Genomic DNA, 69390 nt, shown 5'->3' with positions numbered 1-69390 from the left:
CCATATATTTTTTTAAAGATTTTATTTATTTATTTATTTGACAGAGAGAGACAGCCAGCGAGAGAGGAAACACAAGCAGGGGGAATGAAAGAGGAAGAAGCAGGCTCCTAGTGGAGAAGCCTGATGTGGGGCTCGATCCCAGAACACTGGGATCACGCCCTGAGCTGAAGGCAGACGCTTAACAACTGCGCCACCCAGGCGCCCCTCACAACCATATTTAAAGGGGTTCATATCAGCCCTGGGGGCCGTCCACATGAGGAGCCCCCATCAGTGGTGACAGCCAGGGCCAGGACACAGGGGCCCTGCAGGTGTCAGGTGAGCACAATGGAAGAAGACATACAGTTTGTTGCGGGAAAAGCACAGGTAATAGGTTTTCATTTCTGTAAAAGCATTATATGGAAATGCACAGAAAAACCCTTCAAGGGTGTAATCCCACCGTGAACAGTGAGACACAGGGGGAGGGCACAGCAAAACCTATGTCCTCTTGCCCCTCAGGTCTTTCAAAGTAACACCGTTTTACTATCTCAGGAGGTGACTTTTTAATGTTCAAAGTACAAGGAGAAATGGGCATATTTAGTGCGAAATAACCCATTTCCCTAAGTCTTCAGTGGGGTAGACAAAAATTCAAACAAGGCTTCAGAGGACAGGAATACTAAAGCTAACTCAGCAGATACTTTGTTCTGAACCATCACCATCCTCGAGTCAGCACTGAGCCGTGGCCGCGAGCAGGCATGGGCCAGAGGCTGGGAGGGCAGGGAGGGCATGGAGGGCCTCAAGTCGGAGGCAGGTCTGCCCGAGGGGCTCACAAGCCCAGCGAAACACCAAACAAGCTCAGAGCTCAGGGGCGAGCCCAGAAGAGGGAAGGCAGCTGTGGAGGAGGGGGGCTCCAAGTATGTGTTCTCAGAAGGACACTAATCTTACCAGATGAAGCCCCACCCTCCTGAACTCACGTCACCTTAATTACCTCCTACAGACCCATCTCTTAGCATCACACTACTGCTTGGGGCTTCATTAGATCATTTGAGGGGGACACAATCGTGTCCATAGCTGTACCGAGGAGGTCCTCTAACTCATCAGCCCACCACATCCCTCCTCCCTTTCCTCAATCCCAATATCTAACCCCCTTCGTTTTCACCAGAAAGAAGGAGCCTTTACCCCTGGGGTCCGGCATCCTTGGCGGGTTCCCCACTTCTCAGTCTCTCCAGGGTGATGCCCAGCTCCCAGCCGCCTGCCTGCCCTCCTGCCTCTGACCCCAGGAGTCCCCTTGCAGCCGAGGCCTCACCTGTGCCCTCAGGTTTCCCTCTGCTGAGTGCCTCATGTCCTCAGCCTCCCGGTCCCATTTTTCTACCCTCCCCACCAACCTGCCCATTACAACACTCCTACAAAAGGTCACCCACTCTCCCTGCTTCCACAGCTGCCTCCTCAACCCATTTGGGGTCTCTACTGCTGAGATCCACCCCTTTGAAGGCGTCTAGGGAGCCACCACACCTACAAATTGCCCCTCCTACCCGGGCGCTCTGTCCCTCCCGCCGGCTCTGCCAGCTGTGAGCATTGGCTACTAAAGCTCCTATCCCAGCAGCTATCAGCACCTCTGCGAGTTACCACACCTGAAGCTGCATATTCGTGCTTGCACACTGTCTCCCTGACAGCAGCATCCCCGCGAGGGTCTGGTAGCCCAGGACCCAGAATAGCACTGGCCTGGTCGGCCCTCCGTCCCCTCAGTGGGGTATTTAGTGACTGCTGGGAAAAGCACAGGTGCACTGAGGGCCTCTGGATCCCGACCAGAGCAGGAGGGACTGGGGTGGGGGGGCTCTACATGCACTCGGAGGTGGGGTGGGGCACTGGACTGGGGGCCCAGTCGGCCTGCAGGGCGGCCTTGTGCATCCCGCCCCGCCCACACAACAGGTGCATTCCGAGTCCTCCCTCCCTGGGAGCCACACACTCCTTACATAGCATGGGGTTGCCTGGACTCCGCTTCGATGAGCCCAGCACCAGGCAGGGACCAATCACTAGTGACTAAGGAGGGCGGTGTGTACAGGGTTCCTGGCTGGGGAGGGGCTAGGGGAGCAGGGTCCCACCCCCTCGCAGGGACGCCTCCACCTGGCCTCTCCCAGCCGCCCTCCGACCTCAATACCTTCCAACCCACCGTCTTGGTTCCCACCTTGTTACACACTCCCCTGGGGGGTAGGGGATAATTGTGTCTACTGTGTATTTCCCGGGCTGGACTGTGAGTTCTGTGAGGATCGGCTGTCTGTCCTGGCCCGTGATGTACATACATCGTGTCTGTATGCACGCGGGCTGTGTGCGTGTGTGCACATGTACTGTGTTTCTGTATGTGTCTGTGCTATGTGCACGTGCACCTGTGCTACCACACGTGGGTGTGTATTTTGTACGTGTACAATGCTGCTCTCTGCCCGTGTGCTACATACATACAGCACTATGCATGTATCTGGCACATAGCGTAAGTGAGAAATAGTACTCAACCTTCTGTGGATCCTGAGGGAGGGACTCCTGACTTTGGAGAGCGCAGGGTACCTATGGAGGCTGTGTGGGTCACGGTACCACAGTCCCACTGTGGACGCAGAAATGCGGCATGAAACATAATCCCCCCCACCCGGCCCAGGAGAGGTGGGGAGGGAAATCTCCGGGTGCTGCAAATGAACCTGCAACTAGAGCACGGCCGATGGCCCAGAGAACGTCAGATGGGTACAGGCCCCAGGGGCCAGGGCTTGGGTGGGGCTGGGGTGTGGAAGGGCTGTGGGGCTAGAAAGTACCTTGGAGTTGGAGCGTGAACAGAGGGAGCTCCACGAGCCCAGAGCCCAGGAGGTCCCCGCCGCTTAGAGAAGCAGCTTCCTGCACAGAATGCCACAGGAGCTTCTCCCCGTCTGAGACTCTGGGGGGAGGGTGTGTGAGCAGAGTCGGGCATCGACTTCACTAAGTGCAGCCCCAGATTTGCAGCGTCCACAGGTAGAGCCGGAATTTACAAATACCTGCGTCATGCCAACTCTCCAAGCCACGAGCCCCATCACACACCTGCTCCCGCCCCAGTGAAATCTGGTCCTGGCACCTGGACCAGACGCCTGCTGACAAATCTAAGTGCTGCAAGTGAAGAGGCTGGGGCCCTGGGTGGCTCAGTCAGTTAAGTGTCTGCCTTTGGCTCAGGTCATGATCCCAGGGCCCTGGGATCCAGCCCCGGATTGGGCTCCGGGCTCAGTGGGGAGTCTGCGTCTCCCCTCTGTTTGCCTCTCCCCCCAGCAGCTTGTGCTCTCTCTCTCTCTCTCTCTCACTCACTCTCTCAAATAAATAAATAAAGATAAAAAAATAAAATAAAAATGAACAGGGCCACGACATAAAAGGGACACTTGACCGGGACACCATGATCCTCTTGGATTTGTACCCACTTAACAAAGATTCAAAAAGCGGAAGAGAGGGGCACCTGGGTGGCACAGCGGTTAAGCATCTGCCTTTGGCTCAGGGCGTGATCCCGGCGTTATGGGATCGAGCCCCACATCAGGCTCCTCCGCTATGAGCCTGCTTCTTCCTCTCCCACTCCCCCTGCTTGTGTTCCCTCTCTCGCTGGCTGTCTCTATCTCTGTCGAATAAATAAATAAAATCTTTAAAAAAAAAAAAAGCGGAAGAGAAAATGACAACTTATTTGTGGCCGATAAAAATATTTGTAGTGTTATGAAATGTATTTCTAAGCAATTTATGGAAATTTAAATTTTAAATATTTTGAGTGGTTTTCAATTTTAAAATATTTAGGCATAAACAACAATGAAGACACTATAAACCAAAGGTCATAAAACATCTACAGAAATACTTAGGAGCATATCTCCAACCTGTTAGAGAAAGAACGTTTGACAGTTGCCTAAGCGTTCAAAACAAGAACGTGAAAAAACAATCACAAGGTAAATCCAAAGAAAGTGGAAGAAGTAAAAGCACCAAGTAAGGAAACTGGAAGCAAGAAACAATAGACATGATTTTAAAAAATAGTTCTTGGAAAAGCAAACCTCTGGCGAACTGATTTTTAAAAAATAAGTCAACATACAAATTTAAAATGGCAGATTGACTCAGGGCTTTAAAAATTTAAGAAAATATCGTGTAGAGTATTTAGAGTATTATACCAATAAATGTGAAACCAGAACGCATGAATAATATTTCAGAAAAATAATATTCCTTACTCTAACTCAAGAAGCGATTCACTGGGTGTTATACGCAACTAACGAATCATTGAACTTTACATCAGAAACCAGGAATGTACTGTATGGTGACTAACATAATATAATAAAAAAACATTAAAATAAAAAATAAATAAATAAAATTTAAAAAAGAAGAGATTCAAAATCTGAATAAATCTAAAACATTAAATTGCAGTTGTAATTTTCTTTTTAAAACGCCATGCAGGTCCAGTCATGGTCACATAAAAATTACCACACCAGATGAATTTACCTTCTGCCAAATCTTCAAGAAAGATAATTCTTACATGTTACAAATTGTTCCACAGGGTAGAGAAAAAAGGCAATCTCTCCAAGTCATTTTACGAAACCAGTATAATCTTACAGCTTTGAAATAAAAAGCAAACAAGGATAGTACCAGAGGGGAAAATTATGGGCTAATTTCACTTATGAGCATGGGTGAAAAGTTTCTAAATAATATCAGGACATTGTGCGTGTCGGGGTGGGGGGGTTGACCACAGCAAACTAGAAAGGGTCTATAAGGGGCACCTGGGTGGTGCAGTCAGTAAGCATCTGCCTTCGGCTCAGGGCGTGATCGCAGCGTTCTGGGATCGAGCCCCACATCAGGCTCCTCCGCTGGGAGCCTGCTTCTTCCTCTCCCACTCCCCCTGCTTGTGTTCCCCCTCTCGCTGGCTGTCTCTGTCTCTGTCAAATAAATAAATAAAATCTGAAGGAAGGAAGGAAGGAAGGAAGGAAGGAAGGAAGGAAGGAAGGAAGGAAGGAAAGAGAAAAAGAAAGAAAGAAAGAAAGAAAGAAAGAAAGAAAGAAAGAAAGAAAGAAAGAAAGAAAGAAAGAAAGAGTCTATCCCCAAAATACAAGGATGAATAAATTCCAGTGTATGCAACACATAAATAGACAGTTGGGAGGAAAAAGGAAAGTGATTAAGTAGATGCAGGAAAAACAACTGAGATAAATTCCAAATTTATGATAAAAACTCTCAGACAACCAGAAAGGGAATTTTCTTACCTTGATAAAAGATAATACCATGAACCCAGAATAACCATCACATCCGATAAAGAAACTTTAAGATTAGGGAGAAGATAAACATGCCTGATTCCAACCACTGCTCAGCAGACTACTAGATGTGCTGGGCTGTGCTATAGGACATGCAAAAGGAATCAGAGGCATGAGGATAGCACCATAGGAAATCAAAATAGTCCAGAGAAACTAATAGGCATGGTGAAATAAATCAGGACATTTTCCTGATTCATAAAAACTACAAGAATCAACAGTGTTCCTCCACACCAGCAATGATCAAGAGGAAAATACACTAGAGGCATTTCTGACTCTAGCCACAAGGGAGGAACTGGTACTGGACCAGCGCTCCCACTGTCAACAACCAGAAAACTGAAGAAAAGAGAAGACTCAACTGTGTTCAGATATTGGGCAAAAGTCATCCTGGGAGTGTGAGCTCTGAGAGAAAGGAGATAGAAGATGTGAACCCTGTGATCACCCCAGCTTGCAGCCTGCAGGTGCTCTCTGGACAGTGGCACGGAAGTGAGGAAAGCCAGGCAGAGCTCAGTGGTCTCCCTGAAGGATGAAACTTCATGAAAGGAGCACAGAACAAGTACTGAGTGGCTGTCAGCCACACAACACCAGATTCACACAAAGCCACATACATATTTTAGACACACACACACACATGAAAACAGTGTGTAGCAACAGAGAAACCAGAACAGAGGGTTTTAAGAGTCCCATATGTAAACGGGAACTTGATAAGTCAACAGGGAAAAGACAGGCTGTCCTGGAGACAGTTTTGGGAAAACTGGCTCATAATATGGAGGAAAACGCAAGCTGTATCCTGTCTTTATCTCACATAAAAACAGTTCTAGCTGGACTCAAGACCAAATTCTGGAAGGGAAAAAGTATAAAAGTAACAGAAGAAAATAACGGGATATCTTTTTCACCCAGGGACGTGGAATGATCCGAAAGCCACAACATTTCAGGGTGAAAATGTGTGGGAGTTGATTATACCAAGTTGAGCATATCTGTGCACTCAAGTTCACAACAGAGAAAGCGACCGTACTTACAAGCGCTCGCAGAGATGACACCTGCAGTGTGTAAAACCTGCAAGGATTCAGGCGCCAGCAAATCAAGAAGGAACAGACAGGACACCCACATGAAAAGGGGGCAGCCACTGTGAGCAGGCTGTGAGCCACTGTGAGTGGTCCAAGAAGGGGAACCCTGGGGGTGGCGGGTAAATGAACTAATATCAAGCTCGCTGTCAGTGAAATGCAAGTTCAAACATCAGCAGAATCCACTCTGCAACCATGAGGTTGGCCAACGTGAGGAGAGTGCATGACAGCAATCATCAGTGTGGGAATGAGGAACGTGACCCTTCCTGTCCCACAGCGAAGTGAGGCCTGACGCAGCCATCCAGGGAGGGAAGCAGATGAGGGTTAGTGGAGCTAAGCATGCACACGTCCTAGGACCCAGCAATCCCACTCCTGGAACATCCCAGAAAAATCCTGAGCCGAGTCCAACGGGAACAGGCATGAGGATGTTGGACACAGCATTTCTACAATCCTGGGACTGAAGAACCACTTATGTACATTGTAAAATCGAGACCAACAAACTACTTTTCCATACAGCCACCTGAAAATATCCTTTAAGAAAAACCACACACTGAGTGAAGAAAAACAGCATAAATTCTAAATCACAACAACGTTTGTGTAAATTAAAAACACTTCTGAGCACCCACCTGTTTGGAGAGAGGGCTAGTTAGACAGGGTAGGACAGCTGGCGGGGGGGCTGGGATGGGGATGGAGACGGAAACACACACCCGTGTTTAATCTGGTTTTAAATGGCCTAGTGGTCATCCTGTGCTGCAAAGTGAGGGCTGGAGCTAACCCTATTAGCACCAAGGTGCCATCCTAAAAAGTTAATTCAGGGATTTGAGCAGTATCGGGGAATTGATGCAATGAATACATGAACAGAAAACCTTTGATGAGAGTCAGTACTTCTTCATGATTAAAAACATAAACTCAGAACACAAGAGAACCTCTCAACTTGACAAAGGGCACTTAGAACAACATCGGGTATGTCATAGTGGGGTTGGCCAAGTCAGTGGGCTGGGAACCAGGGGAGCAGGGCACTAGTCAAGGCTGGTGGTCATGGTTCTTGCAAACAAAACCCAGGTCACAGCCCCAGGGCAGGAAAGTCAGGGGGAGGGGCCCTCAGAAGTCCCTCGGGACCCCAGCAACACAGAATCTCATGCTGGTCTATCTTCCTTCCACAGGATGAACCAGAGTATGTCTAGCCCCTGGGTCCCAGTATTAATCCAAAGCAGCCCCCCAGTAGTAGACACCCTGGACACAGCTCCCGAGGTGCTAAGGTCCTTGGCCACGTTCACCTGCGTGTGTGGCATGATGGGCAATGGCCTGGTGGTCTGGCTGCTGAGCTGCCGGGGGCAGAGGACCCCCTTCTGCACGTACGTCCTCCACCTGGCCGTAGCTGACTTCCTCTTCCTCCTCTGCACGGCCGTCACGCTCTATCTAGAAACGCCCCTGCTGGTCTCCGAGGTGATGGAGAGAGTGAAGTTCTTCGCCTACACCGCGAGTCTGAGCCTACTGACGGCCATCAGCACACAGCGCTGCCTGTCTGTCCTCTTCCCCATCTGGTACAAGTGTCACCGGCCCCAGTACCTGTCAGCCGTGGTGTGTGTCCTGCTCTGGGCGCTGTCCCTCCTGATGAGCGTGGTGGCCGCACTCTTCTGCAGCGAGCTCTGGCTCGGCGTGGAAAGTCAGTGTTTAACGGTGGACTCTGTCTTCAGCTTCCTCGTTATGGGGATCTTCACCCCAGTGATGGTTCTGTCCAGCGTGACCCTCTTCGTGCGTGTGCGGCAGAGCTCACGGCAGTGGGGGCGGCGGCCCACAAGGCTGTACGTGGTCGTCCTGGCCTCCGTCGTGGTGTTCCTTCTCTGCGCCCTGCCCATTGGCATCAGCTGGTTCTTCCTCTACTGGCTGGACCTGCCCCAGGAGCAGAAGACTCTATTCCGTTACGTGGCGTGCCTCTCCTCGGCTCTGAGCAGTAGTGCCAATCCCGTCATCTACTTCGTCGTGGGCAGCCAGGGTCGCCGGAGCCTGCGGGAGCCCCTGGGGGCCGTGCTCCGCAGGGCACTGAGGGAGGAGCCTGAGGGGGAGGGGAGGGAGACGCCTTCCACCGGCACCAGCGACCTGGGGGACTGATAGCTGGGACACCCCCTGGATCTGCAGGCCCGCCCTGCCCGGTGCCTGTCTGGCCTGCTGTTAACAGCCCCAAAGACTCACCTCTCTCCCTGTCGGGGTCCCTTTCATCTGTGACAAATCCCTCCCATAGCTCAGTGTGTCCTGGTTCTCACAATGGGACTCAGCTGGGAAAACGAAATGCAATGTGCTCCTTCGAGTCAGAGGGCTCCCGTTGGCTTTGAGGCCTGGCCTGTGGAAAGCTGATTCTCTTCCCAGTCCCTGCAGGAGGGTAGCCTGCTTGCATTTGAATGGGAAAGCACCTTCTCCCAGCCTCCTTCTCTCCCTCCAAGGACATCTTTGTGCAGGAGGCAGGGTGTGGTTCCTTTGACTTGTGGTCTGATGCTGGTCCTTGGGCACATGCCATCAGCTGACCGCCAGGGGGATGCCCCTGGTCTCCCTTTCAGCAGGTGTCCTGCTAACCCCTCCGTGACTGGGGTCCTCGGCCAGCCAACTGTGTCCATCACTGACCAAACTCTCACTGGCCATATGGCCGTCAGCCAGGAGACTGTCTCGTCCTCCACGTGGCCCAGGACAGCACTTGACCCCTGGCCCATACCTTCGGGTCGCCATGGACCCCCACACCTGGCAACCATGGTGGGTCTGTTCGCTTTCCTCAGGGGGCCGCCCTGGAACGAGGAGAGCCCCTGCCTGGCCTCCCTGGAGATGCACAATGGACCTTGATGGGACTGTGCCCGGGAGGCGGGGGCAGCCTGGCAGCTTCATCCCAGAGACCCGTGTGGCTGACGGAGCAAGCGTCTGTACCCAGATGGATTGCCCTTTCCTTGACTTGCTGGAAACACTTCTCCCCACCGGGGCCAGTGCCCAACGAGGGAAAATTGGGACATACGTCAGCATGCCTTGCTCCCCTCATCTCTCTTTTCTTCCCGCAGTCTCCTGGGTCCAGAACAAGGAGCCATTGGTTTGAAAATGAGAACTGAATTTAACCAGAAGTAATTCATCAAGAGGAAGAGATCATTGTGGAACAGAAGAAATCAAGAGCCTGTTGGATTTCTGATAATCCAGTTAATGAGGTGGGACGCATTCCCACAAGACACTGGGAAATATTTGCATTTTTTGCCCATTTGACATCAGGGAAGCAGCTTAAGATCGTAAGTCATCATGGCAGCAAGGGCAGTGACAACAAAACAGTTAATAAGTGTCATCAATTCAAAGACTATTTCAGATTAATCGCTGTACAAGAAAACTAGACGTGGGGCCCCTGGGTGGCTCAGTCGGTTGGGTGTCTGCCTTCTGCTCAGGTCATGATCCCAGGGTCTTGGGATGGAGGCCCACTCAGGCTCCCTGCTCAGTGGGGAGCTTGCTTCTCTCTCCCCCTCTGCCAGCCACTCCCCCTAGTTGTGCTCGCTCGCATTTTCGTCTCTAATAAGTAGAATCTTTAAAAAAAAAGAAAAGAAAACTACAGTGCCCTGAAACCTTCTACCCAGGCATGAAAAACCAGACAGAGATCTTCCCAGACTTGATAATAGTCTTGAAAATGTGTATGATGTCACCAACATTACCAAGAATGGGTTGTGAAGGGTGTCTTGGCGGCTCAGTGGGTGATACGTCTGCCTTCATCTCAGGTCATGATACCAGGGTCCTGGGATCAAGTCCAACGTTGGGTCCCTGCTCAGTGGGGAGCCTGCTTCTCCCTCTGCCTCTGCACCACCCCCTGCTCATGCATACCCTCTCTCTCTCTTGCTCTCTCTTAAATAAATAAAATCATTAAAAACAAACAACAAAAAAGAATGTTTTGTGAAGCTAAGAAATATCTTTAAACTATTAACAATACAAAAGAATTTTTGATCAACCATGCTAAATAAAGATTGCATTATCTCTCGGTTCTCTTTATGGAAAATATTCAAAACTCTTGACATATGAAAATGCTATCAAAGAGTAAGCAGTAAGAATGGCAGGAAAAATATTGCAGATGTTTTCCTGTATTTTGCATTATTTGTGGTATTTGTCGCTTCTAAAAATCTACAATTTGCTGCGATTTCTTGTCCCATTCTAAATAAATATTCATCAGTGTATCTAACTTTGTATTTATGATTTTGTGTTTTGATCCTTAAGGAGCATCCCCTTCTTGTTGATAAGCTTTGGTCCCCACGGAATCTGTCCTTGGATGGAGGATAGAGGAGTTCCCCAACTCCAGGACGGTCAGCAGGACCCGGGGGGGTGACCACAGGGTTAGTGCCATAGACATCCACGAGGAGTTGGAGGAGCCCCAGGACCACAGGGCAGGGGGCTGCTTCTGACAGCCCAGGATACCTCACATGAACAGAATGACAACTCAAATCTCTAATCTCTTGTTTTGAGATTAAGGGTTGAAATTCAGGGACTCTCTATACCAGTGTGGAAAGAAATCTATGAGTATGAGTATGAGTGTGTCTTCAGTACACAAGTCACACCTTCCACAGCTCGCGCCAGCCACTAGTCTCCAGCTATTTCATGACTCTGTGATTTTTTTTTTCCTCCCCTCTGCAGGGCAAACTCCCTGTAAGGAGGGCCTGACTCTTTTCAGCCTTGCCCAAGGCTAATAGCAAAGACTGAAGTCTTTTTAAAAAAAAAATTGACTTCCACAATGAAAAAACAAGTCCATGTCAGAGCTACTACTTTGCTTTATGTATTTTGAGACTATGTTATTAGGAGCATACAAATTTAGGAGTGTTATATCACCCTGGGGAGTTGGAGCTTTGGTGATAAATTATGAAGTTACTGTCATTGATCCTAGTCATGTTATTCCTTACAACCTATTTTGTCTGATATTAACTTGCCTCCACCAGCTTTCTTTTGGTTGGCACTTGTATCTTCTTGCCTTCTTTGACTTTCAACCTTTTGGAATTCTTATCGGTTAGACCTATCACTTTTAAACAATTGAGAATTGGGTTGAGTTGCACCTTTGAAAATTTAACCCACCAATACAGTGAGCAGGCTTGTGATCCCCCATCCCACCCAGGAGTCAGTTCTAAAGAGTTGTACAGGTGAGCAGGTGGGAAGGCTCAGCCCTCACTAAGCTGTTATAGTGATCAAGGGAAAGGACTAGCTCTGGCTTTAACCCTGGCTCCATCACGACTGTCCTGGCTGCCCTTGGGCCCATCTTGCACCCTCCCCGAGCTGTCTTCTCATCTGCACGATGGGGACAATCACCTCCCTCCTCTACCAATCTTTTATGTGAGAAGGACACACAGGCACTTCATCCATCCATCAGTGGGCACTGAGAAGTACTATCCCAAAGTGGAACCCTGGGCCCTTCCAGCAAGGGGCCTGTGGTGGGTTAGAGCTATAAGGGCACAGCCCTGCCCTGTCTGAACTATTCTAGGCCCCCTTCATCCTGTCCCAGGGCCACCAGGGTCAGGTAAAAGATCTCAGCCCAAGGGGACTTGCAGGCTCCCAGAGGACGAGCTCTCCTCTCAAATAAGGGCATGACGTATTTGGCTCTTGCATCTATGTTTCATTTTCTGTGGCAGGGCTGTACTCCATCCTTCACTGGGGAATTCACCTTCAAACTTGGAGAGCCCAGGGCCTACTCAGGGAGAGTAAACAGAGGGAAGTCAGGATGGCCAGGGGCACCAGGATGACCAAGAGAGGTCAAGATGACCGGTGGAGGCCAAGATGACAGAAACAGCCATGTTGATAATACACAACCTCCCCTCCAGTCCACTCTGCTGCCAAGGTCCTCTCTCCTCAGAGGCTCTCTCACCTCCTTTTTGCCAAAGGGAACATTTGCCTTTTCCAGACCTGATTCACTACAACCTACCTGGGGCACAGCCAGGAGCATGAAGAAGAGGGAAACGCAGAGAGAAAAAGAGAAATGGCCTGTCACCTCACTAAGCCTTCCTCCCTTCCCAAACTCCTCTCCCTTCTCAAGCATCGATGAGGGAGTAGGGAGAAGGGGTAAAGGGCCACTTAAGAGAGACCCAAGACCCTGCAACAGGTATAGATAAGCATCTCTGGCCCCAAGAAAGAGGCACACAGGGTGCCCTGGCACAGTGACCACCCCTCAGAGTGCTCAGCCGTCCGAGAGTGACCTGAGGCTGCCTCTCCTCTGGGCCAGGCTGTTCATCCTGCACAAATAAAAACTGATCGCCAGAAGAGGGATACGAATCAGGACCCTGGGCAAGCCCATGCATGCCACCAGGGTACAGCCCTGGCCCCACCCAGACAAGCCCCATCCCAAGCCCAGCACCCACCCCATCGGGCCCCTCCGTTTAAGCCATGCCCCAGGCTCCAGCTGCCCCCACTCACACACAAGCTCCAGCTCTGCCCGCGGTAGGCCCCTCCAGGCCACACCACAGTCCCACCCCCAGTCCAGCTTTGCCAATCAAGCTCCCCAAGTAACATTCCAAGAACAGCCCATCCAAGCTCCAGCTGTGCCCCGCCCCGACCCTCCGCCTCCTAAAAAGGATGCCCCCAGCAAGGGTTGGAGGGTCTTGCCTGGGTGAAGAAGAGCAGCCCTACCCGGAGCAGAAGGGGCAAATACCAAGGGGCCCTTGAAGCTCAAAAGCCTCCTGCTGGAGTCCCCCTCATGCAAACTGCCTCCAGCAGTCACATCCCCACCCTGGATTCCCTGGTCCCTGAGCCTTGGATCCCAGGGGCTCCTGAGACAGCCTCCCCTTACCCAGACTGGTCAGGGAAGCTGTGTGCTAAGTAAAGGCTCCCCTGCATTAAGACCACAACCACCCCCATCCCCATCCCCAGCTGCAACACTGACCCGGGAATTCCCATTCCAGGGAATTTCTCCTAGGGAAAGAATTCACTAAATCAACACTATAGGGTTACAATGAAGATTAAATGTGATAAAGCAGGGGCAGGACTGCGTAATGCCAGGCACATAATACAGACTCGACATGTGAATATGACTCGCAGGCAGGCAGTCTACATGGGCCAGGTGCCATTCTCAGCACTGTACAGCCATGAACCCTCTCAGTCCCCCACTGCACTGGGAGGTGTTCCTGTCAGCACCCTCCTTTACAGCTGAAGCAACTTAGGTGGGAAAGGGCTGAGTGGCTCGTCACAAAACCAGGAGGCAGCAAAAGTGGATGCTGAGGCCAGGTACTTAGCTCCAGAGTCCATGAGCTCAACCCATATGCTATTCTGCCTCTAGAGGGTAGACACCAGCATGGGAAAGTGAGTCTCCATATTTCACACTCTTCAGCAAACTCAGAACCCAGCATACATTCACATTGGTAAACACCAAGAAAATGACAATTGCTTAGTATTCTCCAAAGTAAAACAAACCAACCTCAGGTTCTATCCAACAACAAGACCAAGACCAGGAATGAGGTGCCACTCTGAAAAGGAGAAAAAGTGAAAACACACACTGGTCAGAGCAGAGACACCAACCCCCCAGCTCCTTGGGCAGAAGGTGGGAGGGTCCTTTACTGGGTGTGTTAGATGCCTGTGGCTGCTGTAACAAAGGACCACAAGCTTCGTGGCTTCAAACAATACAAATTCAGTATCTTACAGTTTGGGAGGTCTGAAGGCTAAAATGGATCAGCAGGGCTGAGTTCTTTCTGGGAGCTGTAGAAGAGAAGCTGTTTCCTTGCCTTTTCCAGGTCTAGAGGCCATCTGCATTGGCTTGCGGCCCCTCCTCCATCTTCAAAGCCAGCCAGCTACCACGTTCAAATCACTCTCTCTGCTCCATCACATCACCTTTTCTATCTCTCACATGCCTGCCTCCCTCTTTTAAGGATTTATTAAGCCCACCCAGACAATCCAAAATCTCCCTGTCTCAAGATTCTTCATTATATCTGCAAAATCCCTTTCACCATTAAGGTCACTCACATATACAAGGCCTAGGAGATGAGGACACAAACATCCTTGGAGGACCATTATTGTGTCTACCATGCTGCAAAATGACCTACCCAAGAAATAAGACCTACAGACTGTGTGTAGTGTTTTCTCATTGAAACCAATGGTCCTTTCTCTATAAACTGATAGTGAAACCAGTAATCAACTCACCCTGCCCCCACCCACAGAGTTTTCCATCAGCTCTTAGTACTGCACTCTTAAATAAAAATAGAGTCAAAGATCTCCAGGGAAAGTTTGAACATGAAAGACTAGGTGCCAGAACAAAATGGAGAAAGGAACTCAGAGGAAAGACACCATGCAGGGTGCTGAAGGAAGAAGCAAAGCAGAAGATAGTGACTTCTAATGTCAGGGTGAAAACGATCTTCAACCTAGGATCCAACCATCAATCCAAGTCTGAGACCAGATAAAGAAAAGTTCTCAAAAAAAGAAAAAAAATCTACCTTTCCTTCACTCTTTCTCAGAAAGCCACTAATAGCAAAGAACAAGAAAGAGGGGTTTTTAGTTTTGTGAGAGTGTTTGAGGCTGTGCATAGGAAGTGCATAGAAAATTAAGCAAATGAGAAAAACAAGGCAATTAATAACTAGTAAAAACAAAAAGTTGTCCAAGAAAGGAAATGTAACCAGCGTTTATCGTATTTATTTCGTCTATCGCGATTTGTCCTCCTGCATGAGCCCGTCCAGTCCCATGGCCTAATAGCATTATAGAACCAGTGATACCTCTGTCCCCTATTGTATCCCACCACCCACCTGCCTATTGAGCTTTCAACTTTCATATCAACCTGGCTTCTTAAAAATCTCTCCTTGGATGTCTCATAGGCTCCACAAAGTTAACACATCATCAGCAGAGTCCTTGCAGTCCTGTGCAGATCCTGGCTCCAAAACTCCATTTCTCTCCCAGTCTGCTCTATCTCAGGAATTATAACCACATCCACCCAGCTGCCTAAGCCAAAAACTGAGGAGGTATCTTCACCGCTCTCTTCAACCCCTTATCTCCCACATCCTTTCAGCAATCCTGTAAGTTCCAACCCCCAAAATATCCTGCATCCACTCAATTCTCTCCATCAACCCTGCACTCTCTCTGCCCCTGCAGTCCATTTCCTCCAAGCGTGGGGGTCTGCCAAGGACCCTCATACAGGGTGGTTCTAAGTAAAATCCATGCTCCCTTCCATGGCCTCTGAGGTCCCACCCACCTGGACCCTCCAATAACTCTCTGTCCCACTCACACTTACCTCCTACTGACTCAACAGTGACCGTTGGGTTCCTGTCTCAGAGCATTTGCACTTACTCGTTTTCTCCCAGTCTGACTGAGAAATAATTGACATACATCACTACATAAGTTTAAGGCCTACAGCATGATGGTTTGATTTACAGATATTCTGAAGTGATTACCCTAATCAGTTTGACTAACATTGCACTCACTCCCCTCTTGACCCAGAATGTCCTTCACCACAGTCTTTGCATGGCTGCCCCTTCTTAACATTCAGATCTCAGTTCCAACGTCACTTCCTGGGTGTCACCTCCTTGGAGAGGCCTTCCTAGACCCCACAACCTTCCGCTGGCCACTCTCTGAGACGATCTTATTTCACTGTCCCTCTCCCCACCCCACCCAACATCACTTCCAGAACATACCAGTCCCACAAGCTCAGGAACCCTGAATGTTTTGTTCACTCCACGCCCCAGTGTACACCAGAGTTAGACAGCATCTGCCACTTCACAAAATATTTTGAAGAAATAAAGAACCAAAGAAAATTGTAAATAATCTTAATCAAGAGTGAGCAAACTTCTGTCAAGGACCGACAGGAAACATTTTAGTCTCTGAGGACGACACAGTCCTCACAGTTACTTGACACAGCCATTTCAGCCAAATGCAGCCATAGATAATGGTAAGCAAATGGGCGGGGCTGGGTTGCAATAAAACTTTACTAACAGACATTGAAATTTGTATTTAATACCATTATCGTATGTCTTCTTTTGATTTTTTTTCCAACCTTATAAAAGTAAAACCCATTCTTAGCTTGTGGGCCATACAAAAAAGGTGGTGGGCCAGATTTGGCTTGCAGGCTCTATGTGCCAATTCCTGATCTAAATAACGAACACTAGGGAAATGGTTTACTAAATTATGGAGAACCCCACGATGCAATACTGTGAGGCTATTTAAAATGACAGTTGTGACAAATACGAAAAACATGGGAAACATTTGTGACTCATTCAGTGAGAAATAGCAGAACACACAAGGGTCTGAACAGTTCAATGGCAACTATGCAAAACTATGCAAGCATATGGAGGATAATCTGCAAAATATTAAAATAGCTGTGCTGAGTTAGCATATCATGAGGAGTTTTTATCATTATTTCTTCACATTTTTTCTTCAAGAAGAACCAATATAATAAGTCACGGCTCCTGTCGCAAAATGAAATTTGGGAGGCTGGGGGAAGCAGTGTAGCCAGTGATTAAAATCCTAACTTTTGGCTATAAACGGATTTGAACCCAGGTCTGGTCCTGAATCATCCTGGGGCCTTGACTTGGCTAAGCCTCAGCTCCCTCTTCGGGGACTGCTGCGAGCAGGCAGTGGGCACGTGCACCCAGCATCTGGTAGGTTCCCAGTGCGTGGGCACTACTGGTATTACCCACGCAGAGAGGCCTCTCCCACAGGGAGCCTTCCTCTGTGCCTCAGCTGCAGCCCGTGGTGTCCTCAGTCCCTCACGGGCACCTCCGGACGACAGTTTCCTGTGTCTTCGGGTCAGCAAGTGCTCCGCACGCACGTCCCCAGCCTGCCAGCAAGGCCGCCCCAGCCCACACAGGCAGTAGCCACGCTCCTAGCTCAGAGGGAGGCAGCCTCACAGCCACAGAGCCGAGGCATGGAGGCCAGACTGGCCAGTGGCAGTCAGCAAGTCTTCTCACTGTCCTGTGCCTCAGTTTCCTCACCTGAGAAATGGAGCTAGCGAGCACACGTCCCTCACAGAGGAGAGGAAGGGCCAAAGGACATGAGAGTTACAAAGAGCCTGGCTGACAGGGCAGGCTGGAAGTCTTGTGTGCTTTCCAAGAAGTCCAGAGGAGGGGCGCCTGGGTGGCGCAAATGGCTGAGCATCCAACTCTTGGTTTCAGTTCAGGTCCTGATCTCGGGGCTGTGAGACTGAGCCCCCCATCGGGCTCCGTGCCCAGCACAGAGTCTGCTTAAGACTCTCTCTCCCTCTCCCTCTGCCCCTCCCCTCCTCTCTAAAATAAATAAACCAATCTTAAAAAAAGAAAAGAAAGAGAGAAATTCAGAGGACCCAGACTGACCACCCAAGAGAAGTGAAAACACATTCACATAAAAACTTGTACACGAATGTCCACGGCGGCGCTACTCACAACAGCCAAAAAGTGGAAAAAACCCAAAGTCTACCAACTGAATAGATAACTATGAATGGAGAATAAAGTGTGGTCCAGCTACACGATGAAATCGTATTAAGACACAAGAGGAATGAAACCCTGACACATGGATGAACCTTGAAAACACCCTGCTAAGTGAAAGTAACGGGGCCCAAAAGGCCACAGAGCGTAGGAGTCCGTATATGGGAGGGTGATAAGAACGTTCTGGAGCTAGAGACAACAGCTGTACCACTTAATGAATGCCACCAAACTGCTCACCTTATGATGGTTAGTTTTATGTTATATGAATTTTACCTCCATAGAAAAAGAAGAGCCCAGGGAGCTGGCCTGGGGGTGGAAAGGCCACTGCAAAGTGCTGTCAAGAACAACGCCAGCTGTCCTACCCAGCACCCCACACAAGTATATACACGGGTTCTTCCATCCAATAAACACGTCCCGGCACCCCCCGTGAGGCCGGCCCGGGTCAGCGAGAGGAAGGGCTCAGTGCTGTCCAGCCGACCTGGGGACGCCTCCCCAAAGAGGACAAAGAGCTCCCGGGAAGCTCCACTCCCGCCGGGCGCTGCGGCCTTCCCGGCATCTGTCCCTGGCCCAGTGCTGCCCACACTGAGAACCGGAGGGACCCCCGCAGAGCAGACTGCTAGCAGATGGCCCAGAACTCCTCATACACACACATTCCTGAGTGCACGGAACTTCTGGGCAGCACATGGGAATTAAAAGCAAAAGAAATACATTATTGCTAAGAACACTGGGGCGGCCCTTCCTGAACCACTCGCCCGTCACCTGGGCCAGAAACGTGAAGATCCTCCCTGTCCTCCATGCCCACAGCGGGTCAGCCAGTGAGCTCTGATGACTGAACCCTCGAATGTTCTGCAGTTGGGCCCCACTGCCCGGCCCAGAGCCTCTGCAAACTCTTTCTGCCCTGCCAGCAGGCCCTTCCTCTGCGATTCCCGCCCACCTCCGGAACCCACTCCTCATGGCCTCCCCAAAGTGATTTTCCTACAACACAACTGAGGCCTGTCTCCTCCTCCCCGCCACCTGCCTTCACCTCCTCCCACCCGTGTGACACCCAGAGTCACAGTCACCGGGCCACACGGGGCCCCGGATGGAGAAGGTGCGTGAGTATCCCAGACCCAGCAGCAATCCGCCAGCCCTTGCTTGTGAGCCATTCCACTGACTGGCCGCAAAACCAGCCAACAGGAGTCGTTCTGTTCCGATGACAAAACCAGTGTTTTCACCATCGGTGAAAACTTGAAGGAGGCAGAGAAGTACAAACGAGACAGTAAGAACACGCCAAATCCCAAAGGCGACAGACGCTCACACTTTGGCCTTACGCCTTTTCACCCTTTTCGTGCACAGATAGGTGTCCTGAATAAGTTGGAGACACTGAATGTATAGTTTTATATCCTACTTTTATCATTAAACGTTAACATTCGTGATTATGTGTTGTGATTATAAAACGATTCTACTTGTTGACTTTACAAAGTATCTGCAAAAAGAAGAATTCTTGGGGCGCCTGGGTGGCACAGCGGTTAAGCGTCTGCCTTCGGCTCAGGGCGTGATCCCGGCGTTATGGGATCGAGCCCCACATCAGGCTTCTCCGCTGAGAGCCTGCTTCTTCCTCTCCCACTCCCCCTGCTGTGTTCCCTCTCTCGCTGGCTGTCTCTCTCTCTGTCGAATAAATAAATAAAATCTTTAAAAAAAAAAAAAAAGAATTCTTTAATGTCACAGAGGAGCTTCTGGGTACAGAAGGAGGACTGAACTCCCACATCAACAGAGGTTCGCAGAACAGGCGCACAGCACGCACTCCCCGAAGGCTCAGGAATGGGGAGCCCGGGGCCCGGGGGACGGGGTGCAGTGGCATGAAGAGAGGGAGGGCGGACAGAAGTCCTTTAGAGCAGCAGTCAGTCACGGAGACAGAAGGCAGAACCAGGGCCCGCGGAGGGAGGGACGGGAGATGGTGTTTCACGCTCACAGTTCCCACCCGGGAAGGTGGAGCAGCTCTGGGAGTGGACGGCGGGGACGGCTGCACGACAGTGGGAGTGTGCTTGCTGCCACGGAGCTGCGCTTCTAAAATGGTTAAAATGGCAAATTTTACGTTGTCTATTTTACCACAATTAAAAAAAAAAGAAAGGAAGAAAGAAAGAAAAGCAATCAGATCCTCCAACCCTCTGCTCCTCGGGGAAGCCTCTGGCCAGTCTCAGGGAAGACTACACGGACGTCTCCCTGTGCAGCGGGGAACACGGGCGCCTCTGCTCCGGGGCCCGGAGAGCAGTGGGGCGCTGCGGATTCCACACAAACACAAGGGCGTTCGGTGGAGGCACCAACAGCAGCTGTGGAGACCCTGCTGCACCCCGACTCGGCCCCCAGAGCGCCTCGGGTCTGACAAGTCCAAGGGGAAAGACAGCACTGGGCTCCGACCTGCCCCAGGACCACCGCTGGACGGCTGACTTGGTGGCAGAGCCCGTGGTCACCGAGGCCCGTGCGCGCCCAGAGTCCAGTCCCTCACTGCGCCCGAGCGCGCGACTCCCCGGTACCTGAGCACAGCCTCGTGCCAACGGCAGACAGAAGGAATCTGGAATAAAAACAAGGCAGGAAGAAGCGGACGTCAAACAACACACCGACAACACCCCACGCGAGGAACGAGAAGACAGGGACCAAAGAGAGGGCGCTACACCAGGGGAACACAAAGAAACAGTCCTTCGACCGTAAAAACGTGGGCAAATGTATGTTTATAACCTAAGCAGAGGCCATATTAACAGAATAGAGGACAAATCCCACACGGCCATCTCAACGGGTGCAAAACACCTTTGATGAAGTCCCAAGTCTATTCATGATTAAAAAAATAAAAAGTCTAATAACAAATGTATAAACAAGTCAATAGGGGCGCCTGGGTGGCTCAGTCGGTGAAGCGTCTGCCTTCAGCTCAAGTCAGGATCCCGGATCCTGGGATCGAGCCCCGCCTCGCGTCAGGCTCCCTGCTCAGCGAGGTGCCTGCTTCTCCCTCTGCCCCTCCCTCCTCCCCCCTGCTCATGCTCGCTCTCTCTCAAATAAATACATAAAACCTTAAAAAAAATTAAAAAGAGGAGAGGAATTGGCACAACGGTTGCAGAAAATGTCCCTGGACAGAAGCACGAAGAGGCACCACCCTAGATGCAGAGGTAAGGACCTGAGTCGCGCACTCGACAAGTGATGCCTGGAAAGCGCCATGAGGCGGACGCCCCCGCCCCGGGGGTCACAGAAAGAGCCGCATGGGCACGTGTGTGCGCAGACCCTGCACAGAGGTCTCACCCCACAGGGCTTCCCTGCACGTGTCTGTTCGCTCCGATCGCTCCTGCACACCTTATTCTAGTCCATTCCTTTCACTTTGGCTACAACCCTGGTCACCACCCATCACGCGGACCTCACGGCCCGCCACTGGGAAAGGGAAAACAGAGCGCGAAGCTGGCAGCATGGGCAGACATGTACGGGCGGTTGTCATAGTTCTGTGTTCCATCCGGCTAACTCCAGAGACCCCGTTTGTCGGTGTGACAGGCAGCCGAGCAGCAGGACCCCTCTGACTGCCTGGTTGAGAATAAAGGCAGGAGGCTGGAAGGCCAGGGTATCAGCCGGGATCTGGTCAGGAACAAGGGAAGCCACAGTGGGTGCCTCAAACTGCGGGATCTGATCTGGGACGCTGAGTTCACAGAGAAAATAACCACGGGAAGCAGCCATCACCTTTAGCACGGGGAGGACAGGCGGGAACAGAGAAGGTGTCCAGAACTCAGGAGCTCACAGGACAGGCCCCACAGAACTCGGGGGGACCAGGTGGCCTCTGAGGTCGGGCAAGAGACTGGTTTGGAAAGTACTGGAAGAGGCCTGGACAGGAGGCAGCTGCCACTGTGGGGGGGACACCAGGAGGGACAGGGAAGTACAGGACCCCAGTCCCTCCTCCCAGCTCCCAGTCCCTCTGGAGCACCAGCCAAGAGTCAGAGAGCAGAGGGGGAAAGGTGGATCTGGAGCAGAAGTATGCGGTGGACACAGCCAGCGGCCCCGTGGGGACAAGCACGTGAAGGTGAGGGGGCAGAGCTGGGATCTGGGGGTCAGGTGAGCACATTTTGAGGGCCGAGCAAAGAGGAGCTGCTGGCAGATCGGTGTGGGGTGTAGGAGAGAGGTATACAGAAGTGCTACAGGAATTTGGGGGCCTGGTAGATGAAGCTGCAGATTTGGAAGGTGTGGGACTATCCGGTGGCGGCCGTGACAAAGGACCACAAACCTGGTGGCTGAAAACAACAAAAAATTATTCGCTCGTGGTTTCTGGAAGTCCAAAATCAAGATGTGGGCACGCTCCTTCCAAAGGCTCTGGGCGGGGTGGGGGGGGGTCCTTCCTGCCTTTTCCAGCTTTTGGGGGCCCCAGGTGCTCTGTGGCCTCTGCCTTTGACATCACACGGTCATCTCCTGTTGTGTGTCTGCCCTCTGTGTGTCTCTTAGAAGGGACACCTGTCATTGGATTTAGGGCCCACCAGTCCCCAGGACGGTCTCATCTCAAGATCCTTAGCTGCCTCTGCAGACCCTCTTCCCAGATAAGCTCACTCCCAGGTTCTGGGTATTAGAGGACGCAGACATATCTTTTGGGGGTCACCATTCAGCCCACTACCGAGGGGCAGATTAGGCCGCTCAGATTCGGACACGGTGAGTTTGAGATGCCTCTTAAATACTTAAGTGGAGATGTGAGTAGGCGATCACTCGGAGTTGGGGGAAGACAGCGAAGCAGATGGTAAGTGGGGAGCCCTCAGCAAGTACGGAGCATTTAGAGCCCCGAGGCTGCACGGAGGGGGTCAGGCCTGGTTTGTGGGATACGAGCCTGGGACCAGACTCCGGTGTGCAGGGTTTATTGGGAGAGGCCACTGGGGAGGAGAAGGAGGGAAGCAGGGTGGGCTCAGGGCAAGTTAGGCGAAGGCACAATCTTGGCTGGAGACCAGGGTTGTCAGCCTGACCCACAGCAGCTCCTCTTGCCGCCCCCCCCCGCCCCGAGGCAAAGAGCTGGCTCTGAAGTCAGCCCTGTCCAAACTCCCGAGCCCCAGAACCCACAAGCATGGTCACTGTTGCTCATACACAATTTCGGGTAAGTGTACCATGCAGCCATGGTAACGGGAACAGCCCTTGCTCCTCTGATGAATCAGGAAGTCCTGCCCCGGCTTCTAGTTCCAGAGTGGGAACCTGGCTCCAATCCCGCCTGAGAATCGGCTCTGTCCCTCCCTGTCAGCCATGGAAAAGCACCTCGCAGGCCCACGGTGTCCACACCTCTGACTGCCCTGTTGGGTTTCTGGAAAACTGGGTTGTCTATCTTCTTTGGAGTGTGGCTCCAGGTTTTTAAAACTTTTTCCATTTTGTGTATCACTGCTGAGTGTCGGGTCAGATGGGGGCGGGGGGGCGGTGCAGCTCAGCATAAACCTGCCATGTCACCTTGACCTCCTACAAAACAGGCTACCCTCCAGGCTGGGGGCTGGGGAACGCCGCCCATGGGGCCTGAGCCTCCCGCTGCCTCACCATTCAGGAATGAAGACCACGAACGCACGACCGTCCTCAAGCAGGCCGTGGCCTGGAAGACAGCTGCATGTCGGCTCGGTGGAAGGGAGAGGCAGGGTCATTCCCGGCTCCCAGGGCCCTCCCTGCTCAACGACCTGCTGGCCGCCTGCATGAACGTGTTTTCCCATACATTCAGAGAGCGAGCTAGCGTGCTGGAGGGGGTTTGCTGGGGCTCAGCCCCGTAGAGCTCAGTGAGGAGGGCACGGGGGAGGACAGGGAGGCGGAAGCCACGAGCTCTGTCCTCTCGACTGGAGGAATGAGTGTAAGAGACACCAGGACGCTCCTGCATTCACTACAGAGAACGGAGCAGAAACTCCCTGCACACGGTGGGCTGTGTGATCTCGCCCAGCACCCCCACTCCCGCCCACGGCCAGGGCCGCCAGCAGCCCCAGCAGCGCCGCTGTGCAAGCCAGAGCTGGTATCCCTTCCTCTGAGTTGAAGGAGAACTGCAGCCCCAACTCACCCCCAAAGCCCACCCCACAGGGCCGGACGTGGGGGCCTGCATCGGTCCGCCCCCGAGACCGCCTGACGCTGATGGTGCGTGCTCAGGGTGAGGGCTAACACGTGCGCGTTACCACCGAGGATAGTCTGTGCTCAGCGGGGAACAAGGGGCATGAGAAACCCTTCAGGGGCTCTGTTTCTCCAAGTCCTGAGATCCCAGTCTCATTTCACGAAAAGAGCCCAAGCACAGCTGCCCCGCAGATGGGGAGTCACTTCTGATTTGGGGCAGAAACCCAAAACGACGGTTCGCAAATACTCCCGACCACACACCCCTATCAGCATATACATAAATTAAACGCCATGACCAGGTGGGATTTATCCAGGATTCAAGGTTGGTTTAACATTCAAAAATCAATTAATGCAGGCCGTTAAGCATCTGACTTCAGTTCAGGTCATGATTTTAGGGTTGTGGGATCAGCCCCACATCGGGCTCCCTCCTCAGCAGGGAGTCTGCTTCTCCCTCTGCCTCTGTGTGTTCTCTCTCTCTCAAACAAATCAATAAAATCTTTTAAAGAAAAGCAAATAACGCACCAGAGGCCATATTAACAGAATAAAGGACAAATCCTACATGACCATCTCAAAGGGCGCAAAAAAACCTTTGATAAAGTTCCAAGTCTATTCATGATTTAAAAAATAAAAAGTCTAATAAAAATTGTATAAACAAGTAAATAGGGGCTCCTGGGTGGCTCAGTGGGTGAAGCGTCTGCCTTCGGCTCCGGTCATGATCTCAGGATCTTGGGATCGAGCCCCGCGTCGGGCTCCCTGCTCGGCGGAGAGCCTGCTTCTCCCTCTCTCTCTGCCCCCCACTCATGCTCTCTATCTCAAAAAAAATTAATTAAAAAAAAAATCTTTAAAAAAAAAAGTAAATGACTAAATGCACAAATAAACTCTCAGCAAACGAAGGACGAAAGGGAAGGTGCCAGCTTGATGACCACAGCCGGCTACGAGGGAGCCGGGAGGGGCGGAGGCTGGAGAGCCCTCGGCATCCCCCAAAGCGCACTGTGTCCCTCACGCCTGCAGGGGGTGGATTTTATTATCTGGCCACTGCACCTCAGGAGAGCTGCACAACACAACAGCGCACCGGCCATCGAGGGCAGGGCAGAGAGCCGGGCGGCCAGGCAGCCACACACAGAAGGGAGCAAAACTTCCTCACGCTGGACACCGCGTCCCAGCACAATTACAGATCTGCCCTCCCCGATGAGAAGCCTGCTTACTCGTTCCCCTTTTCCTCCAAGCAAAGAAGTTTCCAGACCAAATAAGGCTGCAGCTTTTGCAATGCTCCTGGCACACACCACAGTTCCTTTTAAGTGCCAGGTTATAACTTGGGCCTAAAACATCCCAAAGCAGCATGGTGCCCATCAGCCCCCTGGTCCCTCTGGGTAACGCTGTAAACAACCCAGGTAAACACAGAGCTGGGCTGGCCCGGCAGCTGTCCTTGGCCCACCGGCAGGGGGTGAGGGTGAGCCCTGTTCTTCCCAAGGAAGCCTGGCGTGCCCACGCAGAGCTGTACCAGCAACTCCTGCCGGCAGCTGACCAGCTCCTGGGGCCCCAGGCCGCCTCCCCTTCCCCCTGAGCGGGAAAGACTGTGTGTCAAACCCGCACGAGGCGCCCCTCCTGATGTCTGCAGCTTCTCGGACATTCCCTGAGCAAGAAGCGCCAGGCACGGTTTCAGGGGCCCTGTGACCTTAAAGCATTTTATCTGCACAGTAACCCTGGGAGACAGGTCCTGTTATTTACCCACTTTACAGATGGGGAAACAGAGGCACGAGCCACACAGCCCATATGGGGTGAATCTTGAATGAACCCCCGGGCTGACACGGCCCAAGCTGGGGCTCTATCCTCTGCCATGTTGCCCCCTCGCCCCAAAAGACAGGGCTCCCCGTTCAGTGACCAAGCGGAAGGGAACCCTCAGCCCTGGGCGGCTCCTCCAGGAAGGGCTGCGGCCAGCAGGTTGCTAGCAAGAGCACCCTCACTGCCTCAGAAGATGTTTGGCTTGGCATGTTTTTTCCCTTTTTTTGGGCTACCCGGTCCAGGCCAAATGTAGGACATATTTCAAGCAACCAGTTACAAACATTGTCCTAACAAGGTCTCGCTGGGATGAGAAACGGAAACTTTTTATGTTCCAACGGTCAACTCTGATATTTTAACGATGCACCAAAACCAGCCTGAATGGAGGTCAGCGGGGGAGGGTGAAGGCTCCATGCAGGGGCAGGTGGGCGTGGCAGCCACAGCAAAGCCCGTGCCGGGCACTGCCACAGAGCCTGCTAACCCAGACCCAGGGCTTAGAACACTGCCCACGGATCATTCGGGGGACTTGTCCACACAGCTGGCCAGGTGAAGACTGCTCTCAAGCCCGTCACTGATGAGCAGACGAGCTGGGGAGACGGGCACTTGCTGAAGCCACATTCCAGGGCCTTCTGATTCCGGAGGCTTCCCTCGAGCTGAGCTGCCTTCCTTCCCCTACTTCACGCTCTTCCTGGCAAGATGGCCCATGGGAAGAGCACGTGGATGAAGGTGCAGGCCCTTCAGAGATGTCCTGATTCGGTACTGCCGCCCTGCTGGGGGTGGGTCTGCCCAATAAGATGTACAAAGGCACAACCAGACCAGCAAAGATCATTCTAGCTGCAAGTGATGGAAACCGAAGGTAGACTTTCTTCAGCTAAAAAAGGATACTAGTTCAGGATACTGTGAAGAACGGTGTGGGGGTCAGGTGTGGCTGGATCCAGGTGCTCAAACAATGTGATTGTGCTATTTCCCTACCCCTAGTGTTGGCTATTTTTGTGTTGGCCTCCTTCCCTCCTACAGACAGGCTTCCTCTGCCAGCCACTCTCAGGAAAAAAAGCAAACATCTTTATTTCAGCATCTGTGTGTGGATCCAGGCTAGCACCCTGATAGGCCCTGTTTGGACTCTGGCCCATCCCTGAACCAGGCCTTGCTGTGGCCAGAGGATCAGAGTTTATTATCACAAAGACAGGGAGAAAAAGCAAGCATTCTCAGCAAGACAGCTGCCACTGTGTCCCTCAATGCCGGTGAAACACTGCTTTGTGGGCACGGATCTCACTCCCTCGCCATCTTGTTTCCCACGGGCCACGGGCTGCTGGGGGCAGTGAGAACTGCAGCTAGCCATCTGGGACGCTATGCGTGGCTCCTGCAGGAGCAGCACCCCGTGCCGACACGAACCACCCAGTGGACCACGTGTGGCCCTCAAACACACACTGCCGTGGGCTCCCCTCCATGTCCCCTTCCTGCACTATTCAGTCCTAAAGCCAGCTGCCAGGAGCAAGAAAGGCGTCTGTGTAAGGGGGAGGTGGGGGTCCACAGTGGCAGAGAGGGCATCTGCCCTGGGCAGGCAGCGGGCTGTCCCCAGGAGAGGGTGCCCCAGCACTGGCGAAAGCAAAGCAGTCCAAGTGCACAGGCCTGGCGCCAAAGACACAGTCAATAAACGTGCTCAATAAATGACATTTGGGGGCCAGTGGCAGAAGTGTAAGATAGAGGAGGCTCCTAAGAACTTTTTTTAAAGGATTTTATTTATTTGTCTGAGACAGAGAAGGAGAGAGAAAACACAAGCAGGGGGAGCGGCAGGCAGAGGGAGAAGCAGGCTCCCCCACTGAGCTGGGAGCCGATGCAGGACTCGATCCCAGGAGACCGGGATCATGACCTGAGCTGAAGGCAGACACCTAACTGAGCGACCCAGGTGTCCCAGGACAACACAGACACCTTGATTGCCTGGTCAGGGAGGCTGAGATCATAGGGACACAAATAGCATTTAGGGTCAGCAGGTGCAAGGTCTGCGTGAGGGGGTCTGAGGGGGATGGAGGACGTTACAAGCCGACGGAGAGTGGGTGGTCAGACCCTGGGCCACGGATGTGAGGCAGAGGCAGATCGGAGGCCCCAGGGAGGCCTCTGTCTCTGCCACCGGCCTCTTTCTTCCCTGGGGCGGCAGCCCCTCTCCCACGATCTCCCCACAGAGGCTGGCCTGGTTTGTATCAGTTTACAACTCCAGCCTTCCTGGCTTCAAACTTCTGTTCTAACTGGTAGAAAAGCCAAGGATTTTTTCGTCCCCTTTGTCATCTGTGAATGGGGACAAGGCCCCCACAGGGCCCCTGCACACCCACCTCCTTGCTCTGAGTGTTGCCAGCGCCTTCCAGACGCCGAGCACTTGGAGCAAACGTGGGTTCGCCCTGAGCTCCAGGCCACTCCGGGAAAGGGACAGGGAGCAAAAAGGGGAAGGCGCGTTCACCGCAGACACATAACAAACACAGCGGGCGGTGTGCATAGATCTTTATTTTACTCTTAAATAAATTTATATGCCATTTAAACAAATAAAGCTCTGAAACTAAAATATGACATCCGTCTGAGGTTCTCCTCAGTAGAGCAGCTGGCAGAGAGGGCCCTGGCTTTGTCAGCAGTGCCGCCCTCTGGGACAGCTCTTTCCCACGACCGTCACCCGCGAAGGGCTTGCTCGGGCCACACGCCTCAGGGGAACCTCCAGACCTCGCAGGAGCAGGAGCAGCCTGAGCTGTGTCTGCCGCCCTGCACGACCAGGACGGGTCACCACAGCCGGCAGGGAACAGGACACAGATGGAAACTGGCCTCATGAAGTCACAGCTGCGCGGGGACGCACAGGAGAGGCGCCTGGCATTCTCAGACACACGAGCTGACTTTTCAAGTGCTCTCCTTTCTTCTGGGGGCCTGAAAGCTGGCTGGCCCCCCACAGTGGGAATTTCCTTATACGAAGCTTGAGAGGGCATCGGGCTGGGGCAGAGGGACACCATTTGAGGGGACCCTCATGGCAACACCCCAAGATTCAGATGGTGGGATTTCCGTTCTGACTGGAAGGAAGGAAGAGACCAGGAAATGGTCCAGGGCAGAAGGGGGACAGGGCACGCCCGGACCGACCCACACCAAGCCGAGAGAGAGGGCCATGTGGCAATGACCGCATGCTCCAGGCACCCTCCTCCGAGAGCGGTCAAGTTGGAAGAGCTCATCTCCAGGGTCCAAAACCCCACCCTTCGCCCATAGACACGGTGCCCCACCTGGCTCTGGGACAGGCAGGTGGGTCAGGTTGCACAGCTACAAAAAAGCAGAAAGCAGCCCTGCTCGCCCTCAGGGTTTTTTCCAGACAGAAGCTCTGGAGCTGTGTGTGAAGAGCTGGCCCATCACTTCTCCTTCCGTTTACTCTTCCTCTGGCTCGTCAGCTCATCCAGCTTCTTATCCAGCCTCCTCTGGAGCTGGGCCCTCTTGGCCGGGTCCAGGGACCTGTCCTTGGTCCCACTGCCGGCATAGAGGACTCCTTCCCGGCTGATCCTCTGCCGGGCGTGGGCACGAGCCCTCTCCCCACAGCCATGGATCTGCGGGGACACAGCCGTCAGTGTGGAGCCCAACAGGGACAGAGGCCCTGCAGTGCCGCCCACCGCAGAGCTCGGGGACCATGAGGCCCCAGCACGAGGTCTTGGAGGGGCTCCCTACTCTTCCTGCAGCCAGACGCCTCAGCAGCAGGCTGCCGGGGTGGGGGGCGGCGCGCAAGGGAACACCCACACCCTACCTGCCAGCCCTGCCCTCAGCTCGGCCCGAACCGTCCTCTGAGCACATGCTGGCGCACGGCCGGATCCCCACGACCTCCCTGGGCGGGGGGGGGGGGGGGGGGGACGCGCACACACACGCGGCCCCCGGCAGAACGTGAACACGCTCCCCTTCCGTGAGCACGCAGCTGAAGGGCAACCACCGTCCCCTCTGGGCAGAAAGCTGCGCTCTTTAATCTGCACCCAGTGCTAGGCCTGTTGAGGGAGCTCTGAAACGTGCCTGAGCTGACGAAGTGTCCCCGTGTTCCCAGGAAACTCACATAACTCCTTCTGTTTTTGAAACAAAAGGAAGAAAAACGAAAGGAAACCCTCCGAGCACTTCTCAGCGGCAGGCGCTACAGCCAGTGTGCGCCTCACGGGTTCCTTCTAGAAAGTCTGTGCTTCCCTGCTGCGCTGACCAACAGTGTTCCCTTGGGAACTGCCATGTGGGACCCAGTTTGGACCTCGCTCGTCGCGCCCCCAGCCCTGTGTGCAGCTCACCGAGACCCCTGCGGGGGGCCTGCCACCCACGCAGTGCCTGCCCCCCTCCCTCCCTCCCTCACTGCCCCTCCCTCACCTCACTGTCCTCACCCCTGCCCCTTCCCCTTCTGGGTGGCCCTAGGCCCACGGGCTGCCCACCACGACTCTCCCAGAGACAGCCGTGTGGCGCCATCCCCTCCACGTGGCCCAGGACCCCACACCCAGTGTCCCCCGCTCTTCGCCACCCCTGGGCCAGAGGGTGAGGGCTGAGGCACACTGCCCACTGCATGTGTGGGGAGAGCGGCTCAGGGCAGAGGCAGAGTTCACTTGCCCACGTCACAAGGGGAGCGGGTGACAGAGCTGCTGTTTGCGGCCCAGTCCCTGCCACCCAGCCCTGTGCCATTTCTGCACAACGCCCCCCTCCCCCCGAGAACATCTCAGAGCAGGGGGACCTGTCAGACGGGACACGGCGCTGGTGGCCCCCACGACACTTCCACCAGCTGCATGGGGAACGTGTGCTCTTGGGGGCCAGGAGCTGCTCCTGCAGTGGGAGCTGCCTGGGGGCTGGCCCCAACCACACAGGCTGTGCCAGTAACCCAAGCTGGTCACTCAAACCTTGCACTTAACGATTTCTAAACGTTCTAGATAAACGGCTTTCTAAAACACCACATGGTTTGTCAACAGGCAGGAATACAGACCGTGCACACACGCATGTGTGTGAGGAAGGGAAAGCGTGTGCATGCACGTGAGTGAAGGGGGAGGGGGAGGGAGAGGAGCCCCTGCCCGGGAGGAGGACTTCTTTAGGTTCGGAGGTAGCGGAGCTCCCTGTGGGCAAGCAGCTGCACTCCCTGGCCCAGGGTGGGACACCACCAGGACCCCCATGCAGCTCGTCCAGGATGGTGACACCCCAGGTGCCACAGGCCCTCCGCCACACCTGCCACTTCCCATGGGCCCAAACCAGAAACCCAAGGGCCCCTCTGGGTCCTCCTTCCCCTTCCCATCATGACCCACAACCCGTTCAGGGTCCACGCCCACCCCTCTGCGTTCTCCACAACCTCCCAGCCTTGCCCTGAGCCTTCCCTGTGCTGCAGCTAGGGTTCTGGCATCATGGCGGTGCTGAACCCCCCAGTGCTCCCTCCAGTCTCCGGAACCAGGGCTCAACTGCTCGGGGTCAGGCTTCTCAGCCTCCATTCCATCACCCTGCTTCCCGCTCTGCTCCCAGCTGCACAAAGGCACCCCCTCCCTGGGGCCTTCACACATGCCCTCCCCAGCCCTGCTCCCCACCTTTCACCTGCACTCTGGCAGCCCCCACCTCTGCTGCCCGCTTGGCACCGGGTCCTCCCTCCACACGGTCAGCACGTGGTAACGGCTGTGGCCTCACACCCGGGCCCCCATAGGTCCCCGCCCCCCAGGGCAGAGGAAGCCTGCTCCGGCCCCCGCTCCCCACACCTGGCAGAGCGTCCCATCCAAACGAGCTCAAGAAACGAATGAAAAAGACGCCGGGCAGCCAGCCCGTCTCAGACCGGGGGCCTCCCACCTCCCACCTCCCCATGCTAACCCACGGATGGACCCCAAAGACACTGGAACAAAATCCTCTCTGCCCAGAATTCCTACCAACGTGGCTGCAACTCGGCAAGTGTGCCGTTTTACCCCCCCACACCCCGATGCATCCAGAACGGAGCACGGGCCCATGTCCGTTCAGAAATGCCTAGTGCTCACGCCCAGCTACCATTTGCGCGTGGAGCACGTCTGCCCAGAGCCCCGGAGACACAGCCCGCCCCCTCCCTGCCGGCTGTACCTCGGGCAGGTGGTGGCTGAGGCAGAAGCGGAGGCCGCAGTGCAGACAGAGCTGGCCCAGAGTCACGACGCTGGCCGTGCACTTCGCGAGGCCACAGCTGTTATCAGCCTTGATGGCGGCCGCGACCAGGGCATCGAAGTCCTCCTCGCTGGGCAAATCTACGGCCGCGTGTCCTAGGGGAAGAAAAGGGTCACTCAAACAGGGAAGAACGTGGATGTCAGACCCACGGCTGCCCCCTTTCGGGTCACAGTGAACAGGCAAATGACCCTCAGTCAAGCTTGGTGTCCATCCAGCCAAGAGCAGCCCTCCCTCAGTGAGCTAATAACCGGTCCCTGCCACGACATGTGGGCAGCACACAGACTTCCTGGAAGGGGCTGGCAGTGCATGGAAACTGGCCCTGAAAAGTCCATCCTCTTTAATCAAGAAAACATTTAAACACAAGGACGTTCCGCACAACGCTAACCGTACCAGGGAAACTACAGCGTGTTCAGACAACCCACAGCGTATCCGCAGCTCACAATGTTAGGAGACCTCAGCGTTCCTGACCAGGTACGTAGAAATCTTTTGAAGTTATCAGAAAACGCTCACGAGTGGAAAAGAAACAAAAGATCACGTATGACTGTAGTTCTGTGGAACACACACGTACTCCACACACACGTGCACAGACACAGACACGCAGGTAACACGAGGAAGGTATCCGCCAGGCGGCTGTCACTGATGACCTGGGGCACGGGCACAGACAAGATGCTCCGGCATGCCATTTCCCTGAGTTAACTCTTCAGACTCGGCATGCCGCAGCACCACACACCCGCGTCGGGATGGCCGGCCGTGGACTGCACGTGCCTCAGGGGGCCGCAGCCGCATCAGTCCTTCTGTGCAGGTTCGACTCTGCCACGGTCCCCTGCAAATGGGGGGGTGTCCCCAGCCCGCCCCCCACCCCGACGGGCTGCGGAGCTGCCAGGCTCTCCCGCACTCACTCGTGCCAGCCGGCTGGGCCCCCAAGGGCAGGGGAGGGACAGACGTGCTGAGGCCCAGGAGCAGCAGCAGGAGGCTTGGAGAAGGCCTCACAAGGTGCTCGCCCGTGTCTTCAGGAAACAGACAAGACGCAGGGACCAGGCGCACAGTGTTCAGGCTCCCACCCAGAAATGGGATCTCACAGAGTCCTGACCGCTTATCCCACAGGACCAAGCGCCTGGCGTTCCCCCAACCCTCCCGAGTGGCAGGCAGCCCTTGATGAGTTCAGCAGCACCCTTCCCTGAGGGCCCTCCAGCCACGGCCCCAGGGGCCTGCTCACACTGGCCTGTTTCTCAGCTGCGGGGACCTTGGCAGAGTCTGGGGACAACGGCACAGGTTATACTCGGAGCCTGAGTGGCAAGATGAACTCTGAAGGTAGCTGCTTGAAAACACACTTCAAAACTAGGCGGTGCTACCATCCCCTAAATGGGGTGAAGTCTCCCCAGGATACTCTGTCAAGTGAGCACACCCTTCTCCTCCCAGAAGGCAGGCCAGGTCCTCCCGTCACAGTGTCCTGGGACTAACCATCTTCTCAATGGGGTTTAGAAAGGCATTTAACACTTCTTTCCTTTGCCAGAACGTCTGATCCTGGAGAGCAGGGCTGATCTTACTCCCCAGAACGAAGCTGGGCACGTAGGAGCCACTCGCTGAATCCCACAGAACCACTCAGCTACAGCCTCAGGCCTGGAGGCTGCTTTCAAAGACCGGGAGTCATGCGTGTGCAGCTTTGCTCACAGGAACTTAATGAAAAACAGAGGACGTGAATGGCTTCGTGGTCTCGCTGAGAGACCAACCACGGCTGGAATAAAAGATTACCCAGAGGCCTGCACAAAACCCAGGTCTTCAAGCTCAGTGCCCACGGATACTTAGTCACAGTGCAGGACGGGGGGAAGAGCAGAGAGATGCACGGGGCACGCCAGCGCACGGCCGCCGCAGCGCAGGCTGGGAGCCGGCAGGCCAGCGGGTGCGCGAGCCCGCTCGGGTCCCAGTGGAACAAGGCCGTCGCCCAGCACGGAGCTCTGCAATTGCCCGAGGGCTCCTGTCCACTGTCCTCGTCTCCTCCTGCAGTAAGTGCACCCGAGGGCCTGCTACCTGCCAGGCCTTGCCTGAGGATCTGGGAACGCGAAGGTCACCAATCACTGCCCTCAGGGAGCTCACACCAAACCAGTTGAATGTAAGGTGCAAGACGCAGTATCAGGGCCGTAGCACCGAGAGGAAGTCCTAAGCCCTTCTGAGGGTGACAGGCGGGCCTCAAGTGGGGCAAACACCCCAGTTAAGGGGACGCCAAGCCTGTATTCCTATTAGGTGAACCCACTTACCTTTCGCTTCTTTCTTTTTCTTCTTCTCTGGTAACGTGCGCAGCCCGGAGCGCGAGGCCTGCTGCCCCTCCTTGGCTGGCCCCTCCTTGGCTGGCCGCTCCTGCCTGCTCTTCTCTCTCTGCAGCCTTTCCAGGTGCAGGGCCTTCAGATTCAGGGGGTCCTGGCTGCTTGGCTCCCCAAGAGGAGGATCGGTCTGTGTGGGGCCAGGGGCCCTGGGACCGACAGGGGTTTGGCTGCCGGCCCCTGCTGGTGGCGGTGGGGCCGGTGGGGCGGGCGGGGCTCTCTTGCTCACGGTGATGAACCTCTTCTTCCCTTCCCCGGTGCTGTCGTGCCTCAGCCCATGCTCTTCGGCTATCTGGTGGATCCACATCCTGTCGTGGGAGTTCAGGGAAGCAGGAAACTCCAACTGAGTTTTCTCACTCGCCACAAACTCAGCAATCTTGGCCCTGAAGCGCTCTGCACGGTCTCTGCTCCCTGCTCCCTCTGGGCTGCCTCCGTTGAGGGTGGGCTGAGAAGGGACCTCAGGGCCCGAGGGCTTCCCACCCGGCCTCTTCTGCTCCAGCCCGGCAGCTGCTCTGGCCCCCTGGGCCCCCTCCTGCGGCCGGCCTCCGGGAGGCTTCCTGGCCAGCGCCGCAGAGCCGTGGGGCTTTGCACCAGTTTGGCCGTGGCCCTGGGAACTCTCATGGGAGTAGTTTTCAGGGATGATGTCATCAAGATACTCAAAGGCTGTGCGTACTTCCCCGTGCTCTGTGAAGTGATCTACCAGGGTCTTCAAAAAGGCATGGTTGTTAACAGTGCGAGAATCACACACGACCGCCACATGGCGCCGAGCGCGGGTGACAGCAACGTTGATCCGCCGGTCCTCGGCAAGGAAGCCCACTTCACCTAGAAACGAGCCGGGGTAAGTGAGACCCAAGACTAAGAAACGGGAAATGGACTCTTGCCCCCGAGCAGTAATGATCACCAAGGGAATCACCCAACACCCCTCCTTCACCGACCAGCAGCCCACCCCACACAGCCGCCTGCGCAGACGTCCTGCTGCCCACGCATGGCTTCCCAAGTCTGGCTCCACTGCACATGGTCCAGACGTGGCAGCTACCAAACCACAGCTCATCTCCAAGTACGACCTCCTCCCTCAGCCCAGCCCAGAGAGTGACTGCAGCCGGCAGCGGGGAAAGCGCGAGGGACGCTCCAGTACCTTGGCTGCCCCCGCCACCCCACTCTCTCATCTGTCCTCAGCCTTCCACTGAAAGTGCCTTACAAAGCCCAGACAGGCCATTTCTGGGTAAAACACCAAATGGAATAGCCAAACCGTAGCAGCATAAAAGCCGGGCCCTGAGGCTAACTGCACCTTGATGCCAAAAACCAAGCTCTGTGCTTCAGGGGCCTCCCCGTCCCGGGCAGGGCATCCAGGCGGTCCCCCAGAGCACCCGCACGCCCGTGCTGCTCAGCTCACGCTCCGTTCCCTCTGTCGGGAGCACCAGCCCCCACCCCCGCAGCCCCCTGGGACCACTCCCGCCCCATGCGGCACTGGCCCCGGGTGGGCTCCGGTCAGGGCCCCACTGCCCCCCACTCCCTGCCCGCTCTCTCACCTGCCTCTCGCCCAGCGGCCAGCTCACAGAGGCCACACTCTCACCGCCCCGCAGAGCCCCTAGCAGAAACCCAGTCGGCCCTCTGCTGCCCCAGAGGACTCTGCTGAGCCCGACGTACCTTTCCTATTGGATCTGACGAAGGACAGGACCACAGCCTCCTTCTCTCGGCCTTGGAAGCCATCGACTGACTTAATTTCAAGCTCGGGGTGCCTGTGGGCAAGGCTCTGCCTGAGCAGGTCCACCTGGAACACCAAGTAAGGCCACGTCCTCAGCTCAGCTCAGGCCAGGGTGGCCCCGACACTCTGCCCTTAGACTCAGCAGAGGGCCTCATGCTGTTCTGAGCCACCCGTGAACACACGAAGCAGCATGTGAGCAGGTCAGACGTGGCCCCACACCCCAGCACTGACATTGTGTCATTTCTTTCGGCTCGTGACAGCCACCTCCCTCAGACGTCCCTTTGGGTGATGGCTGTGAACCAGGATGGGGTGGCAACGATCTCACGATATTCTGCCGCAGCTGCGTTTTCCCACCAAGAAAGACAAGCTTTACTGATAAGCACAGAGGCACCGAGAGAGAAAGCATGAGAGACCCCAAAAAGAAAGGAGCAGGCGATGGTTGTTCCCGCTGACCCAGAAATGGGCAAGGACCCCGCTCCGGCTACGGCAACCAGCTCAGGGATGGGGACCTGAGCCAGACTTGTCAGATTCAAAGCTGAGAGCCTGTGGGAGATGCCGTGAAGAGACAAGTGGTCCCCAGGGCTGCCCTGTAAGGATGGCGCCAGCCCACGGCAGACAGGGCCACCTGAGCCGGTGACCAGAAAACGAAGCCAACCAGGGAAGCAGGAGCATGGCAGAGCAAGTACAAGGGACAGACGGACAGAGATGCTGAATCATGTGTGATCCAGTCATCAGGTGGTCGATTCCACCTGGACTTTACGGTCACAGAGACACTAAGTGACCTCTGTCTTTCAGGCACCTGGGGGGTGACTGCGCCCCACCAACAAAGTGGCCCCCCGCACCTGGAGGTTGTACGGTGTGATGACGGCGATGTCACTCGCTTGGACACCAGCATCCACCAGGGCCTGGATGTGCAGACTGACGAGGCGCACTTCACCTGGAGGGCAGCAAGCAGGCTGTCGGTCCAGGTCACCCCACACGGACCCCCATCATTCGTGCTAGTTTCTTCAGCCCTTCACCCAATTCGACAACCGGATCTTACACTGTGCCTGGGGTAATGCCCTGAGCCGCAGGATTATAGATCTAGCCAATGAAGATGCAGGCCACGTAGCTGAGCCTCAGTTTACCCCGTAGCACTGAGTGTGCAACCTGCAGGCTGGTATCATGGGTGAGCAAGGATCTCGCCCAAGGCTGAGCAGGCAGAGCTCAGCCACTTTGTGCTCCCAGCCCTACTCCTGCCCCCAAACCAGTGCTGCCCACCGAGAAGGGTGCCACGAGTGCTCCTGTCTGGCTCCCCAGCTCACCGGGGACAAGCTCCGAGCACCACCCCCCCCCACTCAGCCCCTCTGAGGTCGGCAACTACAGGCACTCTGGTTTCTACAAAGAGAAGCCTGGGGTCTGTGTAAGCCAGGAAGCTGGCCCTGTCTGAGCAAGCTCACCAGGGTTCCCCTTAGACTGGTCGTCCTCCTCTTCAAGTTCAAACAGCCCGCAGCCAGCCGTGTCCACGAGCAGCAGGGGGATGCCCGTCTCCTCCGTCGCAGCCACTCCTGGGAGGTCCCTGCACACAGGGGGAGACTGAATGCGTGAGGCCAGGGCAATAAAGCAGAGCTGAGGTCCTAACAACAGAACTCCGATCTCCCTTCACTCCCTCGTGCACGGGCTCTTCCCACGGGAGAACGGGGCTGCTCCACAGGGAATACGAGGGGCGTGGAGAACATCAGAGACTAAGCACCCCGCTCCAGCTCTCCAGGGCAAGGCCCCTCTCCCCTCCTGAAAACCAGCCTCAGAGGTGACTTTGACTCTAAAATCTCTACTGAACGAGGTCCGGGGGACCCAGGGGACTCAGGGCAGGCCAGGTGGGGCAGAACCAAGTCACTCACCGCAGGAGGTGCCCAGCCACGGAAGGGTGGGCTGTGAGCTGCCCGTGGTACAGGGCGTCCGAGGCCCACTGCATGATGGCCCGGTGCATGCGGTACTGCACCGTCAGCGTCCGCACCACCCGCACGCCGTGCTCCTCCGCCAGGCGCTCCATCAGGCTCAGCGACAGCCCCGCCAGGGCAGCCCTGCGCCAAGACAGCAACCGGGAAGGGGAGCCTGAGTCCCCGAGTCCAGCCTGAAACCAGGGGCCAGGGAGGAAAGCAGTGCTCAAGCCTCAGAATCAACCCCCCCACCCAAGTTCTGACCTAAAATTAAGGGTGTGGTCACCCCAGAGATGCCCATGTCCTCATTCTGGAACCTGCGAACAAGGGACCTGACGTGTGTGTGAAGTTAAGCTAGGCCCAAAGCAATCAAGGGGTCCTTCTAAGAGGGAGGCAGGAGGGTCAGGGTCAGGGAAGAAGACATGACCAGACGGAGAGCTGAAGATGCTGCCTGCTGGCTTTGCAGATGGAGGAGGCGCCCAAGCAAAGGAGTGAGGCACCTCCAGAAGCTGGAAAAGGTTAAGAAACGAACCCTCCTCTGGAGCTTCCTTGCCAACACCTTGACTTTACCCAGGGAGACAGAGTTTGGACTCCTGACGTCCAGAACCGCAGACCATAAATGCTGGAGTTGGTGATGGTTTGTTACAGAAGCAATAGCAAACCACTACAGGTAAACGGTTTAAAACTGCAACATACTTCAGCCACGAGTAATCGCTCAGCTCACAACGGCAGCTCGTGTTTGCTCGGCCCTTCCCGTGACCTACTCTTCACACTTCACCCCATTAACTCACTGGAGCCTCCCAGAACCTTAGGACCTAGTGAGGGTCATGCTTCCCACTTCCCCTGGAGGAGAGTGAGACACAGAGAGGCTGAGTGACCAGCCCAAGGCCACCCAGCCGGTAAGCTGCAGAGCCACAAGCACTCCTTCACCATGGAGACACACCGTCTCCCGTGATACTAAAACCGAGGGGAAGTTCCTAGTCGTAAGCTTGTAAGACCCCACGGTCAACCTCTTCCAGTACGGACACCTACTGAAAACAACTCATGCCAGTGATATAGGCGAAGCGGCCGCTAGGCCCAACTGCACGTGGAGAACTAGCCGGCACGCATCCCCCCAACAGGGGAGGGGGCGTCCCTGCTCTGAGGCACAGCTCTCCACACAAAGGTCTGTGGAGGACAAAGCCCTCTTTCAAGGTCCCCTGGGACCCCGGAACAAGTCGCTGAATAGCGCCCAGGGAGCCCCTGCCCCGGAGGCTCCACGCCGACTCCCACCCTGGGGGCGGTTCTGTCAGGACAAACTTCCCAAACACAGCCCCCCATTTCCACCTGCACTGCACCCGCTCTGAGGAACCAGGTTGGGTGCTCTCCTTCTCTGAGGGATCCTGAACAAAGGCCCCTCCGCCTGGGGGCCCCACTCCCCTCTGGCAGGGTTCCACCCAACACATGCTAGGGAGTCTCCACTTCTGGCCCTCAGAGAACAACAAGGGAGCATTCCGAGGTCCACTGCAGCTTGTCCATACTCACGGCAAAAGGGAGGACCGTCTCAGGTGGCAGCGGGACAAGAATACAGCCACCTGCACAGGAAGGAGTTCCTGCCTCAGGGATGGCAGGCGGCCCCAGGCGCACAGACACAAGGCCAGCCCTGGCCCCGGCCCCACGTGACTAACATCCTAGTTGGGATGACCAGGGAAACGACAGACCGACACGCACCACTGTGAGGGACCGATGAGCGCTCAGAGACACTGAGAAGCTGTGACAAGGGATGTGCTGAGACAGGGTGGTCACGGGGGCGGCCCATAGAGGAGGCCCACCTGAGAGAGTACTGAATGGAGGAGGGCAAGGCCACCCCGTGTCCAGGAAGGAGCCATCCAGACAGGGACGGCAGAGGACGCCAGTGTGGCCAGAGCAGCGGGTGAGGGGAGCAGCGGGAACAAGGTGAGGAGGGGGCTGGGGGCGGCTAGCTCGCTCACACCACTAGGGACCGCCGCGGCATCTGTGGCACACAGGGTCGGCGCCTACAGAGTCGCCCCTGCGGCCTAGGTCACAGAATGTGCCTCCAGGTCAGGACTCAAAGACTCCACGCCAGGCCAGGAGCTGATCGACCCAGAGGCCAGTCGGCCCGCCCACAGCAGCAACAATGTCTCAGATCCCACCCGGCGGAAAGGGGCACATCGATCTGCTGGCCTCGCCAAGGAAACTCCATTCAACCGCCCGGACTGGGCACGGAGCCAGGTGCTGAGACTACAGAGACGCACGTGGCGGCTACGACCCCTGAGCTCGAGTGCGAGGCCTGACACACCTGACACCTGAACCAGTGTGTGCAAAAAAACAGGCAGGAAATGTGCAAGGAGGGCACGTCGGGGCTTCTCAGCCGCCATGCCCCAGGTCGGACCGCAGGGTTGGTGGGTGAGGGCAGAGAAGCACACTGCAGGCAAGGCTCTTACTTGTGAGAGACCGTGGTGGGGGGCAGCTGCTTGTGATCTCCAGCCAGGATGCACTTCCTGGCCTTCAGCAGGGGGATCCAGCAGCTGGCTTCCAGGGCCTGGGCGCACTCGTCGATGACCGCCACGTCGAAGTGGCTGTCGGGCAGCAGCTTCAGAGGGCCGTCAGAAGAAGCACCTGGTGAAAGCGGAACCGTAAGCTTTTACCGAAGGTGCTGGCTGCGTCCCAGCAACTGCGACCTCAGCGAAAGAGACCCCAACAGGCCGGTCGTTGAGAATCCAGTCTGGCGTTAAGACTGTGTAAGAAGTGGGGCGCCTGGGTGGCGCAGTCATTAAGCATCTGCCTTCGGCTCAGGGCGTGATCCCAGCGTTCTGGGATCGAGCCCCACATCAGGCTTCTCTGCTAGGAGCCTGCTTCTTCCTCTCCCACCACCCCCCCACCGCTTGTGTTCCCTCTCTCGCTGGCTGACTATCAAATAAATAAATAAAATCTTAAAAAAAAAAAAAAAAAGACTGTGTAAGAAGTGTGCATCTGGGGGGGGGCGCCTGGGTGGCGCAGTCGTTAAGCGTCTGCCTTTGGCTCAGGGCATGATCCCGGCGTTATGGGATCAAGCCCCCACATCAGGCTCCTCCGCTATGAGCCTGCTTCTTCCTCTCCCACTCCCCCTGCTTGTGTTCCCTCTCTCGCTGGCTGTCTATCTCTCTCTGTCAAATAAATAAATAAAATCTTAAAAAAAAAAAAAAAAAAGTGTGCATCTGGGAATAAACACTCAGGAAGAACATTAAGAACATTTGTTCCAGCCCACCTGTGTTTCAGTGTGGGGCAGTGTGCTCCGAGGCAGGGCCACCCCAACATTCCAAGCACCAGAATCAATCACCCCTTGGCGCTGGGACCAAGGCCTTGGAAGGGTGTCTGATTTCTAAATATTATTTCCATACCATTTTCTGAATCTAGAGCTTAATTAATTCCCCTCCAAGACGTTCTCTTGGACACACAGAACAATTAACCCAGCATCAGTCTGGGGCGGAGGGGAGGAGCCCCCGTGTACTTGACAACACAAAAACCACGGCCCCAGCCCCTCCTTGGAACAGTTGCGCCGTGGCAAGAGCTCACGTGTAAGCAAGACCCCGGCCCCACACAAGCCTCATAACCAGCAGTGGGCCCGGGCAGGCCACCCGCCCTGAGCCTGTTCCTCATCTACAAACGTGGGCACCACTTGAAACTCACAGGGCCATTACGATGACCGAACCCTAACATGCTACATACGTACTAACACAAAGTATGAAAGTGCCCGCCACAGGGAGCGAGGTTTTAACAAATGACTTTGAGACTCAGACTGTATCCTGATGAACCCCGAGGGATGGAGTTAGCAGGGATGGCTGGAGAGGATGCTGTAGGAGGCAGAACTTGGCCGGTTCAGAGTATGATGCGACTTCACAGTGCAAAGAGAAGCACATCCAGGAGACCCGTCCTAGCTCCCCACTCAACACGACGGAAGGACTTAAGAGGCCACAAGTTGACCCTGCCGAGTTGGGGGGAGGCTGCATTGTGATTTCCAGCAAGCACCACATTTGAAGATTTGGTCCGGTGGAGGACCTCCGGAAACCCTCTCCCTCCGCTAAAGCAACCAGAACACTGGTAGCATTGTCAGAATCAACTTTCTCAGAGCTCTAGAAATTAGCTAAAGGCTTGCAGCAACCCAGGGAGTGTTTGTTTTCAAAGATGTGGCTCTCAGGGCGCCTGGGTGGTTGAGTCAGTTAAGTGTCGGCCTTCGGCTCAGGTCATGATCTCAGGGTCCTGGGATCGAGCCCCGCATCAGGCTCTCCCCCCAGCATGGAGTCTGCTTCTCCCTGTCACTCTCAAATAAATAAAATCTTATTTAAAAAAAAAAAAAAAAAGATGTGGCTCAACCTGGGCCAGAACGGCGAGCTCTGCAGTGTTCCTAGGAAAGGCCCTGCCTGTGCCCCGGTTCTGTGGGAGCCTTGAAACCAACGGCTGGCAACCGTGGGGAAAACCTGCAGCAAGGAGGCTGAACTCGTGGGGAAAACCTGCAGCGAGGAGGCTGAACTCCCTTGAAGCCCCGTTCCCAGAGAAACGCCACGACTGGGGCTGTCTGCCAGCTCCCAGGAAGAACCCAGTCTCAGGACTGTCTCTATTTCCCCCAACTTGGAGCTCACCCGATGCAGATAGCCCTTTCCCCGGACGTTTGCCCAAAACCATCAGAGTCTCTGAGGCAGCTGGAGCAAGCAAGAGGTAACCAGAAAGCTTTCAAGGAAGAGTCGGGGAGCAAGATGTCCACGGGGGCTTAGGAAAGCTCCAGTCTGCCCCCGGAGACCCGGAGGGCCATACACACGTCGGGCTGTGTGCAGGCACGTACAAGATGCAAGGAGGCCCCAAGCACTCACAGCTGGCTCACCCCTGGCTGCCTACCAACAGGAGGTGAGGCCTAAGAGTTGTAAAAGGCACTCCCCAACACACACACAGAGCCCCTCGGCCAAGACCGGCAGACATGCTGCTTCTGGAGCAGGAGGACTCTGTGCAATCCTTCCTGCCCCCTAAGCTGGCAGGCTTCAGCAGCTGCACGGGACCACAATACAGGCCTTTCAGAATCAGCTCAGCAAAGTCACTGAACAAACAGGACAGTATCAGCAAGCTCCAGGGAGTGGGGAACACCTGATTTCAAGATCCCCGATCCAGGAATGAAAGCAGCGACATCGTTATAGACGCCACAGGCGTCTTCACAATAAAGGGATGATATGAACAACTTTAGACCTGTGCATTCAATCAGTTAGATTAAACGAACAAATTCCATGAAGACAGCAGCTTGCTCAAAAAGAGGAAACCCAAATATCCCTGTATCGGTATCAACGAAACAAACGGAGGCTGTCGCTGAAAACCTCCTCACAAGGAAAACTCACGAGTGGATCCTACCCACTGTTTGCAGACAGCTCTACACAGCTCCCCACCAAGAAGCTGCGGAAGGGAGAGCACCATCCGGCCCCTCCAGCGGCCACGGTGAGCGCGGACCCGCTCCCCTCACCTGTGTTTGTTGCCAGCACCACCGCAGCCGACGTGAGGCTCTCCAGCATCGCGGCCTCCTCCCTCTCCTTCAGCTCCTTCCTCAACAGCTTGATTTCACTCCAAACGCTACTCTTCTCTCTCTTATCCTGGGTCTGCCTGTTCTTCGCCTATGAAGGAAAACCAAGAGCACAAACATTTGCACACGACTCCGCACCTACTTCGCTCTTGTGCGCCTTTCGTGCTTGTTTATAACCAGCTGGTCCACTTCATGAAGTTTCTTGAAAAGCACTAAAATGTCCAAAACCTGTCTTGAAGGAACAACAGACACACACAGGTGAACAAGCGCCCGACAGCCCGTGTGGCCCCCAGCGTCACCCGAGTCCAGGCGCTCGACACACACGGCGTTCTGAACTGTTAACGCAGACGAAACCAGAAACTAGACGGCACCCCACCCTGAGCAGAGTCACCGCACCTGCTCTGGGAAGGAAGGAGCACCTGCCCTCCCAGGATCTGGGTTTTGGCTGCTTCTAGGTGAGAGGCTATGCTTCAGCCGTGACTCCACACTCGCCAAGAGAATAACAAATTTTCTTCAACCTATAAAACACTCACCTGAGCCTCCACTTTCTGCAATACTAAAAAAGACATCCTTCCTCACTGTGATTTCTGCTTTCGAGGGCGGAGTGTGGCAGGGTTCACTGGAAGGGTCTTCCTGCGCCTCCCTTACGGAGAAGACGACCCTGAAGAGCACTGAGTCAACAGGAACAAGAAATGACGTCACCCGCACCTGCGCTGGAGGCAACACTGTCTGTGCGCACTGCTACACCACGTCCACCCTCGAACGACACGCCTCATGCTATCCCCACCTCTGCTGGGCCCACACCGGCATCTGGAGTGCCACCCACGACTCCAAGCCCACGGGAAGGAGGACTCAGGGCCCCGGCCCTCTGGGGCCAGGACACGGAGGGGCACCACCGTGAGGCTGTGAGACCAGCTGACAGAGAACAAACGGAGTGTAAATCAGAGAACACCGGGCACCAAAGTACCCCACTGCAAGATAAAACACATCTCCAATTAACCTGTCACCCGCTGCCTCTCTTCCACAGGGAGAGTGTGAAATGGACCAAAAATTGGCGAGATGAATTTCTGAATTTTTATTTTCAGGCTGCTGGATTTTTTCTGCCAACAATTACCCAGCCAACAGGACCAGATCCAGGAGATGCATGAAGAAACATCCTCTTTAAGACGATCCCTAACCTACTCACAAAACTACATTGAAAACAGCTGAGTCCCTATTACATGCTGAGTATAAGTTTCTATCAAAAGTGGACAGTCCTTTATTTCTTAATAAAACTGGGGAAAACATTTTTTTTAACGGGCAGCCCTGACGTTTGAAATTCTTTTTTTTTTTTTAAAGTAGGCTCAACGACAACGTGCAGCCCAACGCAGGGCCTGAACTCCTGACCCTGAGATCAAAACCTGAGCTGAGATCAAGAGTTGGATGCTTATGGGGCGTCTGCCTTCAGCTCAGGGCGTGATCCCGGAGTCCTGGGATCGAGCCCCGCATCGGGCTCCTCCGCTCGGAGCCTGCTTCTTCCTCTCCCACTCCCCCTGCTTGTGTTCCCTCTCTCGCTGGCTGTCTCTGTCAAATAAATAAATAAAATCTTTAAAAAAAAAAAAAAAAAGAGTTGAACGCTTAACAAACTGAGCCACCTAGGTGCCCCCTGATGTTTGAAATTCTTATAACTGACGGAGACCAAAGAAAAGCGAGAGGAGCACAGACAGAAGTGACTCGAGGAAAGACTGCAGATCAGAAACCACGCAGAGCGCTCGCTGGTAGGAGGTACATACGAAGGCCTGATCGATGTCCTTTCTGATGTCTGCGACGATCTGGGCGTTGTCACTCCGCGCTAACACCGCGTCCAGGGAATGCTGCTGAATGGACTCCAGCAGGCGGGCAGGGTGCCCGAGGCGCAGGACCCTCTGCTTACACCGAGCCAGACGCTCTACCAGGTTGTCCACGGCAATGTTAGAGGGAGCACAGCACAGAACCTGGGGGAGCAAACCTCAAGTTCGGTGACTTCTTTAGTTAACCACTTAGGTTCACGCTAAAACAAAGAGAAAGTCTTGAAGGTAAAGAGAGGAGGGCAGTGTTCACAAGTGGTCACGTCAGAGTGCAAACTTGCAGCTGGCGGGAGGTGGGCGCGGCCTGCAGACCCTATAGGATCTGAACTCGGGTCTTAAGGACGCCTAGTCATCGAAGCACCAGAAATGTTAAATAATTTGCAACTAGGGGAAAAAGGACTCGAAGATTAAAGCGTGCCCTAAAATTATCAGGACTGAAGAATCCAGCTCACCACCAATGAAATCACTTTGTCACCTGACAAAGTGGAACCAGGGAAAATCTCTCAATCTTGCTCCTAAAACTATTTTCTGTAGTGATTTCAATCAGAAGAGAAAAACCCGAAGTTCCACTATCAGAAGCAGGTGACAGCTGGCAGACAGGCGGGGTGGAGAGCCCCCGCGCACACAAGCCTCAGAAACAGGAGGCCACAGCCATTCCTCCCCATGTCCCGAGGGCCTGCGTGGGAATAGGGGTGTGTTCTGTCTCACCGTTTACGCAAACAGAAGGCATCCAGTTAAACCCCAAATCAGACCTGCCTCCCGCTACTGAGTCATCACTTAAGTTTTCAAATGCCTATGCCAAGTCACTCGTTTGCAGCAAACTCTTGGACGGTTTCGTGACCAGGTGACAGATGCCCTTCAGTTCGCAGCAGCAGCAGCTCTGCCTGCAGAGGAGGCTCGGCTCAGAGCAAGGGCCCTGGAGAGCATATCTGCCAGAGTTCAGACCCTGGCCCCGCCCCCCACTGCTCACGACTGGGGCGCGGGACCTGAGCTGTGTCCTCTGGAAACAGGGGCACCAGCAGTCCCCAGCACCCAGGGTTTCTGTGAGGACTGCCTGAGTGAGTCATGGAGAGCGCTCAAAAAGATAACTGTTTGGTAAAAGAGTTCCAAACGCTCAGAACTGACTCGTGTTGATGCAGATGAGGGTAAAAGACCCTTACTCAGCCATTAAGAATCTAAATGAACAGTAACATATAACACTCCATGTCTCGGAACATCAGTCATCTGTGCACAGCACACAGGCAGGAGTGTTCCTGACCAGGCTAGGACCCAGCCGAGCACCTGCGAGCCCGGCACGGGGAGCTCATGCGTGTTGACAGGGCCCACCTTTAAGCCCTGCCTCACAGCCTGAAGAATGATCTCGACCACGGTGGTGGTCTTCCCGGTGCCAGGAGGCCCATGGATGATGGCCAGCTCTTTCTGGGACAGCGCGAAGGAGACCGCTTCCTTCTGGGAGGCATCCAGGGAAGCGTTACAGAACAGCGGTGGCTCTGCGGGAGAGGCGACAGTGTTAGGCTCCGGCTTGCCACCCCCGGCGCTTCCTCCTGGCAGACAGCGCTGACAGAAGGAAGAGCCGCCCACGGGGCTCCGGGACCTCCCCGGGAGCCAGGTGGCCAACACAAGCTCAATCTGCTTGGTCTTCCGACGCTCCTCCCAGGACAGGAAGTGGCAGACTATGGACCACAGGCCCAATGCAGCCCGCTGCCTGTTTTCCTGAGTCCAGTTTCCCTGGGACCCAGCCACGCCGCTCACTGACATGCTGTCTCTGACTACTACATCGGCCCACAAAGCCTAAAATATTTATAATCCATTCCTTTATTTAAAAAGTTTGCCAACCCACGCTCCAAAATAACAGACCTTTCTGAAGTAAATGTTCCTTGGAATCTATTTCTACTTGGGGCGCCTGGGTGGCTCAGTTGGTTAAGCATCCAACTACTGATTTCAGCCCAGATCATGATCTCAAGGTCATGAGATCAACAAGTCCTCTGCCAGGCCCCATGCTCAGCCGGGAGTCTGCTTAGGATTCTCTCTCCCCCTCTGCTCCTCCCCTCCACGTGCACTCACTCTCTCACTCTCTCAAAAAATAAAAATGGGGCGGCTGGGTGGCTTAGTCGTTAAGCGTCTGCCTTCGGCTCAGGGCGTGATCCCGGCGTTCTGGGATGGAGCCCTACATCAGGCTCCTCCGCTATGAGCCTGCTTCTTCCTCTCCCACTCCCCCTGCTTGTGTTCCCTCTCTCGCTGGCTGTCTCTCTCTGTCAAATAAATAAATAAAATCTTTAAAAAATAAATAAGTAAAATAAAAATAAAAATAAAATAAAAATGAAATAAAAATTAAAATAAGTTATTTATTTCTACCACGTTGCCCCTTTTTAAGTGACCATAAAATGACAAGAACAAATGACAAAAAGGAATAGAGAGCAAATTTCGGAATCATGTTTCTCCACTGAATTTTCCATGATGAAGACCCATATCTGCCTCCTGTGCTCTGTGCTCCGAGAGCAGCTACCGTGTGTCCAGCTCTGCAGGGCACCTGTCCGTGGAGACACCCAATCCGTGAGTGAGCAGAACTCTGGGCACAGCGCCCTGACCTGGGCCAGCCAGAGTGACACAGAGTTGAAAAGCAGCAGCAGACCACCCAACCCAAAGTCCCAGCGCACCCCGCTCTCCACACCGTGTCCCTTTTCCTTAGGTATCCGCCTAACCACAATGTACCATGCTCCCTAAAACACCGTAAATACATTTCTTTTTTTTTTTTTTATAAAGGTGGTGGAACATTGCCCTCACGCTTTTTTTTTTTTTTTTAAGATTTTATTTATTTATTCGACAGAGATAGAGACAGCCAGCAAGAGAGGGAACACAAGCAGGGGGAGTGGGAGAGGAAGAAGCAGGCTCATAGCGGAAGAGCCTGACGTGGGGCTCGATCCCGGATCGCCAGGATCACGCCCTGAGCCGAAGGCAGACACTTAACCGCTGTGCCACCCAGGCGCCCCCCGTAAATACATTTCTAATTCAGTTTCCACTGCATTAGTAGCCTCTCAATAAATATCTGGCAGACTAAAACACTGAAATGTGATTGCTTCCAGAACCTGGAGGTACCACCCAGCAGCCCTGGGTTTAAAGCCAACACAACACTGGGTGGTCAGCACAGGCACAACACCATGTGGGCATGGGATCAGCCCCGTCACCCCAGGTAGCTGGAGACACCAAAGGCTTCACTGAGGTTGTGCTGGGAAAGTGGCAAAGTCAGAATGTGGAGGATTGTCAAATCACGGCAGCCCCTTGAGGAGACAACATGCTCCTCTCAAAACTGGGGTTCTCCAAGACCACGGAGGGACAGGAGAAAGCACACAGACAAGGAAGGGGTGCGTGTGTGCACTGTATATGTGAAAGACACAGTTTTCTACGTGAAAAAGACCAGAATGCGCACAAATACTTGGGAGGCTAACTCCAGGCTAACTTCCTGAGTGCTCTGTTTCCCTTGCTAACACGATTCTTTACTTCCAAATATTCTACAACTAACACGTATTATATTACTCTTCTCATCAGAAATAAGCGATCTTCAATTTGAAGGATGCTGAGAAATAATCAAATGCATTTAGAATTGGGACTTTTCAAACACACACAAAAACACTATTAAGCACAGACAGTGCGCAGCCATCCTACCCCCACAGATCTGAGCTAGAACATCCTGACATCTTCGAAGACCGTAGATACATTTGAGAGACTATTGTAAAGTCAACAGAACGAGCTGCTTCCTTGCACTGAGTACATGAGAGTCCAGTCCACATGAGTCACTCAAAGAAATTTATAGAAGAGACGAAGAGAGATGCCTTCTAACTGTGTGTCCTCGAACTCTCACTCAAACACCCTAGCCCCTGCTGTTCTTGGTGTTTCCATAGTGACTTCGATCAGAAAAGAAAACAAAGGTTCTTACGTATCTCACTGGCAGGACTGGGGGCTGATCCACCAAAGAGGACCTCTATGAGCGAGGACGCAGGGCCAGAATGGTACTTCTTTAGGGTGATCAGAGCCCTACCAAGGGAGAAAACTAGAATTAGGATGTTGGTGAAAACCAGACCTTGATTCCCTCCCTAAGACCCTGCCCAGCGTGGCCACCTGCAGCCGCCGTCTCCCATGAGTGCCCCCAAGGACTCCACACTCAACACAACTGCTCTCTCTGCCCAGCAAGACAAGTGGTCCCGGTGAGTGAGTGGTGTTTGAGGAAAAAGAACGTGTGATTCCCAGTCACACACACCCTTACTTTTTCAGTCGCTTGTAAGTGACATCATTGGCCAGCTTTAACAGTCTGTAGGACTGCTCCCGGTCCAAGCTCAGCTGGAAGTCATGGGACTCATCAAAGGCCACCGTGACCGATCTCTGCGTGATCCGGGTCAGGATCCCCGTGGCCAGCTGACTCCCTTCGTCATACAGACCCACTATATCGCCTGTAGAAACAAAGACTTAAGTTACACAAACATTGAGCAGAGTTAAACCATGAACTATTTTATGTAATAAATTCCAGCATATTTCAAATAGCCTATCTCTACGGCTTTCTTCAGAAATGAAATCAGTAGTGGTACAAGTTTTTTAACCAACACGTAAATTAAATATGAAAATTGACTTGAAATCAATGAACTGTTTAAGACAAACACGCCAGTCAATAAAACACTCAGAGTGCCTACTCACTCTTTGCCAGGCACTACTCTAAGCACCGGTCTGATTAGAAACAAGACATCGATGTCTGCACCAAAGGTTTTAAGGAAAGATAAAGCCCAGGAGGGGATGGAGAGGGACCAGGGCATCATTTTAGAAACAGGATATGGCAAGGGCCCCTTGAGTGGTGACAGGTAAGTGGGATGAACCCTGAGCCAAGTGGGGGCCACAAGCATGTTTAGGGGAGAACATTCCAGGCAGAACGGGAACATCAGTAAAGGAGGGAGGTCATTTGCTGCCCACTCAGCATGATCTCCACACTTCCCATGGTAACTGTTGGGTGATTCACTCACCCGCCAGGTGACCCTGACACCAGGGAAGGAGCCCACAACCAATGCCTGAGCCAGTCACTGCGTCCCACATCCCTGGCCACAGTGACTGTTCAGGAATGAGCACGGGACCAAATGTGCCCCTGAGACAGAGTGAGACTCTTGCTTGGCACCTGGGAAGAGGTCCTCCGTCTGTCTAGCTGCACCAGAAACCTGAGGGCATGTTGGGGCGAGAACTGCTATCATGTGCCACCTGAGAAGGAAGCCAACCCAGAAGAGGGCAAAGCCAGGAAATGGAGAGAAGTTAAGTCCAACCGACTTCCCGTGAGCCCTGAAGCCAACCTTCTAGTATCTCAACCAATGCAATCCTTCTTGCCCAAGCAAGAAGCCAGTTTGGCTTGGTTTTTCTAAAAAAAAAAAAAAAAAGTTAAGATTTTTATTTATTTATTTGCCAGAGAGAGAGAGAACAAGCAGGGGCAGCGGCAGGCAGAGGGAGAAGAAGACTCCCCACTGAGCAGAGAGGCTGATGCAGGACTTGATCCCAGGACCCTGAGATCATGACCTGAGCCGAAGGCAGACTCTTAACCATCTGAGCCACCGAAGTGTCCCTGGCTTGGCTTTTCATCACCTGGAACAGAAGACAGTTCTAACCAAAACAGACTCCACTCGAGATAAAGCCAGAGCTACTCACATATTTATACCCCCTCTATTCCGTGTCAGAAAGTATATGCCACGGGTCAACCAGGCACCACACACGCTCTTAGCCTGGGCTGTTTTTCCTCCAGGCAATGAGTTTCATCTGCACCTTGAACCTTTTCTCTGGCTCCTTCCCCAACTTTATAGAGACAAACAGCAGACAGCAACATTGTCCCTGGGGCAGAGTCCAGTATGCCCACTGGAACCTCCCGACCAACGCCCTGCTTAGGGTCCCGTGTTCCCGAATGGACGTTTCTACGCTGAGCCTTAAAACTGCTCTTCAGAAGATGAAAAAGCAACAGCCCCACCTCAACCTGATCAACAGCCGCAGCGACACATCAGACTTTCAGCCAGATCCTTTCCACAGACATGCCTTCCTGACTTCCTGCCTACGAACCCTTCATCTCTGGGCTCCCAGTCCACAATGCTGGCTAACTGAATATACTACTGAATATATTTTTACTTTCGGTTTTCAGAGTTTACGACCCCCCCCCCAGACATCCGACCCTGACGGCGAAGCAGCAAAGTGCGGCTATAACGCCCCCAGCCCCCATCTAGAGGGCGGGCAGTGAAGCTCACTTAACAAGAACGTGTACGACCTGACGCCAACCAGCAGCCCCCCTTCCTCCCCTGTCTCCACATCCAGCCAGTATTCCAACAACTGTGAGCAAGAGTTAGGGAAATCAGAATAAGAAATCAAAAACCCGTCACCACCAAAACACGATGGGGACTTTTCTAGAGCAAGCACGGCACTGGCCGTGCCGCTCTATCCAGGTCTGAGGGTTACACCGGGTACCCCTGGGGCGTGGTTCAGCAGCTTCTCCCAGCTGCTCCCCCTCTCCAGGAGGGCTGGTGCGAGTGTACCCCGAGCATGCTGGCACGAGAAGCCGGGGGAAGACAGAACCATGCACACGGCACCACAGCGGTCCGAGACAAATACAATGACAGTCACGTGTAGTTTTACACTCTCTAGGAGCCGTAATAAAAAAATTTAAGGGGAGTGTGGCTGGCTCAGTCAGTTAAGTGTTTGCCTTCGGCTCAGCTCATGATCCCAGGGTCCTGGGGTGGGGCCACGTTGGGCTCCCTGCTCAGAGGGGAGCCTGCTTCTTTCTCTACCCTTCCCCCTGCTCATGCTCTGTCTGTCAAATAAATAAATAAAATCTTTAAAAAAATTTGTTTAAGAAACAAGTACATTGATTTTATTTTTTTATTTTTATTTTTTTTAAAGATTTTATTTATTTGACAGAGATAGAGACAGCCAGCGAGAGAGGGAGCACAAGCAGGGGGAGTGGGAGAGGAAGAAGCAGGCTCCCAGCGGAGGAGCCTGATGTGGGGCTCGATCCCATAACGCTGGGATCACGCCCTGAGCCGAAGGCAGACGCTTAACGACTGCGCCACCCAGGCGCCCCAGTAAATTGATTTTAATGACAACATATTTTAACCCCATACAGGACAGATACGATTTCAACACGTATCATATTTCCAAAACCATGACTCTGGAGAGAGTCTAAATTTTTCCGTACTCGAGCTTCTGTACTCGAGCACCGCACACACACAGCAATCAGTGCCCATGGTTCAAGCGCTCTGAACCACCTGCGGCTGCTGGCTGCCATTCCGGACACGCTGACCTACACTACCAAAAAGCCACATAAGTGGTGAACTTCTAATTAAGGGTTCTTCATCGCCATGCTTTATTCTCCAACCAGCCACGTGCACGCTGGTCTTCCCAAGAGTACAAGTCACAGCTTGGAGACCAGCGGTATGCAAGACACGCCTGTGTGGCAAATACACAGACCTGAAGTGAAGCTGTTGCTGGGAAGCACCGGGGCAGACGCACATCTCCTGGGCTCAAAGGTGACCAGCAGCCGCCCATACAGCCCAGTCCGCTGGCTGGACACCTGCAGCTTCAGCAAACACACGCCTCGGCTCTGCAGTTCTTTCGGAGAGATGCTTTCCTGCCAAGACCTAGAAGACACCCAACACCGAGAGTTCAATATTTACACTTTACTAGCTTTTACTTCCACCCACATGGGACAAATGCAGACAAAGATCTGTGCACAGGCACTAAATAAAACCCAAAGGGGCTCCACATCTGCTGGTCTCTTTACCTGCTCTACTTGCATTCTGCGTCCTGGTGCCCCCGCCTCCGCTGCCCACCATCTGTACCCACATGAATCCACTCGGCCTCTCATCCTTACCACAACTCTGGTTCAAGCCACACCTCTCTTCGTCTGGACCAGACACAGCCTCCTGCCTCCTAACTGCTTGACCTCGGGGGCTTGGCCTGCCCAGTCACAAGCAACAGCACCCATGCAATCCACCTAAAATACAAATCTATCCACTCCCCTTTGAACGTTAATAAAGGGAAACCTCACTAAAGTGGAGTGGGGAGGCCAGAAGGAGGAGTTGCAGCATCCCCGGTCAGTTACAGACCCTGCCGGGACAGGATCTTCAATCACACAACAGGGCAAAATGCACATCGCATACCCTACAAGAAATCCACCGCCCCGCAACGCAGCCAGTGAGCAACGGTCATCACCCTGAACTCCTGCCTTTCTGTAATGGACTTCCATGCAAAACCACCCCGTAAAATAAAGGTCCTCTCCTCCATTTGTCGCACGAGCTTAGAGTCTGCGCCACAGGTTCCTTGGCGGGAACTGCAATTCTCTGCCATTATGAATAAACCCATCTGGCTAGTAAATTAACTGGCTGTTTTATTTTTAAGGTTAACGCCCACCCCCATCCCCCAGCACTTAACCGCGCAGAGAGCCGACCTGTGCGCACGGAATACAACACAAGCTAGCCCACAAGGCCGCTGTCAATCTGAGCACTGCCTACCTCTCCGTGGGTGGTCGCTCTGCTCCGGGTACTGAGCTGAGCGCCTGACAGCAGACCATCTCGTGCTCACTGCAAACCCATGAGGTGGGAATAATCCCACATCACAGGCAAGGGAGCTAAGGCTCAGGGATGTAACCTGCAAAGTCCCACGGCCATACACGGAGCTGGGGTTCTACCCAGGTGGATATGACCGCAAAAGCTCTTAATCTTCGAATCAAAAGCCTCTCACACAAACCCATCCACGTCTGCAGTGCAGTCAGTTAGACTGCCTAGCCTCCACCTGTCACCTTGAGCAAGTCCCTGAACCGCTCGGTGTCACAGTCTCCTCTGGCACAACATCAGAAGAGCACTGAGGGTTAAAGGAACGATCATACAGAAAGAGCCTTTACAGCACTCCATTAAGTGTTCGCTGTTACTGTTTCAGCTAAATGAATATTCACGTTCAGAAGCAAGCAGGACTGTCTCTGGTGCCCATCTTCCCACACCTCATCCAGGAAGGCTCCTCCACCCACCTCTCCCGTTTTTTTGTGCGCTTGGCACCACCTGTCCCTGAAGCCAGCCTTAGCCTCGCCCTCCCCAGGAAGAACTGGTCTTCCACCATGCCTGCGAGGCCCTTTCTGAGTGCTCGCAAGCACAAGCACACACCCACACCCACACACCCACACAGAGGATGAGCACACCCAGCTGGAAGGCACCATTTACAAGGACCCAGGCCCACCCCCTTCCCAGATCCTCTGCCCGCCTCTCTGCCCCGACCCAGGCCCACCCCTGCCCAGGTCCCTTGCCCGGGCCCACCTCTCTGCCCAGGTCCCTTGCCCAGGCCCACCCTGCCCAGGCCCACCCCCGCCCCCGCCCAACTCCAGGCGGCAGCATCCTCGCGCCCTCCCACCGGCCCCGCACCGCAGGAGGGAAAGGGCTGAGGACGCGCTGAGGGCAGAGGCCGGACACAGCGCTGAAAGTTCGGGAGTCGGGGGCTCCAGGCCGAAAAGAAAAGGCTTCTTAAGGGCCCCAAATCGGCACGGACCGCCCGGGAGGCGACAGGGTCCCATCTCCAGCGGCGGCCGAGCCCACAAGCGCCGCGGGCGGGACTCGCGGGGCGGGAGGGCAAATCTCTGCCCGAGGCCGGCCGGGCTGGGGAACTGGCGACCGACCCAGTACCTGCGCTCCTCGACCTCCGCGTCTCTCTCGAGCTCCAGCAGGTCCAACTGCTTGGTCACGAAGCTCTCCACAGCCGCCGTGGCCATGGCCGCCGGCCGACCCGGGCGCTGGGCCGCTGAGGTCCAGCCGCAGCGCGAGGCGGAGTTTCCGGGCCGGACCCTATGCGTCGACGCACAAGGCTCGCGCAAGGCTGTTTCCGCTTCCGGCCGAGCCTGCGGAAAGATGGCGGCGGCCGTGACAACCCGGGCCGTGACGGTCGCCTTCCGGAGACTGGTGTCCGCATGCAGCCGCAGCGGCCTGAGAGCGTCAGGGCCCGGAGCGGGTGAGACCCGGCTGGCGGGGTGAGAAGAGGGAGCGGGGCGAACGGGGCTTGCGGGTCCGTGTCCGCCCCGATGCCTTCGGTGTTGAGCGCTTTTTTCGGTGCCGTGAATATAGTATAGTACTCGCTTTGAAGTCGGGGAAACCCGGGTTCGGATCCTGGTTCTTTTATTTAGCGGCTTCTCTGCTGACATCGGCTCTTCAGCTCGCTACAGTGCCTGTGTTGCCGGGGAGCAAACTGAGGCTCGGTTCAGAAAGCTTAGGTAACTTGCCCAGGGTCACACGGCAGGGAAGTGGGTCAAGAGTGATTCAGACAGCTCGGTCCGGCTCCAAAGCCTGTGCTGTACCATTGCCCCCAGGCTTCGAGCCGCTCCTTAGACCCTCGTTGTCCTCCTCTGGAAAGTGGTGGTGAACGTCCTTGCCAGATCTTAACCCATTCAGCAAAAGCAGCAGCCGTGTTTTTATGAGGTCCAAAAAAGTTACGTTCGTCAAAGACAGTGTATTTTTCTTGAAATGAGTCGTGTGTATTTGTGTGTGAGAGTAAGTATGTTTTAAAATTAGGTCCAGATGTATATTTGACGATATTAAAGGATTGTTCCCTTTTTTTTTTAGAAGTGATAACTGTGCCTCCATTGTGTGTTTTTTTGTAAGAATATTTATTTCTCGTAGAAATATACTGACATCTTTACTGATCAAGCAGTATATCTGTGATTTACTTTATTTTTTTTAAAAAGATTTTATTTGTTTATTTGACAGAGGGAGACAGCCAGCGAGAGAGGGAACACAAACAGAGGGAGTGGGAGAGGAAGAAGCAGGCTCCTAGTGGAGAAGCCTGATGTGGGGCTTGATCCCAGAACACTGGGATCAGGCCCTGAGCCGAAGGCAGATGCTTAACAACTGCGCCACCCAGGCGCCCCTGTGATTTACTTTAAAATAATTGCAAAGTTGGGCCAGAGGCAGTATGAATCAAAAAATATTGGTCATGAGTTGGTAACTGTTGAGTCTGGGAAGAGCTGTGAGAGGGCTCTGGGCTCATGATTCTGTCCTCTTTACTTTTGTGTGCTTGACATTTTCCATTAGTAAAACTTGGATTTAAGTGGGGAGGGATGTTTCTACAAAAACAGTGGAAATTACTCCATTCTACTGACGCAAAACCACCTCTGGAATGCTGTGTTCAATTTCAGACTCCCACTTTAAGAAATACAGATAACATGGAGTACAGAGAAGGCAACCCAAATGATAAGCAGATGGGACCTTGAAGAATGAGAGAGGGAAACAGGATGGAGGACACACCACAGTCCTCAGAGAGCTAAAGGATGACCCCATGGGAGAGGAGGGAGCACATTTGTTCCTTCTGGGGTCGAGGGCTAAGGCAATACCATAGCTGAGAGTTACAGAGAAGCAGATCAGGTGCAGAAACTTTCCAGCTGAGCCTTTAACAGTGAGGTGGCTCCCAAGAGAGGCGCTGAGTCCCGTGTCAGGGCGTATTCCAACCAGGCCTTCATGTGCTGATTCAGCAGAGTAGGCTTCATTCATTCACCCACGATGCACCTTTTATGCGTTAAGCACGGATGGGGGGAGGGGTGGAATACATCAGTAATAAACATAAATAATCCTTGTTTTTAACGGAGCTAGCATTTTGATGAGGGAGGGGGTGTGTGGAAAGACAGGCAGTTTTTAAAAATAAATTACATAGTGTGTTAGAAGCTGATAAGTCTTATAGAGAAAAATAAAGCATGAAGTGGGGGGGTCAGTTTTAAATAGGATAGTCAGGGAAGGCCTCTCTACTGAGATGGTGTTTGCGTGGACACCCAGAGAAAATGGGGGAGGGAGGTTCCAGAAGAAAGCAGTGAAGGCACACTCAAGGCTCCGAGGCAGGCGTGTGCTTGGCATGTGTGTGGCATGTTACAGGAATAGCCAGGAAGCCAGAGTGGCAGGTGCAGAACAAACAAGACGTAGCGCGTCAGAGATGGGCTCAGAGGGAGGGGAGATTATGCTGCGCATGCCCTGTAGGCCACTGTAAGGGCTTTGGCTTTTTCTCTGAATTAAATAGGAAGCTCTTGGAGAGTTTCAGCAGAATAGCGACGGGATCTGACCTAAGTTTTCACAGGATCACTCTAGCTGCTGTGCAGAGAAGGGAGGTAATGGGGAGAGCAGGGCATTAGTAATTATTTGGGCAAGAGGTTGTGGCGGCTTGGAGGATGTAAGGGATCAGAGCCTGGATCTCTTGAAAAGAGAGAGCCAGGAGGATTTGCTGATAGCTCTGAATATGAGAAAGAAAAGGGTCAAGAGTGACTGAGATTTCTGGCCTGAGCACCTGGAAAGATGAAGATGCCATTGTGTTAGATGGGGGGAGAAGCAGGCATGGGGGTGGTGGGGGGGGAATCCGGAGCCTTCGTAGGTTTTGAGATGCCTGTTAGCCTTGCGAGTGGTGATAGCAAATAGACAAGTGGATGGTCAAACCCAGGCTGCAGGTGTAAACCTGGGAGTCACTTGTGTAGACAGATATTTAAGTTCATTCCGCTAGGTGCAATCAGCAGAGGAGTTGTCATAGGAAAAGAAGAGTTAAGGCCCAAGGTCCAAACCCCAGGCACAGCAAGGTAGTAGAGGAGAAACCAGCCCAAGACACCAATAATTGGGAACACCTGCTAACAGGTAGCTATAAAAGGATGAATTTTATGGAATCTAAATTACAGCTCAATATAAAAAAAATACATGCGTGAGTAGATGCAAGAAATAGTTAACAAAATTCAACATCCACTCATAACAAAAACTGTCAAAAAAAATAGATACAGAGGAAATTTTTTTTTTTATTTAAGTAGGCTCCACCCCCAACGTGGGGCTCAAGCTCACAACCCCTAGATCAAGGGCTGCATGCTCTGCCAACTGAGCCAGCCAGGAACCCCCACAAAGGAAACTGGAGTAACAGGACATCTTCAGAGAGAAATGAATAAATAAACCCTCAACAGTTACTGAGTTGCTGTCCTCCGCTTTTCACTCCTAAGCTCTGCATTTGATTTCTGGGCCCTTCCCTCAGTAGACTCTGATTGCCGTTGTCCCTTGCCGTATTAGTCATCTACTGCTGCATAACAAGTTACCCCAGAACTTAGCAGCTTAAGATGACCAGCGTTTGTCATGCACACCGTTTCCAACGGTCGGGAGTACAGGGGCAGCTTAGCTGGGTGGTTCTGGTGCTCTCGTCAGCTGGGGCTGGGCACTCTTTCCAAGCTCACCACCTTGGCCATGGGCAGGAGGCCTCCATTCCAGTCTTTTATAACTTAATCTCAGAAATGCTATGCTCTTCCCTCTGCCACATGCCATTGGTCACAGAAACCAGCTCCATTCAGGAGGTGGGCTCTGTGGGCCGTCTCGGAGGCACAGAACAGCATCGGAATCCACTGGGCACTTGGTGGTCAAGGAACGGAGTAGTGGTTGAGTGGTTCTGGCATTAGGCCCTCTTTGATGGCGTGATGAGCACAGCTTGACACACACAAGCAGTAACTGTGAGCGATGTTGCACTGACTTTGTTGACCGTGGTTTTCCTGCAGGCGCGTTGTGACCCGGTGCTCTAACTCGGCACCGGCAGGCGTACTGGTGTGTTTCACTTTCTGAAGAGCAGTGGCATTTCTTACTGGTAACGATCCCTGTTTCTTGTTTCCTCAGCTTCCCTGGGGTCCGCTTCCCGAAGGTTCGGTTCGCAGAGCACTTCAGTTCCACAAGGGTAATATCTAAACCTGGGTTTGGGTGACTCGTCGTCTATAGGACTGTCTTTCTAAAGTCAAGACAACACATGCATGTGTTTTCGAGAACATCTAAATTTTCTTTTAACCTTTTTAATAGTATTTTTCTAAAACCTTTGACATAAATGTAGACGGAACGTCAAGCGTCCAAAGACAAATGTGCTCCTAGGCCTTATGCAGCTGTATTTCATTAAGGAAAGCTGTGGCTCCTAATTAGAGACTTGTAACTGCGAAGATGGAATCACAGGAAGGTTGGATCAGAATTTTTAGGACGAACTTAAATACCATTTGGGAGAAAAAAAATAAGTATCATTTGGAAGAGTTTATTCAGTATTAAAACATATTTAGAGGAAAACTTTTTTTTAAAGATTTTATTTATTTAAGGGTGGGGAGAAGGAGAGAAAGAATCTCAAGCAGACTCATCACTGAGCACGGAGCCTGAACCCGGGGCTCACTCTCACGACCCTGAGATTGTGACCTGAGCCAAAATCATGAGTCAGACGCTTAACCAACTGAGCCACCCAGGCACCCCAGGGGGAAAAAACCTTTAATGTAAACTACAAAAAGTAAATTTGACAAAATCACACCCACTGGGAGGAATATCCAGGAGCAGTAGAGGGTAGCAGTTAAGAATTAGGAAGCTCCTGGGTCCTGTCCTGACCCCACCCCTTGCAGCCCAGGGTTCCTGCGCAAGGTCATCCACTTGCTGAGCTTTGTTTCCCCTTCTGCAAAATGGAAGTGGTGTTAGTGCCTCTCAGTGGAGTTCTGTGCGTGTTCAGTCAATGTCTGCACTTAAAGAGCTCAGGACAGTGCCTGGCATACGGTGAGCGGTCAAGAGTACCGGCTGCTCCTGCATCGCAGACTCAGAAGGGGGACATTCAGGGGGCTTGTATGGTTCTCAAAAGGAGAAGTCGAAAACAGAAGCAGGTTATAGAGAGGGATCCTAGGGGGGAATGTCAGTTACTTCGGCTTATTCTTTCTCTTGCCCACGGCGTTCCGGTTTTCTGGCATCTGTTGTTTCACGGTCGGTAGTAGGGGACAGTCAGGCCCAGCGAGGAGGCCAGAGCTCCCACGTCAGACCCCGCTCCTCCTTGTCCATCAGAGGTCACTGCCAGGCCACAGAGCAGGAACGTGTTTCCAGGTGCTCTGAGATGAGTACAGTGGGCAAGCTCGGTTTCATTTTCTTGGCCAGTTGATGCCACAGTGACCAGAATCCCGGCGTAGAGAGCATTTGTCGTACACACCAGTGTGGAGCCCCTGCTGGCTGCCGGCAGCAGCACAGGGGCCTGGGGCCGGCTGCGGAAGCGGCGGCTCTTCCCCAGTGAGCAGGCTTTTTTCCTTGCTGGAGCTCTGCTGCAGAAAGGCTGAGGTCAGGAAAGGTTCCCTCTCTGGTGTCGAACAGCAACAAAAGCTTGAAAACGGTCTGAATAATTGAATTCGATGTGGGCTCTCCCGAGCTCTCCCCTCTTTGAGGACTGCAGGAATTTGAGGCCAAACGAGATCAGAAAGTGGGAAAGACCCTGCCTCCTCCTTTTGCCCGTGGGCTCCCCTCCCTGCACAGCGGCTCATCTCTCCAGGCTGAGCGGGGGGCGGGGCAGATGCCTGGCTGCAGCACGGGACGGACGAGCGACAGCAGTGCCATGGCCCCCGAGCGCTGAGCGCGTCTGCACACTGCCCAGTCCTTCTGGGCACACCGCCCTTCCTGACCCTGCATAGTGCGGAGGCAGACGCTTTTATTCCCATTTGCTCCGTGAAAGAAACTGGAGCCGAGAGTCGCGAGATGCTCCCAAGGTCGTGCTACCCTGGTGGTAGAGGCGGGGTTCAGACCCGGGCCTGCCTGGCTCCTGTCTGGGCATGAAGGCCGAGCGGGCACCCAGCTGGTAGGAGTTGGAGGTTGGGGGGGACCAGCTTGGGGCAGAGCAGGTGGAGGGTTCCTGTCCTGGGAACCCTGCCCGCAGAGCCCTGGAATGCCGGAGTGAGGTGCAGGAGCCCGGCTGGGAGGCAGAGAACGTGCCTTCCAGTGGAGTGTTGGGGGCGGAGGAGAGAGAAGGGGGGCGGCGCCGCAGCCCACACCTCTGAGAGCCCGTGTGCCCCGAGGACACTAAGAAGGGCCAGTCTTCACGCGTGGGCCACCGGCCCGGGGGGTGGTTATTCCCAAGAGGGGCTCTTCTGGAATAAAATGGTTGGAATTCCCATTTTGATTTTGGAGTGATTAGTGGGTGTTTTCTTGAAATACGCAGCCCTCCTGAGAGGCCGCACGGGAGCCTGTCCTCGGTCCCCCCAGGGGCAGGTCCATACTGGAGAGTCACGTGTTGGCAGCGCGGCCCCATCTCCCCCAGCCTGAGCACGGCATTTCTTACAGATTCTGAACTGTCTTTTCCCGCGGGCGTGCCACACATGCGTCAACTCTGTCTTACAGATACGTTCCTAAAACATCGCTGAGTTCACCACCTTGGCCAGAAACCGTCCTGCCAGACCCCGCTGAGGAGACCAGACACCATGCAGGTAACAGAGGCAGGAACTGGAGGGCGGTGCCCCCTCCTCCCCGCACCGAGGTGGTCCCCTGGCCACAGGACAGGAGCGCACATTTCCGTATGCCCTGAGACGAGACCCAGCACGGTGTGAACGCTCAGGCTCATTTTTGCCCCTTGACAGAAAAATTTAAACCCTCGTTCATTGCGCAAATACTCCCAAGCACCCATTGTGGTCAAGGCAGGCCGTGTAAGCGAGGCAGGGGCCCGTGGTCCCTCTGTCTCCCTGCTGTTGGAAGGAACGCAGAGGCAGGGAAGGATTTCTCCCCAGTCAGAGGAGCAGTGGGTGCTGCTGCTGTCCTGCGAGTTGCAGAAATGGTCAGGGTGTCAGGACACGAGGAGGGACAGTGTGGCCGGCCACCGTCGCCATGAGCGAGTGCAGGGTACTATCTTCCTCTCAAGGCTGGAGACGCAGGTCAGAGTGGCGCATCTTCTAGCTTTAAAGTCCTGTTTGAGACAAGGTGTGAAGTCAGCAGTGTTCTGTCCCTTCTCCAGCCGCGGCTCCAGCCTGACTCTGCTTCCGGGGCAGGAAGTGTGTGTTCTTCTCCAAGCCCCCAGCCCCAGGCCAGGCCGACTGGGTCAGGGCTCACAGACATTTATCCCACAGTGAACGGGACAGGATAGAAGGGGGTCTTGAGCTGAGGTGAGGCCATGGGAGCCCAGAGCTGTGTGGGCAGAGACTTCCAGGCAGAATCTAGCACCAGGGGGTGTAATTCTAGCTTTTCCTGGTTTGCAGAAAGGCCTCTCCTCTCACTTTACCAGTCCTCTGGCTTTTTCTTTTTAAGGACTGGGAATCCCACAGAGTGAAGGTCTTTCCACCCCAGAGTCAGAGAGACAGAGCCAGGCACACGGTGTGCTCAGATCAGAGAATCATAGGCAGCCGTGGGCCATTCCATGTCTCTAGAAGCGCCACGGGCCCCCCGTGTCGAGGAGCCTGTGCTCCTGGGAATGGCAAGCCGAGTGCCGGCCGTGGGGAGAGGCGTGGCCTTCAACAGTAAGCTCACCTCACCAGGGGTGCCAGCTGCCACACCCGCCGCCCCCCCCCCCCAGCTGCCACTGGAGCTTCCTGTCCTGCCGGGGGAGAGCAGGGGGCGCGGGGCCTCGTATCACTGTCACTGTGGGCCTGGGCCGTGTCGGGCGGCATGGCTGCCAGGCCCGGTGTGAGTAGCTGACCGGCCCACCGCCTGTCCTGACTTTCTCCCCGCAGAGCTCGTAGGGAAGGTGAACAAACTGATCGCCACAGGTCAGTATGGCCGGCTCTTCGCCGTGGTCCACTTCGCCAGCCACCAGTGGAAGGTGACCTCTGAGGACCTGATTTTAATTGACAATGAATTAGACGTTGCGTGTGGAGAGAGGATACGGCTGGAGAAGGTGAGGCCGTCTGTGTATCTGGGGGTCAGTCACCAAACATGCCCTCCTGCCCCCAGGTTCATCACTGCGGAGGCTTCCCGGGGTCAGGAGGCGAAGGCGAGCAGAGCCGAGGGACGGGAGCGTGGGTATCCCCCCGGGTGTGGATGGCCGGCTGGCAGGGCGAGGGGGCTGTGCTGGCCCCCCACCTAGGAGACCTCAGAGGAAAATCCGTGTGCTGAGTTGTCTCACGTCTCAGGAACGCTTTCCGTAGAAAAGAGTGAGCATCCCAGTGACAGGCGAGGCGTTTCAGCCGCACGTTGATGGAGAGTTTCAGCGGGAACGCTGCTCTGGCGTTGGTTTGACGGCTGCTGCTTTCAGACAGAGGCTGGCTTTCGAGGCGTTTCCCTGGGACTGGTGTACCTTACCGGCCACTCCACACTGCTTGGTCTGTATTTAGCCTCAGGTTTCTACCCGTCACTTACGATTCTTTCTGCTGTTTTGGACAGCCTTCTTTGTTTTTCTCTTATTCTCTTTATAAAAGTATATAAAATCTAAGGTTTCAGGGGCGCCTGGGGGGTGCAGTCAGTTGAGCGTCCAGCTCTTGGTTTTGGCTCAGGTCACGGTCTCAGGGTCGTGGGACCGAGCCCCATCCCGGGCGCCACGCTTGACGCAGGGTCTGCTTGGGACTCTCTCTCCCTCTCCCCCCATGCACTCGCTTGAGCGCACGCACTCTCTCTCTCTCTCAAATAAATCCTAAAATATATGTATAAATTTCCTATGCTAGTTCTCTGTGCTCCTCCGTTTGTGGTTGCAGAGTGTGTGTGTAGCTACACCAAGGGGAGCACTAAACTTTCTAAGACGGTGTTCTCACAGCCTGTGCGCTGCGCTCGGAGCTGAGCTAATTAACCGTGTAGACGGCAGCAGCCAGCAGAGCTCGCTTCTCCTTCGTGACGCGGGGGCTCCGTCGTGAGCCCCCGAGCAAGGGCACGTTTACTCCATAACATCTAAAATAAGTAGGAGACTTGAGGAGCGTATCTGTGAAGATGTCTAAAAAGACTTTCTTTTTTAAGTTTATTTGCTTTTTTTTTAGTAATCCCTACACCCAACGTGGGGCTCGAACTCACAACCCCAAGATCGAGAGTCACACATTCCACCAGCTGCCTGGCAGGCGCCCCCTAAAAAGGCATTGTTTTGGAACATTTCACATTAACAAAAACATGACAGAAAGCACCCCGAATGCAGATCGTTTTTCCCCACTTAGGACTCCGTGGCAGAGAACACGTCACCCAGAGAGCAACCGCGAGGCAGCAGTCTGATGGTTTGTCGTCGTCAAACATACAGAGTCCGTTGATTATAAAATACGCTTCGTCTTTAAATATTTAAGTTTTATACAGTTGGGTATTTTACTTATCGGTAAAACTTAAGATGGTTCCAGCATCTAAAAACACTGCTGCGCTCGCGATATAAAGACGTCTTCACGCCAGGACGGTCACTGGCACGTCCGCCTGGAATTTCCCCATCGTTAAAAAGACACGCTGGAACCTACGTCCCAGCAGGAGCAGCAGGTATAGACTGCCTCAGAGACAGTGCGGTGCGGCTTCTCCCTGTGTGCGTTACAACTCGCGGGAAAAAGTTAAAAAAAAAAGCCACGGTGTTTTGCACAGACGGACACTCTCTCCGGATGCGCCATCCCGTGCCAGGTGCTCAGGGACGGCAGTCCTGGCTCTGCCATCGGGCCGGTGCGGGAGGCAGCACAGTGGCCCGGCCGGCCCGCATCCCCGCCGGTTCGAACCCCAGGGAACGAAGAGGAAGGTGGCCAGTACTTTCCTCGTGCTCGAGTTTGCGCCGCTGACTTCTTGTTGCTTGTTGGTGACACGCCCGTTTCGTTCGCAGGTCCTGCTGGTCGGAGCTGACAACTTCACGTTACTTGGCAAGCCACTCCTTGGGTAACGCGCTCGCTCACGCTGGGCTTTGTCTAGGACCCACGCGGGGCGCACGGGAGGCCAGGCAGAGGACACGTGGGCCAAACCAGTGTTCTGTTATCATTTATGACAGTGGAGGCTTGTAAGATTTGTTGACAGGCTACCCTGTTCTTTTTTTCTGTTTTTAAGTAAACACTACCCCCCCACCTGGGGCTCAAACTTACAACCCCAAGATCAAGAGTCACGTGCTCTTCCAACTGAGACAGCCAAGCGCCCCGTGCTGTTCTTTTTTATTATTACTAAATTATAATTCACATAATATCATATCCATTTTTCATACTTACGAAGCACAGACCTCCATGGGCCTAGTTACCCTCTGTCACCTCCCAAAGTGATAACAGCCTTATCCACCAGATTCCCTGTGCCGAGTCACATCCCTGTGACGGATTTATTTCATAACTAGAAGTTCACACCACTTAATCCCATCCCCCAGCCTTCTCTTCCTTCTACACTATTCTTGATTACGCTTCTCGGTGGTTTTCAAAGTATCTGCAGGGAGGACGTATTACTCTTATAATAAGCAAAAAAGAAAGTAAAACTTAGTTTTGGAAGTTCTTATATAAAGCATTAGTAAGATTGAAAAATAATCAAGAAGACACGTCATTGATTATCTTTTTTCCTTCTAGAAAGGATCTCGTTCGCGTAGAAGCCACGGTCATTGAAAAGACAGAATCATGGCCAAAAATCAATATGAAATTTAAGAAAAGAAAAAACTTCAAGAGGAAAAAGGGTAAGTTAGAGAAAGCGTGGCGGGCGCCGTGTCCCCACCTGCTCCGTCCGCTGGTCCTGCGGCTTCCGGGGGCCGGCGCCTGCTCTCTGCTGGGGGCCTCTGGAGTGCGGCAGCCACAGACACCGGGGAGAGAGCCCTGCCCCAGTCCCCTGGGTCTGATGGGGAAGGGCAGGTGGAGGTCACTCTTAACCAGGGGTGTGGAGGCAGAGGGCCCCGGGATCCTCGGGCGCTGTCGCCGGACTGCGGCTCAGCCAGTCACCGCGGCAAGGCGAGCATTCACCTCACCACGGCCTGGTGCAGCATGCCCTGCGAGACACGGACAGGGACATCGGCGGCGGCGTCATCCGTGCTAGAAACACCAGATGCAGCTCTCACGTCCCGCACAGAGACTGGACAAAGAAACGGGACGTTGCGGGGGGGGGGGGGGTCCTCTCTCAGCAGAACGTTGCCAGCAGCACGCTGAGTAAACTGCCACTACACGAGAACGGGCCCGAAGCTCACACTCTGGTGGGGCCCGAGCAACACCAGACCTTGTGCCTCTGGGCACACGTATATGTCCACATGCACTTACACACGCACACACGTGTGTGATGGAACATGGGAAGGGGTGGAGGGGGAGCCGGTCTGCAGAGTCTCCAGCGGAGCAGGGAGGCCAGAGGATGAGGGCTGTTTGTTGGTAGAGAAGGGAGAGCCGGGGGTGCCGGGCGGATGGGGTGAGGCGTGTGGGTTCGGCGAGCCGGCGCTGGGATGCCTCAGACAGGAGGGCTGTCCTTCCAGCTGGGTCAGCGTGAAGGGTGTGCAGCAGTGTGGCTTGTGGTGAAGGGGGCGTCCATCTGACGGCCTCACTGCTGGGCAGGAAGTCCAGGGGTCTGCTGGGGGTGGGGGCGGGGGGGTGCAGGTGGGAAGGGGTGAGGTCAGCAGTCAAAGAGGTGAAGAAACAAAGCCCACCACAGACGAGAGGGAGCCGCATAGCAAGCTTCTAGCATGTGCAGCGTGAGGGCCATGGGGCAAGGTGGGTGCTGACCGGTGGCGGCCGACCACCTGAGCCGTGTACGGAGGGGTGGCCGTGGCGCGGTCTTGGGAGATCCGGACTGGAGCGGCGGCAGCCGTGAGTCTGAGGGGTGACTTCACAGCAGAGGCCTCACCCGTGGGTTCCCTCTGTGCGGGGGCTCATGACCCATGCGTGAGGAAGCAGAGGGGCCCTGGGGTGGACTCAGCAGCCCGTTAACAGGAAGAGGAGAGGAAGCTTCGTTTGGTGGCATTTTGCAGGGGTGTCACAGAAGTGTGTGATGTGAGGGGTTGGGAAGCTGAGGGCATCTCCTGAGTAAGGGCCGGAGCCCCGAGTTTCTCTGCCCAGCCTCCCGGGTTGGGGGCCGGGCTCTACACATCCAGGATGGAGGGCATCAGGGCACATGGGGTCCCAGGAGGCCCCGGGCAGGTCTCAGTCCAGCTGTGACTGCCCATTTTCTGCCCTTCCACCCTGGGGGAGCACCCAGGCCTGGCCTGCACTCTCTCCACTCCTTTTGTCCCCCACATGTTTCCCTTCTTCGTCCCAGTCCTCGGCCACCCACCACTGCCCGGGTAGCCCGGGTAATCCACGAGTGGGAACAGGACCGTCCCTGCAGGAGCTTCCCCTGGAAGTCACCTTGTGGGGGCCCCTCAAGGCTGGGACCCGCAGGCTGTGGCATCCTGTGAGAAACGTGTGGCACCCACAGTCCTGAGCTGCCAGTGGCTGGGAGTTACTAGAATAGCCTGACACAGGCGGCTGGCTCGCCCTCAGGTCGGGTCTGTAGGAGCCTCTCCTCCACCCTCTGCCGCCTCCAGGCAGCCCCGGGTTCGGCCCGTTGGGGTGGTCCACCCCCGGGCAGCCCGTAGGTCTCACGGCACCTGCAGAGTGGCATTGAAGACAGTAGTGCTGGCAGGAGAAGAAAGGCCAGGCCAGGCCGCTCCTGGCCTCCAAGCTTCCAGGTGTTACCGCCTCTGCTGCTTCTGACGGGGCTCACGGAGCGCGGGGGTGAGGCGGGCAGCGCCCCCCATGAAGCCCTCATGGCACGTGGCCGGCAGGGCCCACACAGGGCCTGGGTGCCGCCTGGGGAGGGCTGGTGCCAGGCGGATGCCCCATGGGAAGAGCAGGTGGTTCGGCGACAGGGTCTCACCGTAGCTCATGAACGACATCAGATGTGGCCAAGCTGTGACCCTGTTCTCTCTCTTCCAGTTATCGTGAACCCGCAGACTGTCCTCCGGGTAAACACCATCGAGATCGCTCCACGTTTGTGCTGATCCCGAAGCCCATGTTGACGGAACACAAAAATAAACTCCTGTTTTCTGGAGACCGTGTTTCTGAGTTCTTTTTTTTTTTTTTTCAGATTTTATTTATTTATTCGACAGAGATAGAGCCAGCCAGCGAGAGAGGGAACACAAGCAGGGGGAGTGGGAGAGGAAGAAGCAGGCTCATAGTGGAGGAGCCTGATGTGGGGCTCGATCCCAGAGCACCGGGATCACGCCCTGAGCTGAAGGCAGATGCTTAACCGCTGTGCCACCCAGGCGCCCCTCGTTTCTGAGTTCTGATGTAAAAAGCTTTGCGTTCCTGTGACAGGTGGCTCTAACTTGTGAGCCCAGTTTTGTAAGCAACAGCCTCCCTGACCCACAGCAGCCTGGAATTTGGGAATTACAAGCCCGGCCCTCCCAGGGCTGCAGACTGGAGGCTTGTTTAGGAGGTCTTGGCTGCCCTCCACCCCCACCGAAGGCGGCAGGGCCCGAGGGCGTGGTGTGGGGGTGCAGCGGGGACCCGGGAGCTAACGCCAAGGGAAACAGTGTGGATTCTGCTTCTGGCGAGGTGGATAAAGCATGAGCAAACCCCATCTCTGCGTGTACCTGTTGCTAGTGATTTGCTCTTTCAAGAAGCTGGGATTCACACCAGTCTGGGCCCAGAGTCCTTATTCTTGTCCTTTGCCCTTGGTCCAGCAGGGAAGGAGGGTCACGGTGCAGGGAGCTGGCACCCTGACCACGGGCAGCACAGCCAGGATGGGGAAGGACGGACAGCGGGGGGCTGTCGGGATGGAGACCTGGTGCCGCATGTTCAGGGAACTGGGTGTGAAGGGACAGTAACAGACAGCAGACTGGCCCGAGGTATTTCGGAGGGGATCCTGAAAACAGCCACCTGTCCTGGGAGGCTTTGGGGCTGCCCAGATCTGTGTGGCATCAGTCAGTAGAGGAGGGACAACAGGTCCTGAACCCAGAGTGGCCCAGGGAACAGGGGAACAGGTCGGGGACGAGGGGCTTTCTGACAGCAAAGCTCTCGGAGCTGTGTCATTCCCAGAGGCAGGACCTTCCTCCCAGAGAATAGTTCGGGCTTGCGAGCCACACAGTCAAACCTTCTGTGGACCCGGAGTGCATGCTTGCTTCTGCAGGAGTCCTCGGAGAGTCCTGTGGGGGCCGTGGAGTCGTCCCTGCAGAGTGGCATCGAAGACAGTAGTGCTGGCAGCCCCTGGAGACACCCCCCTGTAGTGCCCTCCGTGGACGGCAGGGGGCGCAGTCCCGCAGGACAAGGTCACCCAAGTGGGCTGGCGGGGGCTGTGATGCTGGGGTGTGAGGGATAGTAGGACCCAGCCCCGAACGTGGAGTGCTCTCCCCTAAGGCCATGCCATGAACTTCTGCAGGCGTCCCTCATGCTGACCGGAACCACCTCCCATATTCTCTGCGTCTGGCACATCCACATGCTGGAAACATGGAGTCGGTTCTGGAAAGCCTGTTCTGGCCAGCGATACAGCTCTGGGGCTGCAGGGCAATTCTGGAGCCACACAGACGTGGGCGTGAACCCCAGGCCCCTGTGCCCTCGGGCCCGACTGCCTCCTCTGTCAAATGGGGGAGATCCCAGTACCCACCTCACCAGACCGCCTCGAGGACTCCGGGTGATGGGGAGTGCTGGGTCAATGTTCACCATGCGTGTTACCCAGAAAGCGGCAGAGCCTCTGCATTAATAGGGCTGTTGAGTGAACGTTTACTGCTTTTAAAAACTGGACTGGGCTTGGGGCGCCTGGGGGGCTCTTGATTTAGGCTCAGGTCATGGTCTCAGGGTCGTGGGTTCGAGCCCCACGTCGGGCTCCCCGCTCAGAAGGGAGTCCACTTG

General features: G+C 54.4%; 3 protein-coding genes across 5 annotated transcripts; 2 read left to right on the top strand and 1 right to left on the bottom strand.

The window, feature by feature from the left end:
- The first annotated feature begins 7474 nt into the window (after positions 1 to 7474).
- Positions 7475 to 8422, top strand: LOC123778376 (mas-related G protein-coupled receptor member D-like). Its single transcript, XM_045775661.2, has one exon. It carries the CDS (start codon positions 7475 to 7477, stop codon positions 8420 to 8422), a length of 948 nt encoding a protein of 315 aa, XP_045631617.2.
- A 19554-nt stretch (positions 8423 to 27976) lies between these two features.
- IGHMBP2 (immunoglobulin mu DNA binding protein 2) lies at positions 27977 to 54756 on the bottom strand. The gene is made up of 15 exons (XM_045775651.2): positions 54611 to 54756; positions 52410 to 52579; positions 49198 to 49381; positions 48871 to 48968; positions 46263 to 46426; positions 44883 to 45083; positions 43054 to 43201; positions 40016 to 40190; positions 37533 to 37715; positions 37092 to 37210; positions 36495 to 36589; positions 35595 to 35718; positions 33885 to 34769; positions 31552 to 31724; positions 27977 to 29063 (listed from the first exon to the last, which is right to left on the bottom strand). The coding sequence occupies exons 1-15, from the start codon at positions 54694 to 54696 to the stop codon at positions 28872 to 28874; spliced, it is 2997 nt and encodes a 998-aa protein (XP_045631607.2). The 5' UTR covers positions 54697 to 54756; the 3' UTR covers positions 27977 to 28871.
- Positions 54757 to 54774: 18 nt separating this feature from the next.
- MRPL21 (mitochondrial ribosomal protein L21) lies at positions 54775 to 67591 on the top strand. 3 transcript variants are annotated; one of them, XM_045775652.2, is made up of 7 exons: positions 54775 to 54932; positions 58592 to 58649; positions 61088 to 61173; positions 62407 to 62570; positions 64443 to 64495; positions 65158 to 65261; positions 67477 to 67591. In XM_045775652.2, exons 1-7 carry the CDS (start codon positions 54833 to 54835, stop codon positions 67539 to 67541), a joined length of 630 nt encoding a protein of 209 aa, XP_045631608.2. In that variant the 5' UTR covers positions 54775 to 54832; the 3' UTR covers positions 67542 to 67591. The 3 variants fall into 3 exon arrangements, with proteins under 3 accessions (XP_045631608.2, XP_045631609.2, XP_087711222.1); XM_045775653.2 differs by lacking the exon at positions 58592 to 58649 and having other exon boundaries at positions 54795 to 54932; XM_087855096.1 differs by lacking the exon at positions 58592 to 58649 and having other exon boundaries at positions 54797 to 54951.
- The last annotated feature ends 1799 nt before the right edge of the window (positions 67592 to 69390 follow it).

The sequence above is a fragment of the Ursus americanus genome, chromosome 24, assembly GCF_024610735.1.
Source record: "Ursus americanus isolate L20-20 chromosome 24, mUrsAme1.1.p, whole genome shotgun sequence".
Classification (NCBI taxonomy): domain Eukaryota; kingdom Metazoa; phylum Chordata; class Mammalia; order Carnivora; family Ursidae; genus Ursus; species Ursus americanus.
Note: the sequence above shows the minus strand (reverse complement) of the source record. Positions and strands in the feature narration are given on the sequence as shown.

Bases quoted from the DNA above. Each gene is read 5' to 3' on its own strand.
- LOC123778376 (XM_045775661.2), top strand. From the start codon at position 7,475: ATGAACCAGAGTATGTCTAGCCCCTGGGTCCCAGTATTAATCCAAAGC.
- MRPL21 (XM_045775652.2), top strand. From the start codon at position 54,833: ATGGCGGCGGCCGTGACAACCCGGGCCGTGACGGTCGCCTTCCGGAGA. The intron at 61,174-62,406 runs GTAACAGAGGCA...TTCTCCCCGCAG, and splicing joins GGAGACCAGACACCATGCAG to AGCTCGTAGGGAAGGTGAAC. The intron at 64,496-65,157 runs GTAACGCGCTCG...TTTTCCTTCTAG, and splicing joins CTTGGCAAGCCACTCCTTGG to AAAGGATCTCGTTCGCGTAG.
- IGHMBP2 (XM_045775651.2), bottom strand. From the start codon at position 54,696: ATGGCCACGGCGGCTGTGGAGAGCTTCGTGACCAAGCAGTTGGACCTG. The intron at 31,725-33,884 runs GTAAGTGGGTTC...TTCTTCCCCTAG, and splicing joins GAAAAAGAAAGAAGCGAAAG to GACACGCGGCCGTAGATTTG. The intron at 29,064-31,551 runs GTACAGCCGGCA...GTGTCCCCGCAG, and splicing joins TCAGCCACCACCTGCCCGAG to ATCCATGGCTGTGGGGAGAG.